The sequence below is a fragment of the Zonotrichia leucophrys genome, chromosome 3 (genome assembly GCF_028769735.1).
Source record: "Zonotrichia leucophrys gambelii isolate GWCS_2022_RI chromosome 3, RI_Zleu_2.0, whole genome shotgun sequence".
Taxonomy (NCBI): domain Eukaryota; kingdom Metazoa; phylum Chordata; class Aves; order Passeriformes; family Passerellidae; genus Zonotrichia; species Zonotrichia leucophrys.
In genome coordinates, this window is record NC_088172.1 from 24147981 (window position 1) to 24220069 (window position 72089).

At 37.8% G+C, this 72089-nt stretch overlaps 1 protein-coding gene across 1 annotated transcript; it reads left to right on the plus strand.

Moving 5' to 3' along the window:
* Nucleotides 1–755: 755 nt before the first annotated feature.
* On the plus strand, nt 756–46818 carry TPO (thyroid peroxidase). The gene is made up of 15 exons (XM_064710130.1): nt 756–799; nt 1609–1702; nt 4448–4532; nt 6146–6315; nt 8586–8718; nt 16815–16944; nt 19926–20132; nt 25612–26127; nt 31542–31800; nt 32327–32497; nt 33206–33443; nt 37071–37279; nt 38571–38741; nt 41918–42049; nt 46763–46818. Exons 2-15 carry the CDS (start codon nt 1609–1611, stop codon nt 46771–46773), a joined length of 2526 nt encoding a protein of 841 aa, XP_064566200.1. The 5' UTR covers nt 756–799; the 3' UTR covers nt 46774–46818.
* Nucleotides 46819–72089: the final 25271 nt, after the last annotated feature.

Below are 72089 nucleotides of genomic sequence, written 5' to 3' on the forward strand. Positions count from 1 at the left end.
CCATCCCTACTCACCTTGTCCCCTCTGGAGTGACCAAACTCTGATCTTGGGCTCCACCTTGTGATCTGCTGCGGTGGCCAGCAAAGAGTGAATGAGGGAATCCTCAGTACTGACTCCAGATCTCATCTTGGCCTCTCTGCCTCTACAGAACAATGGAAAAAAGCCAAATAGATTCTTTAGGTCAAACTACTGAGTTTAAAAGAAGTAATAGTGCTGAAAAGTGTAACTAAATTAAAATAGCTAGAGAAAAAGCACTGGAAGGAAGTTGGTGGGCAACCTGGGAGTTAGCACCTGAATTCCAAATGCTTGTTTTGGTAAAGCACAAACTATAGCACACATAAAATTGGACATAAAGTTGCTTTTTTGTCAAATAAATTTAAAAAAAAAAAAAGAAAAATTAATGAAAAATATTTTTATATATATATAAATATATTTTTTATATATTTTTTAAATATATATATAATATATTTTTTTATATATATATAATATGAACTTATTTTCCTTCTCATTTTCAGGAAAATAATTCTGATGTAAGAACTGACAACACAATTTTTTGGTTCCCAGCAGGAAAAAATAAACAACTCAAGTATTAACGTCAGTTTCTGCTTTGTGGGAACACAACTGTGGCCAAAAAGATTTTGAAATAATTTGCACTGCTAAAGCTTAAGTGAGTACCAGTGCATAAAGCTGATAGCATAAACTGGGCCCCTAGAAAGTACTTGGCTTTCATAATTCAGAACTGTTACTGCCATCGATAAAGTACAGAACTGTGGAAGATAATCTCCTCAGCAGACAAAAGGTCAGACAATAAAACTTTTGCTTGACATTTTCCAAAAGAAATTCATCGTATTAACTCATGAAATGTAAAAGGAAGGGGTGTTTTCATATTGAATTTCTATGGGCAATATAGTTCCTCTGAATTTTCAGACTTGATTTCTTTTTTTAACTTTGATAGGATATGGAGCTAAAAATATTTCAAATCTGTCAATTTCCAGTCAATACAGGGCATGTGAAAAATGATGCCTCTTGGAGAGTTTATATATTTGCACTGCTGCAAGAACTGCCAGAGTACCAGTACTGAAATGGAGAATGCAGGTGTCCTCAGCAGAGTGAGCACATTCACTGTGTTGCTTTGATAGCACAGCAATCTATGGATAGGAGCATAGATTAGGGTCTGACTAATTGGTATTAGTTTGGCCACTGTATTATCTTATGTGCAATCACTAACTTACAATCAAATCAGTCTAGTGCACATAGAAGTTCAAAACGAATGGAGGTAAAATGCTGATGAATTTCCAATGTACAGGCTAAGTGCTGCTGATATTGAGAGAATGTATTATGTTATAAAATAAAGTTATGTGTATCATTGTGCTAGAAGTGTCTCAAAATGTAAAAGAATGTAAAAGAGAATGTAAAAGAAAAGTAATAAGTAAGGAAGGGGAAAAGAGAAAGTGAATTACTTTGAACTTCAAAAAAATAGTCAGAACATGGTTGGAAATCTAATTTTAAAGTAAAATTTGCTGTATACAGAAAATTATTTATAGTCTGGTTTATAATTAGAGGATGAAGGTATATGTATTTTCAACTGTTATCTCTTCTTTCTTGTAGATGAAAGTTTTCATTATTTTGGGATTTTCAGCAGCTATAGCCTTCACAGCTGTTTTCTTTTCTTTCCTTCAAATAGGGAAAGACACCATCTTTGGTAAGTAACAGTAAAAATACACGTTTGTTACTTATGTGTACTGTTAAGCTGAAAATACAGGGAAACTGCAAACAGTTTAGCACCAGCAGTATAGCTCAACCTCTTTTGTGTGCAAAATACACTATCTGGGTTCTCCGAGAACTATTCCATGGAGGGGTTCTTTTAAATGGTAGCTTCATAATCTCAGTAACAAACTTTGTATGTGTAGGGTATCTCAATCACTGCTTTGACTAGGAGTGATTTTACTTTCTTAGTGGCATTCATGTGCCAGATGATGCATTGCCAAGCAGGATTGCTGGATTTCTTTCCCCATCTGCTAATCATCCTGGGCTAGAGGCAGTTGCCATAGGATATCCCACCTCCACCCTCCTGCTGTCCCAAAAGGTGATTCTTTCCTGAGGATCTGTTGGCTGCTGGCACCCAGAGGATTTTAGAGCATGTCAGATTGCCTTATTCATTATGTTCAAAAAATTCAATCTAGTAATTTTTACCAACATTTGCATCTGCTCAATTTAAATCAGCTAAATCTAATGAACTAGAAGAGTAGCAGATACCAGACTAAATTTTAAAAGAAATCTGCAGAAACTGATTTTACATGAAATTAGGGCAGAGATAGTGAAGAAACAGGATTTCAAACCACCACCTCATACTGTATCTTGATTCATAAAGTTTGGTTATATGATTCCCTAGGAAACTGTTCACCTGAATTTAGTGTAGAATCACAAATAAAATAAAATTATATGCAAAAAAAAATTAAATTTAATTAATTAAATATAATTAAATTCCCAAGCTATTATTTCTTATGAGAAATATTTTTTTTTGCTATCACTGCAAAACAGGAGGTCCAGTTTTCTTTCCATACTGGATTCTTTACTTTGAGTTACCATACAAATTTTTTTGAAAGGTGTGGTCTAAAATGACCACATTCAGGTATATGTTAGTTAATACAAAATGGATCCAAGAATAATAGAATGGTTTAGGTTGGAAGGGATGTTACAAATCATCTAGGTCCACACCCTCTGCCATGGGTAGGGATGCTTTCACTAGCCCAGGTTGCTCAGGGCCTCATCCAATCTGGCCTTCAACACTTCCAGGGATGAGGCATTCACAACTTTTCTGGGCAACGAGTTCCAGTGCCTCACCACACTCATAGTAAACGATTTCTTCCTAACATCTGATCTAAACTTGCTCTCTGTCAGTTTAAAACCATTGGCTATCATCCTGTCATATAAGAAGTCCCTTTCCCTCCTTTTTGTATCCTTCCCTAAGACACAGGAAAGCACCAATACATAAAATATACATAGATTATAAATAAATAGAATAGATGAAATGTGATTATTTTTATAGTAAGTGTTCTTGGTCTGATGAAACAGTACAAGATAATGTTTATTACTCAAGAACCACGTATTTGAAGACATGGTATTGGTACCAAATTCATACTTCTTAGAAGAAAAGGAAGAGACACAATGGAATTTAAGTACACCAAGTGGATATTCTCTTTTACATCAGAGCATGAATCAATATCACAGGATGAGCAATACTTCAAGCGTGTTATATTTCTCAGAGCTAAGCCCCCTAAAAGTAATATGCTTTTAATAGGTTGCTCCTATTTCATGGGTACATCCACCTCCAATAGCATTCAAAAATATGCTATATTAAATTCTAAAAGAACTACCTATTGTATGGCCTGTAAAAATCAAACTTATTTTTTAACATAGACTCAAAAATGTTCTCAGAAGTATTCGAAATCCAAATGATAATACCATGAATCATCTGAATATTTTATTATGCAGAGGTGAAAAAGAGAAATAACTACTGCTATACTTAGATACTGAAAACTTTAGTAGAGTATAATTTAGCCTAGGAGAGATTACTCCTCATCACACATTTCTCTTCCTTGAGCTGAATGCCCTATTCAAAAAATAGATAATAGAAACAGCACAAACTGTATTACAAATAAAACATGCTCCCCTAAGATTAAATTGTACATAAATGATGAACGATTGTACATAAATTATTGTTATTATTTTTTATTATTTGTTTTCTAAGAAAAAAATGGGCCATCCCACAAAATTCAGACAGAAATAAAGCAGTTGAACTTTAAACATGACTGGTTCTTTTATTATAAAGCAACATGTACACAAAAGAGGGATAAGCTAAGCCTCATAATAGCATTACACAAAATAGCACAGCTGAAGTATTATTACGTTCACATGTATCTTCCCATCAAACACAGGTGAAGAAATGAGAATAGCGTTTTCATGAACTGGCCCTATCCCTGGTCTTAGTTTTGCTTGAATATGGACTCGAATTCTTTATGTGGCTCAGACCAGCTAATATTATCTGGGAAGGAGGGTCAGGTTTGTCCTGTCAGTCCAAGGACAGTTTGATGAAAAATACAAATGAACCTAAGGAACACAGCTGCATACAGAGAACACAGCATGTTTCAGCTGGACCTATTATGTTTGGTCCTATATGACATGTTCATAACTGGATTTATACTTCAAGCAAGGAAATCTAAATCCCCATGTCTTATAAATTATGGAATTATTTAGCTTTTAGAAAGCTCAGAAGCCACAACATGAATTTCAGGAATAAAATATGGAATTGGTTTTTAAGGGCAAAAATGGTATCTTAATATTAGAAACTTGTATATTTTCTAATAGTAAATATTTTAATAAATATGCTATTTATTAACAAATTTATCTTTCTCTCTTTTTTTCTTTTTGTTTTTTCCCCATTGAGAACAAATTGAAGATAACTGCATCACTAAGGCTATCCAGAAGGGTTCTAGTCTGGTGGATTATGCTGCACATTATGAAATTAAAAGGTAAAAAATAAAGGTGAATAATGTACTCAGGAAAAAGCTTTCATAACAAAAAAAAAAATTGATGTCAATCTTTCTGTTTCCTTGAGCACCTATATAATCAAAAAATCACTGCTTCCATTACCTTTGAGAGATCTGATCTAGAGGAAGGTGATCCTCTCCATGGCAGGGGGGTTGGAACCAGGAGATCTCTAAGGTTCCTTCCAACTCAAACCATTCTATGATTAAGACACTGATAATCTGATCCAATAGGACCTTGTGCATTATCACCATATAAGTTGCTCTTCTAAAATGTGGGAGGAAATAAATAACACAAATATAAATATGGATGTTTTTCTGAACTAAATACCTCAAAAATCATACTTTTGTGGACCTATTTTTGAACATTGATTATGTTTTTCCAGTGCAGCGAGACAGGAACAACTCCTATGGCATCAGGAGCCAAACTCTGTTCCCTTAAATTGGACTTTTAAAGTGAATTGCATATTTCCCCTTTCATCTACAACAGATGTAAAAAAAAAGATAAGGGAAAGGAAATGAAACTTTTGTCTTGGACAGGCAACAAATTATGGGAAAGCTCCTTTGTGCTTTAGTTACTGTATGAGAATGAGCTCTTTCAACCATTTTCTGACTAGATTTCTGTGCAACACCAAATTAATTTCTCTCCAAAAGTCGGAATACATCATCTAAGTTTTACAGGGTAGAATCCCCACACTTTTGCATAGACTTTCCCTAAAGACTTATCTCTGTGATTTGAAAATGAGTCATGATTTGCAGAGCTCTGTGAATGTTGACTGTTTACATGGACAGAACATGTCAAGAACTGTTGCCCCTCCATACATAGAGACTGAGGTCACTTTTGGGTTTTAGTCATAGTGTTTTGGTGGCAATCCTAAGGCATTTAAAATTTAAAAACCTAAGTCTCAAGCTTTCAGTGGCTCAACTGCCTCATGTAATAGATGGAGATACTGATATTTATGTCTCACAAGATGTGATGTAATTGTGGCAATAATTTGGTCAATATCTTAAACGTGATAAGTGGTAAGAGATGCTAAAGATAAATGCTTAACAATGATTATTTCAATTAGGAATTGAAAATTTATTAGGAATAAAACTGAGACCACTTACCCCAGACACCAGACTATTAAGCTACATTTGAAATACTGTGTATGTGGATATATAGACATTAAAGAGAATTGGTGCTTAGAAGTTGACTGAGGATGGTCTTGGGTATTAAATGTTACATGAAAGCAAAACCTACTCACAGCAGTGAGTTTAGAGACCTCTTTTGTGACTGTCCTGCACAAGGTCTTCCACTTGGTGCTGCAGCCTCTGCTCACCCCAAAAGTTTCTTTCTCATCCTAAAGACTTCCCGCAAGATGAACTCTGGTTGTGTGTCCAACAGAAGCACAGTTTCTCTTTTAGAATGTTCCTTGCAGAACAAGGTCACAAAACAGCCTTCCTCTTTGCTTTCCCAGTGTTCTCTTCAACCAAAATACCTTAATACCTTAAATACCTTAAACTTACAACATATCCAGGACAGACAGCTTTATTGCTATGAAAATGTTCTAAAAATGTATACATTGCAAAACCTTCTGTATTTATCTCAATTATAGAAAGATCCAAGGAAGTGAAATAGCAACCCCTACCTTACTGCTGGCTTTCTCAAAATTTCCTGAACAAGAGAGTCAAGAGATTTCCCAAGCAGCTGAACGAATGGAAATGTCAATTCAGGTGCTGAAACAAAAAGTTTGCCAGAGGCACAAGCGTTCATTGCATCCAACTGGTAAATACAGTGTATTGACATTGGCAAACCACCCTATTGATTTGTTGAATGCTGTCGTTTAGATTAAGGTTCAGTTAAGTTCACTTTTATTTTATTTTCACTTTCTTTTGTTCTTGAAAACACCTCAGATAGGTTTACGTTTTTCTTTGCTGGAGTGTGGGTGGTGTTATAGTTGAGGAGAGCAGTGTTGCACTATTGGCACCCTGTGAACTCATGACTGTGTGTTTGTATTGCCTATAAATCAGCCTGCATATCCTCAGTGTTGCAAGCGTATTGTTTGCAGTGAAATGTCTGTCTTCCCCTGCCGTTTGGGTTTAGTGCTTGATCTTCTATCACACTATGGCACGGGCCTTTTCAAACACACTTCCTCTCAACATATGCATATCCCTCTTTAAATAATATATGTTCTTATTTCCAAAACTAATTTTATAATGCACTGCTGTTGCACATTTATTTCCACTTTAACTAGGGTTTTTCATATCAGATGGGGAAAGAAAGAGAAAGTTCAATGTTTTCAAAGTGAAATACTTGCTGCTAATTAGATATGAATTTCAAGATGTCTGTCTGGTGTCTGGAAGGATCAAAATATCAGAACCATTGACTTTTCCCCCCTATAATTTAATTCTGTCACTTACACAAAGTGTTCTATCTCAATATTAGAACATTATTTTCCAAGATATAGAAGCATTAGAGTGCTGTAAACAAACATAAAGCACACACCACAGTTATTATTTTATTTCCTTGCTAAAATATCTGACTTACTAAACTAATGGGGCATTTGTAGAAGTAAAAATGTATCTTTATCTATATGGATATGTCTGTGCATATATTTATATACACACACACATACACAGATGCAATTATTTTTGTGCTGTGCAACCCAAAAGAAATTGAATTTCTAAACTCCAGAAGTGCACAAAGCTCTTGCTAATTTTCAGAACTGAAACAATGTTAACAGACTGTGAACAGACACTGTACAGTCTATGTGCCACAACAGAATAGTTTTACATGAATTACAGAACTAAATTGACTTTAAAGAAAACATACGAGTCTCTACCTAGGCAGCCCAGATAACTGGGGAGCTGGGCTCTAAGTATAATTTTGAACCTGAACTAACATAAAAGTACAGCCCTATTCACAAATTTGGCACAAGTTACTAGTACATAATGACAAGATTATGCAGCCAGTCTAACAACCTATTCTCCTTCTTTTCTCACTACTGCTTTGTTCAGGTTCTAACTGCTCAGCAGAACATGTTTTGAGCTGATTTGGTTCTTAAACCTTTTTTCTTTGTTTTTGTGGCTTAATATTTTGGTTTGAACAATGGACTAAAGCAACTTACTTCAGAGATAAACGGGCAGAACAAATAGATATTGGGACTGGGTGGCACGCATTAGCCAGTGGGGAGACAGGGGCAGGAGTTGTATGTTACCTCTACCCTCATCTTTCATCACCTGATGATTGTAGCCACTTTGAATGTCAAGGGTTCTCTGAGCTCAGGAAGGATATTCATAGAATTGTAGAAAGGTTTGAGTTGGAAAGAACCTTGAGGACCCCCTAGTTCCAGCCCCTTGCCATGACAGGGTCACCTTCCTCTAGACAAGGTTGCTCCTGTTTCATGGGTACATCCACCTCCAACTGGCCACACATATTTCCATACCTGCAGAGGTGAGAATATATACCAGCTCTCTGCAGCTTACACTATAGTGTGGCTTTGTCCCTCCCTCATGCTCACTGGGAGACCCATCTTGGATTGTATCAGAAATATACTTATAACATGCTGTCTACTGGTATAAAGGGACTTGACTTTACCTAGCTTCCAAATTCCAGCTAATAATTCTGATTCTCTTCCACTCAACACTGAATTCGATAGTCAGCTGCAGGGTCCTTAGATTTCTGCATCTTTGCAGTCACACATTTTTCGTCTTCGGCATATACTTTTGTCCTTGAATGGCATTTCTTACACCTTTGTTGTAGACACAAGGACCAGGCAAGTAAAGGACTACAGCACAGGGAAAGAAGGAAGCAGAAAGCGGGTCAACATCAGTTCTCAGCTATTGCTGAACCTCTTTCTTCTCATTCTCTATGCATCAGCCAATAAAACCAGCTCTTCCTCTAAGTCCCTGACACAGCCTCTTGCAGCACTTCTCACTAAGTGCTATTTCCGAGGAAGAGGGAGAGTTCTGTAGATGCAGCTGACAATAATGTCTTTTCTACTCTAGCAGCTAAATCCAATACAGTAAATTGCTTCTCTGGGTTCTTCCTTTCAGATCATTTATCAGCTGATCTGCTCACTATGATTGCTAAAATTTCTGGATGCCTGCCTTATATGTTGCCACCAAAGTGTCCAAATAATTGCTTAGCTAATGAATATCGACTCATCACTGGTGCCTGCAATAACAGGTACGTATGATAAAAATTGTGTCCTGAAAAATCCTTCCTTCTCATTCTTTAAACCCAAGAAGCTGTGTTTACTTTTTCCAAGGAAATTGGTGAAGGGGGACTGGTGTTAATCAGTGGCTGTAAATGAGGTGCCAGTGAAAGTTCCTGGAGGAAGAACTCATAATTTACACTTTGGTGCACTACTTTTTGTAAACAGACTTTCCCTCTGAAAGCTTCTAAGATTATATGAGGAACTTTATATTTAGGGAGGACTGACTTAGTACATGCATTCTTCTATATGAAAACTTAATTCTAACTCAGTATTTATTTTTGATTGAATTGGATAAAATTATATAAAGCCAGAAAACAGTATTACTTACCAAGGAGAAATATTTTTTGTATTTTCCCACAATTCTAACAGTTAGAAAGGATGAATCAAAAGGTTCTAGGTGTCATTCTTAATTTTACATATCTGTTATTTTATATGTTTAGTGGCTATTTTTTATAACTAGTATCTACTTTTTGCCTAATCTATTTGGCAATTGTTTCCTGCAAAACCCCACACAATAGATGTGCTCGTCTTTTCAGAACCCTCCAATGCAATGAGTGTAAAACTGAGAATGAGGGCCCTTTTAAGTACAAGGGTAAACAATATTTCTACTCAGCAGCCTCTGGATACATAGACCTAAGGTCACAAACTGAAAGTTGGGCTGTAAGTTTACAAGTGAAGTGCTACAGAGATGAAAATGGAAGGCCTTCATCATTGTACAAGTTAAGGTACTCTGCAATGTGGTGAATAAAGAGCAGTACAATTCTGCAGTTTTATTATTCAGCGAGTCTGATTTTATGAGATGAATCTGTTTTGCTACATCACAAGTCATTTGCAAGGAGCTTTGCCTGATAGACTATTTGCTGAAAGGACACAACCTGAGATGCATCAGTGTTATAAATCTAACTATGTGGGTATCCATAATTTCCCCCCAGGCATGGTCAGAGTTGCTTGGAGTCTGAACTAGCAGCTAGTACAATATTTTTACTGACATCTCCATCAGGGCTTGAATACATTGGCCAAGATTTGTGCAGCTGAACACAGACAGCATGGATGAAGCTCTTAATTTACAGGGCGGCTGTCAGGTTTATCTCAGCTGTTTGAGGGGCTTGGAGAGCCCGGAGGTGGCTTTGGAGCAGCCCGCGTATCAAAGGATGAGAAGAGGCTTCAGTTCTTCTTTCTGGTTTTATGTTTATTAATTGTTTATCTAAAAGATGTTCTTTCAGCTAAACAGAGATCTGCTCAGTAGTCAGCTATGGGCACACTCTGTCCCTGCTCGGGGCAGGCACCTATTTTTATACTCTTTGCTACGTATACAATATTTATCATTTTTCTCCAATACTATCTATTGTTATAACTCGGTGTACTCTTAGTAATAACCAATAGAAAGGTGCTACCGTGGCTAAAGAAGATGGAGGAGAGGAGGAAGAAGGAGGAGGACAGGACACACCCCAATTCCTCCATCTTACTCCTCTAAACTCCTCTGTACATAAATCTTAAACCTTATGTCTCACCCTCTAATTAACTAATCTTTCCACCCTTCACCCCGGTGAGGCTCTGTGAAGCCTTCATCTTTGTCGTCTCCTGTGTAGGGTTAAAGTCCAGCTACCAGACACTTCTGGCAACATTCTAGGACTCCCGAGACCCCCAAGCTGGTCTCGGAGGCTCAGCATCTCAGGGCTGAGATTTTGAGATCTGACATCTCCCCCTTCTGTTTGCTTTAAGAAAACTTCTTTTACAATCTAATTCATGGCATCTGGGACGACATGGATGAGGACTAGGAAAGCTATTACAATATAAAATCTTAAACTATTAAAACATAAAATCTTACTCTTAAAATTCTTCTCTAAATAGGAGAAATGTCAAAGAAATCTGCTCTTAAAATTCTTCTCTAAATGGGAGACATGTCAAAGAAATCTACTAGCTGATCAATATATGATCTTTTGTCAGTTTTCTCTATAATAGGTAAATTTACTCTATTGCTTATTGCAATTCAAGATCTCAAGGAGAAAACTTCTTAGTGTCTTTCGTTCTTATACAGAAATATTCAAGACTTCAAAGAGAAAAACCTCCTAGAGTCTTTCGTTTCTCTTGTTTCTCTTTTGAGTTGTCTTTTGCAGTCTGAGTCTCGACTTTTGTCTGAGTATTCGTTTCTTCTTATATCTTGTTGAGGAAAATCGCTGGATAGTTGCAGACTTGTTACGAAATGATGTTGTAGCTCTGCTGAACTGATTTGGCATGTCGTGCACTCAGGGGTTACTTAGTTTTTGATTCAACTGACAATAGGGTTAGAAAACACACAAGCTTCTTCAGGAGGGGAGAGGCTTAGGACTCCGAGGGTTTTTATTAAAGGCACTAAGTCTGGAGAGGGCCCCTCCTCGCTTGAGACGTCACTGGGGGTCTGGCCCGCCTCCGCCCGCGCTCGGCGCATGCGTGCTTTCTGAGCCGCCTTCTGTCTCTCTTGAGGTAATTTTTTTCTTCTCTCTTTTTCTTTCGCCTCTGAATTTTCCCCCCTCGGTCTGCCCCTGACTGTCTCCTCCTCCTCCGACGCTGTGTGTGTGTGTGGCTCTTCGTCAGTGTGTGTGCGGCTCCGCACAGCAGCTTTTTGGGGCAGCATAAATTCTCCCTTTTCGCTGCTTGGGTCAGACGCCCCGGCCCTGGTCCGTGACTTTTCTGAGCCCTCGCGAACTCCGCTTGCTGCACACGCCCTCGCATCCCCGCCGGTCGGGGCTGCGGCTGCCGCTGCCCCGGTCCCGAGTCATGCAAAGCTGCGCGAAAACACGCTTTTTCTGTTTTTTCTTCACCTGCGCTCCCCGCCTGCTCTGCCGCAGCCTGGCTTTTCTGCTCCGTTGCTGCTGCATCGCGAGAAAGCGCGCCCCCCGGTCCCCTCTCTCCCCCCAGCTCTCTTCCCCCTTCTGTTTCTGACTCTCCTATGCTCTCTGGGGTTTTTGGACGTTTTGGGGGTTTCTTAGGGTTTCTGGGTTTTGGGACTGGGTATTTTGATAATATTTCTTGCTCTATTTTTTCAGGAGCAGTTTCTTCTTGGCCTTTTAAGGCCAGAGCTAATTTTTTCTTTCCCGGGGCTTTGCCCCCCGCCCCTTTCAGAGAGGCCTCCCCCCCGGACGTCTGCTGCGTCTCGGGGGTCTACCTTCCTGGCCTTTTAAGGCCAGAGCTAATTTTTTCCGGAGTCTTGCATTGCTCCCCCCTCTTTTGAGGGCCCCCCCCCGGACGTCTGGTGCGTCTCGGGGGTCTTCCTGGCCTTTTAAGGCCAGAGCTAATTAATTTTTTGTATGTTTGTGTCACACCTTATAAGGTGGACAAAATTTCCCGTTGTTCCTGGGAAGGTGTGCCTCCCATGTTCTTATTTTCAGGCTTTCTTACCAAATCTGTCGCCAGAGCAGTCTGGACGTCTCGATCTGTCCAGCAGATCACGAGAGGTGGACCCAGGGCGCCTTCTGGTTCCAGTCCGGGCTGTTCTGCTAGGAATTATCTTCGGCAGAAACTGAGAGGTGGAATTCTCAGTGACTGCTGTTTTTTTGCAGTCTCTGTTGGCTTTTTTTCTCTTCTTCTCTCTTTTTCTTCAGGGCTTTGAAGGTGGTGGTGGTGCCCCCCCCCGAAAGGTTGTGGTGGTCAGAGCTCACCCAGTGGAAGCCAAATGTCCGGTTTATCTTCCCCCGAAAGGTTGTGGTGGTTCGTGGCCCACCCAGGGACGCCAATATGTCAGGTTTATCTCGGCTGTTTGAGGGGCCTGGAGAGCCCGGAGGTGGCCTTGGAGCAGCCCGCGTATCGAAGGACGAGAAGAGGCTTCAGTTCTTCTTTCTGGTTTTATGTTTATTAATTGTTTATCTAAAAGATGTTCTTTCAGCCAGACAAAGATCCGCACAGCAGTCAGCCATGGGCACACTCCGACTCCCTCCGGGGCAGGCACTTATCTTTATACCCTTTGTTATGTATACAATATTTATTATTTTTCTCCAATACTATTTATTGTTATAATTCGGTGTACTCTTAGTAATAACTAATAGAAAGGTGCCACCGTGGCCAAAGAAGATGGAGGAGAGGAGGAAGAAGGAGGAGGACAGGACACACCCCAATTCCTCCATCTTACTCCTCTAAACCCCCCTGTACATAAATCTTAAACCTTGTGTCTCACCCTCTAATTAACTAATCTTTCCACCCTTCACCCCGGTGAGGCCCTGTGAAGCCCTCATCCTTGTCGTCTCCTATGTAAGGTTAAAGTCCAGCTACCAGACACTTCTGGCAACATTCCAGGACTCCCGAGACCCCCAAGCTGGTCTCGGAGGCTCAGCATCTCAGGGCTGAGATTTTGAGATCCGACAGGCGGCTGTTTAGTCTTTCTCCCTAGTGATGGAGAGAAGCACTCTGCTATAGGTAAAGGTAAAAGGCCTTTTTCTCTTCAGTGACTGACAATACTAGGATGTGTACAGGCATTTCAGTCTGATATCTAAAGCTGGGTAGGGTAAATATGATTCATTGAGTCTGGTCTGTAGTCACTCTGTTCTACTGTGTATATTTTTATGCTTGTACCACATAAACCCACTACTCATATTTGGTAGCATTTTAGACTCTGTGCTCTAAATGTAAAAGGTGTAAGGTGACAAAAAACCCTTCAAAACCAAAGGAGTTGAAAACAGTGAATCAGATCTTAACTGAGTCTAAAAATTTGTGAGCCCCTTGAAATAGCTCTAGTTCTACTGAAATACATCAGCCTAAAAAGCCCATAACACTGTAATGTAAATAACATATTCTGTGATGTAAGCCAGCTTTGAGGACTTCAGACATTAGATGAAATACGAGTCTGCGCTTTTACTTGTTTTACAGCTTCCACTTTCAGGCAAAAAAATACAACAAGACCTATGTTGCATTTGCACTTTTGTTCACTCTGTTTGAATCTATAGCTGTACTATAGATCATGAAACTCTGCATTTCATGAGTGAAATTTAGAAAAAAAAATTTTAGTTTAGAAGGAAGCAAGAAAATGCTTTACAGATGTCCTGCTAAATCAGTTTGCATGTTTGGGACAAATAAGATCAATTGCAAAGGATGTTTTCCTTAGTACTGAGATTGCTTCGTTTTAGTGTGCTCTTCCTAGAACAAAAGTGTAGTAGAATAACATAAACATGACCTTCTATGGACAATATCAACATAACATCAGGCATTCCCAGCAGAGATATTATCCTCTTTTACTAGTAAGAGACATTAACAGATTTTAGTTTCCTTTCTGCCTAAACAAGCAAAATAAAATTGCATTATTTTAAAATGAAGAAAAAGGAACAAAAGGAAAATCCAAAGAGGTTTTTTCCCCATTTATTAATCCCAACAAGCTAGCATTGATCTAGGTACTTTTTAGTGTCCAGTACAATGAAAGGAATTCAAAGGGTGAAGGAATTACAGGTACTAAAGGAAGGGACTCTCACAGTGCAATTAGCTTCACCTCATCAGAGCTTTCAGAGTTATATGTTTACTGCAAGGCTGCATCTTTGGCTATTCCTGGTAGTGAGAAATAGAATGAAATGACAGGATGGCACCCAGAAACTCTCTGTCCTTCTGGCTTGATGGACCTGTTGTTCCATGACTACCTTATTTTTTGTACACCTAATATTTGGGGCATCTGGGAGGAATTTTATCTGCAGCATTTCTATTTCATTGTTGTGTCATTAACCATTCTCTCAGATAAGGACGTTATGCTCACTCTGGAGGTGCAGTACCAGCAGTTAGAAGTATGAGTATGGCTTACCTAGTGGAAAGAATGAGCAATCCTGACTGACTTCCAGAAGAAGGAATGGATATGTTTCCTTTAGGTTAGCTACTTTACCTCAATGCAAACTCAGTGTTCAATTAGTAGCAGGCTTATTTTCCAGAAGTGTCCCATGTTTCCAGAAGTTACACGCATGATAGCTCAGCAAATCTAGAACATCACAAACTCCAATTATTAAGTTGCCATATGGCATTGATTCAATCTACTTGAAACTAGGCAGAACATTAAAATAAGATTCAAAAGATAAAAATCTGGATAGCAAATGGCAGCTTAAGAATCCAGGTTGCTTCTCAGGCAGCCAAAACAAAATCCAAATGGTACAATTCCAATATTTCACAAGCAAATGAAAACTCCCACCTTCCATAAACAGAATATATAGTAATCAAATTTGGGTACTTTATAAAGCTGTATGGTAGCAAAATCTCATTATTTCAGCTGCCTTTTTAACTCAAGCAAAATTCCAAAACATTAACATGTTTAATGCAATAATAAAAAGGCATGTGAGAGGGGTTTTACTAAAGTAGCATTCCAGTGATCTGCTAAAATACAAAAGCAATCAGGAGAAAAATCACCAGTTAAGCAGTTACATTAACATTTCATTATTTTTAATTGAGTGAAATAGCACTACACTATGTGCAGTATTTTATGCAATTTCAATAAAGGCAAATCAAGTGTAACTAATTTGAATGCTTTATTAAAGCATACTTCAACCTTCAAGTGTGAATTATTGTGGATAATTAAGTGTATTACAGCACCATATAGCTTGGCAAACTGTCTCCTCAGTGTGCTGGAGATCAATGAAAAAGTAATATAATTGTTTAGCATCCTGATGGATATGTAAATGTATGTTTTAACATTATATATTTCTACCAATATTCCAGAAATATTTCTGGTTCTTTGTGGATGACTTTACAACTTTAGTCAACTTGAATGCATTGCAAAAAAATAATTTCTTCCTTTTAGTGTTGACATATATTTAACAATTATGAAATATATTGAACAGGACGAGTTAAAAAATTAGCAAAAAGAACAAATCCTAAAATTTCTAATACTCATGACAGAGGGAAAATTAATTGGGTCAAACCCAAAACTCACTGACTATACTAATAAATAGAAATCACTAACAATCATTTACTGACCCTCAAATTAAATATGACCTCATACTTGCTACCCTCTTACTTTTTCATGTTAGACTACATTTTTTTACTGCCCTTCTCCCTTCCAGGTAGGCTGGCTGTGGAGTGACAAACAGCCCATGCAATGATGCCAAGATGTGCTCAGGCAGGTGACATTCAGAGAAAAGAAAGTTTTTGAGAGGAAAAAATACACTGCAGTTAGTGCTGACAACCTAGCAGCACAGTTCAGTGACCAGGCTTGTGCAGGGTCCCAAAGATGGACCCAAGAAATTAGCATAGCTTCAACCAAAGGCAGCATTGGCACCGGATTCAGCCCCCATCTCCTCAGCCCTGTCTCCTTTGGTCTTGCTAAATGATTTCTTCTCTATGACTAGTGTCCAATTTTCATTTAAGTTTTCTTCACCTTCACACTGAAGGGTTTCTTCATATTTTCTCAAGTTTTTATTTCCTCTCTGTTGCTCTAACACATCGTTTTAAAGAGCATTTTTTTTGCTTTTAAACATCTTTTTAGAGCTAGGAAAGGTGCTTGAGAGTATATCTAACTTTATGAGGAATGAGGACACTATCAGGAACTTACCTTCACAGCAAGTATTTAAAAAATGTCAAAAGGTAAACAGGTTATAAACACGAGTAAAATAGTAATGATTCATTAGCAATTTAAATTTGCATTATTTTCGTTTTGAGTAAAATTAATATTGGCATACATGAAGACAAGTATTTTATGCAGTTTCAAAGATTGCTACATGAACATCCTGTTATAATGGCATATGGCTGATTATTTCATATTATTTTATTTTTATGATCTGGTCTAATATTTAGAACATTTATATAATGTATTGTAATATAATGCAATGTAATATAGTATAATGTAATATAATATAATGTAATGTAATATAATAACACAATAATATAATAATAATAATATAATTATAATATAATATAATATAATATAATATAATATAATATAATATAATATAATATAATATAATATAATAAATATAATATAATATAATAATATAATATAAATATTTTATATGTGTATGTATGTATGTATGTATGTATGTATGTATGTCTCTATATATTTTATTTATTCAGAGGTTCTGCTGCTGCTATTGCTTTTGGGGAATTCTTAATTTTGGTTTTCTCTTCATAGGGAACATCCTAGATGGGGGGCATCCAACACAGCTTTGGCTAGGTGGCTTCCAGCAGCCTATGAGGATGGCCTCAGCCAGCCTCGAGGATGGGATCCCAGTGTCCGATACAATGGATTCCCGCTCCCCTCGGTGAGGAAGTCCACTTCCAGATCACTTGAAACACACATTATCACACCTGCCACCACAGACCTCCATTTGCATCAGCAAAGGAAGTATCTGTGTAAAATACTTCAAAAGTATCAGTGGAGCTCAGTTAAGAAGCCAGAGGCTTTGCTAAAGCACAAGTTCAGCCCCATGGTGTGAGGCTCCCTGCCCCTGGCTGGGTTGAGCCCATGGAGCAGTGCAGGGGGCACTGACCTTCCTGAGGGGCAGCCCGATATTCCAGAGTGCAGTAAGGGAGAGAGGCAGGACAGGAGCCAGCCAAATGCCTGGCCTGGCAGGCACCAGGCAGCCAGCAGACACAGGGTGATGGTTGCTCAGGTAGAGAAAAGGCACACAGAGGACCTAATTCTGACCTTCCCACGATGAAATTGTAGAAACAAGAGAGGCCTTCAAGGATGCATGTTTCCATGGCAAGAGGAAATGGCCACAAGTTTTTCCAGAGAGAACTTTGTCTTGAAACAAGAAATTGTTGTGAGCATAATAAATGTTGGAAAAGGTTTTTGTTGGAATATGGATTCCAGCCTAGAGAACTTCTGGCATATCCCTCATGAGAAATACCAAAGATCTGTCTTCATGGGGCTCTTAAAAACCTAATACCTGCTTTCAATTTAAAGTTGCACCTTGTGGTCTCCAGAATTTCCTTCCAGCCTACATTTTCCAGCCATTTTATGATTCTTTGTTTTAATAATGGCACCTTTATTCAGGGAAGGAGGGGGAAAAGGTTGGATGTTAACTAAACAGATATAAAACAGATATAAAGCCCAGGGACATGCTAGCATGTGTATAGGTGTGTACATATATGCCTGTCGAAGGAAGGGTACCAGGACACCAGATGGTTCATCACAGGTCCAGTTTATTGAAGAAAGCATCAAACACTTATACAGCAAATAATAAGCTTATGAATATTCTGTAAGCCAAGCAATCTATTGGTTAAACTATACCATCAACTCTTCCTCATTCCTTTGGGCCTACGTTCTCTACTTCTCACGTCTCTCTGTCCACTTCGTTATCATACTCAGCTAGGCCCAAAGACACACTATCTTGCAGGTGCAGGACTTGGAATTAGCCACGGCCTTGTACTTTCCAGTCTCTAGTCAGCTAAATTCCCAACATATGCCATTCCTCATAGGCAAGCAAGCCTCAACTGAACAAGAATTGCTTTCAAATCATTACTTCATCTGTTAGTTTGTCCAGCTTACTGATCTTAGAAAGTATTGCAATCTTTATGGATTATGGCACCTCATATAGTTAAAAAAATAGCAGACCTGCCATAGAGGGAAGTTTGAAAAAAGAGCATTTGCATAGAGGACTGAGAGAAAAATTCCCCAGTGCAGTGTGCAATGATTTGGGCTGGATTTACAATTTGTGATTTGTCATCATTGCTTTGAAACCTGACTTTTAATGGACTCAAAGTCTTGCTATTTTAACCATTGTATGTTTAATAAGGATAATCAGGAGAATTTAGTGTTAATGTCACCTACAACTCATGTTATTAATTAAATAACATTGTCTCTAAGTTGCACAATTTAGCACTCAGAGATGAAAACCTGACATTTACACAGGCAAATTTCCAGTAGATAGTACAAACTGCCTTTCTCTAGATTCATTAGGGTACACTCTTGTAAAGCAAAACTCTCTTATAAAAAGATTATATAACTGTACCAAATCTGATCATCAATGTCTGACCATCAGCAAGGTTCTCTGCTTTGTTTTGGAGCAAAATAGGTAAAGCTATTGTCCTAAGTGTTTTTTCTTTTTTTTGTACTTTTAGCTATCTGATTATATTCTATCAAAAGTAATGTGAAAATATTGTGAAAGTGCTAGATAAGTGTGAGGATTACTATAAAGCAGAACAATGATCAAAAAATTTTACTAATTGATCAAAAAATTTTACTAATTTCAAGAAAATGTTTGTGGCCACCAAAGCTATTAAAATACTGATCTAAAAATTTGGATTCCTGATGAGCTGTAGGTAGCTTGCTCTCACCTATTTCAGTATAAATCCTGATGTTCCTAAGAAGTCCCATGTTGCCTGTTGTCCTTACCAATTCTATTTAACTGAACATTCCTTATACATTTATTATATAGCCCTTATATTTATTACAGGCTCTGTCAGTCGATTTTATGTGCTGCCCTTTCAGTTGCTTGACTTCCAAGGCAGCTGCTATTTGCCAGGGAATATTTTGCAGCATGAGGGAGGAATCTGTGAACAATGCTACCCTTAACATCTCCACAAACTAAGGACTGATTTTGCCCTTAAGGTTTTGCTTGGTTATTAATATAGGCTGGACACGTAGCATAGATGTCTCCATGTGCTCCTCCTCAAAGACCAACTGTATCTCTGTGCATCTTCCACAGAACTGCATCAGAAATATTTTTTTGGCTTCTCCTCACCTGGGAAAAGGAAGCTGAACTTTCTGCTACCATGTGTTCACAACCTACCTCATGTCCTGGGTTGCATATGCTCTTTCATTCACATACAGAGCCTCTCAGATTTTCTGAGTATCAACAGTGATTTGAGATTTTTCAACAAATCCTTTTGTTTAAGGAGGAGAAAACAGAATAAATAGAAAGAAAACCTTTGGAGTGTCAAAAATAGATGTGTGGTTTTCAAAATTGTCTGGAAAGGAACAGATCAAAGACACACTGCTCACTGGGAAACATATAGAAAAACTCAGCTGAAACGTCCTTGAAACTGCTTGTGGCACCTTGGTGTCAGCTCCTGAACAGAAATAAGAACCTGGTAGAAGCTGGATTTTATATTGTTATTGGATTCTTTTTTTTGGTTTTAGTTTGGTTTTAGTCAAACCATTAGAAGCACTCTACAACATAAAGCTGGGGAAGGGGAAGATAGATTTTATCACTGTCTCCCCTACTTTGTAGTGTTTTATCACTTTCTGAGAAGTAAAAACTGTTTAACACTCAAGGTAAATTGGTTCTTTTCTCAGGTTCGTGAAGTGACAAGAAAAATTATTCATGCACCTAATGAGGCTGTTACTGAAGACAGCCTGTATTCTGATATCATTATGGTATGGGGACAGTACATAGACCATGACATTGCATTCACACCCCAGAGCACAAGTAGAACTACCTTCCTAAGTGGAATGGAGTGCCAGATGACTTGTGAAAAACAAAATCCATGTTTTCCAATAAAGGTAAGATTCTAACTTAAATTCTTCAAGAGAAATTCCAGGCTCTAGACAGGTGAGTAAAGTCAAGAAACATTAGAATAGACAATGATAGAAAAAATAGAAAACAATGCAACTATTAAATGAAACAGGTAGACATTTAAGTTTTTGATTTTTTTTAGAGATAATAAACTATAGTTAATGTACTTAATAAAAACATCATTTTTTAACCTAAGGTTTATGCTGCAGAGAAACCTTACTAGTCTCTCCTAATGTTATTGTTCTCATGCTTTAAGGTTTTGAGTTCCATTTGGGAATATAGCAAAGCAGTCATTTACATTTTCAGCCATATAAAATGAAAGGATCTTAACGTTACTCATTGAAAGCAAAGATACTTCTCCCAGTTAATGCAAACTTTCAAAGAGAGCTACCTTTTCAATGTATGTATAAAAATGATCTCCAGGGAGCTGTTGAAACCTACATACATCACATCTTTGCTTTGAGCAGATGGAAAACATGAGTTCAAAGCTTGTTAGAGGGCTAGAAGAAACATAAATAGGTATAAATTTAGGATACTGTAATTTTGATCACTTAATTTAAAAGTATAGTCCTTCTTTCACTCAAAAAATTGAGTAGCAAAGTAAAACCATGGGGTTTTTTCTCAAAGAACAGCCTGTCCAACTCAGGCTAAAGGAAAGCCCCATGCTCATCACAGCCCTTGGCAATGTTCAAGTCAGAGCAACCTTAATTGCTTTACTTAAGATGGAGCTTGATTATTGACCAGCTTTCTCTATGCACTGCCATGTAGGGCTTCTATCAGAATAGAAGCCTATAGAAACAGAACTAGCCTCAGCAAGTTGTAGTTGATAAACATTCCACAGTCCCCTTTTCTTTAAGTGCCTCATTGCTCTTTCATTAAATGTAGAGGAAAATATTTGGGTAACTGTAAAGGGAACCAAATCAGGTTGTGTTAAAAGGTGGCTTCCATATGTTAAAAGGTCTTCCATATGGTGAGAGAATTTAAAATACAGGGAAGGTTAAGTGAAATTAATAAATTACTAGAATTTGACCACAGGCAAGTAAATCTAGACCCTCTCACCCTGGAGATATGGACATTTGAAAGTCGCAAACATATCCTGAGAGCATTCAAAAAGAAAAGAGGTTTCTTAAAGAACCCCATTCTTTCAGGTAGTAAGCAACTGAGAGCACTGAGTAACCTGAATCAGCCACAGCAGCCCTAATTACTAAAAGTGTGCCATAGTTCTGACAAAAATCTCTAGTTTACTGTGTTTCAAATTTCCATCTGGGACATGATTTTTTTTTTTTTTCTGTTTATGTTTTAAAGTAATAGTCATAGAAACATTCCCATTCCTAAAGTCTTACCAAGAGAGGCTAGGGTGGACATCCACTCCCTGACCAGCAGTGCTTTGTATGATGTGAAGATGGATCCACCTGAAACATATATCATAATATATGTTTATAAAACATGTATTAAACATAAAACTCCCTGTTTTTAAAGTCTGTTTTCTGTGGCTGTAAAACTGCAAAAGTCTTCAAAAGTCATTTGTGTTTACAATAAATTCTTTGAAATAGCATGACTAGTATTGATTTTTAAGTGCAAAACCCCCACATTTTTTTATTACTACATGGATTTTTTTGATTGAGAGGAGACTCATACTGTTTCCCATAACTTGAATGAAATGTGGATCACAGGGACCACAGCAGTCTAATTACTGAACCCTGACTAATTCAAGTCTTGAAATCCCATCTACTTTAAAAAGGAGACAACATAAGGGATCTTTAAAAAAGACTCCAAAGCTAACATTATTCATGTGGTAGAGGCATTCAGTGCAGAGGCATAAAAGGTGCACAGATTGATATGGCATAGACTTACAAGTGGATCCTTCAGTGCTCTAAGCAAGGCACAGACTTTGGATTTCTGTCTTGGAGCTGTGATGAGGTTCAGAGAGCATGTTTCAAGGATGCTCTTGAAGGCAAGTCATGTTCACATGTACTAAATCTATCACTGAATATTTAATGTGTAGCTAAATCTAGCACTGGATGCTCCTCCTACTCAGCAGTGTAGCCCAGCAGGAGGATGGCTCAAGGCTACCTTCAATGTAGTCACGACTGGCCATGGCAGGAGACATACAAAGAAATTCAATCACAACCCTGAAAGTATTAGATACATTTCCAAACTTGTGACCCCTTTACATGGTTAATTTTTCAGCTCCATTTTGTTATAACCTGTTATTCACAGCTTTGATGGACAGATACAAAGATAGTTGTTCTTTTGCTTTTGTTATATATGTTCAGAAAAAGAAAGGGCTGTTGCAGTACATGCAGTAAACAGTGTGACCAGAGGAGCCAATTTTTGAACACTGAAACAAAATGCTATTACCCTCTAGAACTCCTCTTCTTTCAGAATTTTTAATTAAATAAATCTCCACATAGTAAATATTTGGAAAACTGCCACAATCTGTTTTATACATTAATTTTGTATATGAAGAAAATATGGCTGGTTTCCAATGGCAGTGAAATCAATAGCATATTATACAGCAGTGTAGACACAGAAGCTGCAGTTTGCACTCTTGCTGTTCCTACAAAAGCAGCACCCAAAGGAGAATCCACCCAGAGAAAAGGACAACCGTGCCTCCAGCTGCACATCCTCTCTGGGGGTTGCAGCAGGGACAGGAGGCTCCTGACTGCACAGGTTAGGGAATCTGCCTAGAAAACATTCAGCCAGTGAAACTCAATGAAGGATCAAAAGCTGCAATAGTGCACTGATATTAATAGGAAGTGTAGGTAAATGATTCACAGGTTCTCCGGAACCATTGTGATTTTCTGTTCTGGATATTTTTATAATAAATGCTATAGAATTTATCTCAGAAGTTCTCATGTAGAGCCTGTAATTTCTGGTAGAGCCTGAACATTCTTTTTGCTGTATATTTACAGGGTCCCTTAATGGGAAAAAAAAAAAACCAAAATCCACTAGCTTTAGTTTACACTTCTTTTATTACATCATTACATGCAGAACAGGGTTGTAGAGAAAACTTGTCATTCCTCAGATTATTATTTCAGGTTAGGGCTGAGACATAAAGAAGCATTAGAAAGACTTTCATAAGAGAGCTACTGACTTTATTCAGTATTAATTACGCTGCTGCTGCTAAGATAGACACGACGCATACATTTAGCATGATGCAATCCAGAAAAGCTTACAGGTTTCTTTTTTTTGTAAAAAAAAGGTGGAAAAGAAACAGAGTCACAGAAAATTGAGGTGATTTGAAAAAGGTGACATGTAACATGACAGGTTACTGTCTCAGCTACAAATAGATCAGTCATCTGCACTCAGCAACCAGCAAAGTGAGTTCCTGCCTTCTTCTTCTGTTTCAGGAGCAGCAGCTTGCTGTCAGATGGGATCATAGACTCTTCTTCAAGCATTATTATTTTCCTTTTCTTCAAACTTTCAGAGACCATAAGCTAGGTTTTCTTTAAAATCGACAGTAAAAAAAAACATTTACAAGGTCATTTCCCACAGGATGAATTCAAAATAAGCAAAATTTTTCTTTAACTGAAATAACAGTTTAGATTGCAGTGTATTTAAACAATTATTACCTTTCATTTTCCTTCACATAGAAGAATTTCACCATAACTAGGTTTGACCATGCATATATAATAACCATTTAAATTAACATGCAGCTATACAGGAAAACTATTATGGCCAATCAGGGTTCTGTTGCAATTTTTTCCCTCTAGAATTATACACAAAAAAAGAATCACATTAATTTCAGTAATTAGTTTTGAAAAAAAATGTTACTCAGTACCCATTTAAGCAGAAAAGGGTCTCTTTTTTCACTCAGATTATTTTTAATGTCTCTAAATAATAATAGAAGGAACCTCTATTTTATACATTCAGCTATTGGCTGCAAACTACTAATCCTATGAAAAGGGAAAAGACAGCATAATGCAGCTCTGCCAGTCCCTTAATGTTCATTACTGCTGTTTTTTCTCCACTGGGACCAGAACAGATTGAATTGAAATTGCAGAGGCAGTTTAATAAAGATTATCCAGTATGAACTTTATTCAGTGTTTATATGTTTTGCTGTGAGCCTTGCTGTTTAACAGCACAAAGGCATCTCCTGCATTCTTTTCTCAGTGATATCTGAATTCTTTCTGGAATATCTCCTGATGACTAGAAGCAGGACACACTCAAGAACATACAGGGCTGTGGCTGTCAAGTTCAGATATTTGTATTATGAGATGAGCTACCTGCTTACATTACCAGCTGAAGGGAAAAAGAAGCCACACTAATAGCAAAAGACATAATAACAAATGCTAAATAGAAAATACAAGACAGAGAAATTACTGATTTCAAAAATCAGTTTAAAAAATTGCTTGTTTTCTTCAAATATAACCTACCTTGATTTGCTAAAACCTAGGCAATGAAGAAATAATGGTAGAATTTCTTTACCAAACAAAATTAAACCATTTTCTAATGTAAATGATTTGTTGTTATCAATCTCTATTGACATGAGCTCTCAGTAGTAAGAAGATTTTACTTGGTTTAACATGTGAGGTAAAGTTAATGTATAAAGTTAATTAATTTCATTCCAAAGTTGCTTTGTTACTGTTAACCCCAATTTAATGACTGTTCTATCTTTGCAGACTGATCTCTGCATTATTAGAAAAATGAAGAAGAAATTACATCACATATGCAGCATTCACTGTCTTCTGCCAAAGAGTTCTGAAAAATGAAAAGCAAGCAGATAGAATACAAATAAGGGTTAGCTCAGGTGTCTGTACAAAACATTTATTTTCTCTTAGTCAGACTTTTGAACCTCAGTGTCTCAACTGCGTGGGGTTCAAATCAATAAAGGACTGGGCAATCTTTCATTTAGCCAAGTCTATGTTCAGTCTTTGCTTTTTATAAAGATGGTCAGAATTCAGTACTTGTAAGACAGCTGTTGCAGCAAAATAATGCAGCAGAAGACTTGTGGGGGATTGGCAGAAAGCAGAATGAATATTTACATCTGTCCTTTTTAGTTAGGAAGCTGGATTAGCATTCAGCATTGAACCAAAGTTTATACAGAGTGCTGCTGCAGACACTGAAACTCCTCATTATGTTTTTATGCAAACAGGTGAACCTGCTGTTTCAATTGTTCTTCAGTAGAACAGAATTTGACCAGATGTTAGTGCCTTCACTCTGATACATTTTATGATGAATTTTCATTTTAAAGCCAGACTCATTTAGATGTAGATGTATTACATCAATAGCTTGTGATAGAGTAAATGTTTTGGGGTTTATTTGTCTCTGTGTAAAAAAGATTAATCTTTTTCCTTCAGTCTAAAGGAAAACAATCTATACATATTTAGAATATGTCACTCCAGTAGATGAGGTCTGAGCAATGAAAAACTGAGAGGGAGAAGGTAAATATTTAGACAAGACTCAATTCAGCATCCACAGCTGTTCTCCTCACCTCAGAAAATACCCTTATTTTGTATGCAGGTAACTACCAATGATACATTATCTGCAGGGATGGATTGCCTGCCCTTCTACCGCTCATCTCCCGCATGCGGCACTGGTGATCATGCTGTTCTCTTTGGAAATATATCTGTGCTAAATACAAGACAACAGATCAATGGCTTAACTTCTTTCCTTGATGCCTCTACAGTCTATGGCAGTACCCCTGCTGTTGAAAACAAACTGAGGAATTTAACAAGCAAAGAAGGCCTTCTTAGAGTAAACTTAAAGTATTATGATAACCATCGGGAATACCTGCCTTTTACAGACCAGATCCCATCCCCTTGTGCACAGGACCCAAGCGCAGGTGGAGATGAGAGGGTGGAATGTTTTCTGGCCGGGGACGGCCGCTCCAGCGAGGTGACATCCCTGGCTGCCATGCACACGCTGTGGCTGCGGGAGCACAACCGCCTGGCGCGAGCCCTCAAGCGCATCAACGGCCACTGGAGCGCCGAGACCGTCTACCAAGAGACGCGCAAAATCGTCGGCGCTCTGCATCAGGTGGGCTGCTGGTTTGCTTACCTACACGCTGCAGTGAATGTCTCACAAGAGAGCCCACAGAGCTTCAAACGTGCTTCTGTGAGGGCTTTTTGAGATCACGTTACCTTTTGTTTCCCACCTATTTTGGTGCTTCAAATGTGGCACGTTTAAAGTTGGTTTTACTTTCCGCTTTCTAAATGCAATGTCCCGGTGCTTAGTTTGTCTAGGCACCTTAGTGCTCTGATTTTCATGACAGTTGACACATATTTATGCAGGCAACTCCAATGTCTATTTTGTCTATAAAAGAGGCCTTTTCAGATTTTTTTTCTTTTTTTTTTTGGTAAGGGAAATTGTTTAAAAGTAATGTACATCTCTGTATTTATATAATGTACAAAATGTTTACTTTCTCACAGGTGTATCATAAATAATAAATCCCCTGTGTAAAAATGCCAGTGAAGTTCTCAATGAAGTAGTAATGCACAAACATCAGGGGCTACTGTTGACAGGAGATAGCAGGAGAAATACGAATGGCAAAATACAGAGTTCACACGAATGCTTACATTAGACATGTTTTCTGATTCTAACAGTATATTTTGTTTTCAGTACCAAAGGAAACACTTTTGAAGATAAATTAGGGAAGGATGCAATAAAACTTCACTTTTCCGATAAAAAAATTTTCCTTTTTTCTGCCACAATTTTTAGACTGTGGAATAGATTATGAAGCACTTTTCCTTTAAGAAGCCACCTACATTATCTAATGCATTAATACTTGCACTCAAAGCCATATAACTTCAGAGAAGTAACATACTTCACTTAATTGTTTTTAGTCAGCTCTTTTGAAATGTTTGGCTTTTTGTTTGCTTTAACCAAGTCAGCTCCTCTGCCATAAATATGACATTTTCATTAAAAGAATGGCATTGAAAAGTCAGAATAGTTGTTAATACTTGTTAGAAGAAAATTGCAAGTCCAAAAGCAGATCTCTGTGCATTTATACCCTTCTGGTTTGCATCCACAAACATAACGGCCTGAAAGAAACAGCTTTGTGCACTGCATGGATCAGCACTGCTCATTATCTCTGCTGGTATCACAGACTAATGAGATTTGCCTGTGGCTCATTAGAAATGGGTTTCAGTTATCTCTAGCTGGTTTAGCGACATTCATTCAGGACAGATAATTGGAGTATCTCTATTAGTGTGGTATGTTAACTGGCACACTAATGACAGCTCTGGTTGAATTTACCTTCAGATTTCCAAGATCAAGTTTTGTTTCAGTTGCTAGACATTTCTAAAATTCTCTTTTTTCAGAAGGAATACTTTCAAGCATGAGTCCTGCCTGTGGGTGTGTAATTATAGAGAATTGAATAAAAAAGCCTTTTCTTCTTTCTAGAATAAAGACAAAAAAAAACCTATTTAGACCATACTTTTCTTCCTGGATGTTTTTCTGTCACCATAAATATCTCTAGTGACAAGTATTTGATAACAGAACCTTGCCGAAGTTAGCAAACATAACAATTGTCTGTTGATATCCTGCACAAAACAAGGGTTTTTTGGCTGCATTATACAGTTTCACTGATAAGGAGTAGTAACTGTCCTTTCTATTTCATGGGAATGACACATGCTTAACTTTATAAGGTTAATATACTGCAGTATACAGTGTTAAAGACACATATTCTTATTTACCTCATCTTTTGTGCAAAAAACCATTTTCTCATTGTCATTTAATATGTGAAGAAAAAATGTTCAATTATGCAACTGCTAGTCTTAACATTACTATCTCATACATATGAAGTTTGCACACACCTATGCTGCTCTTTCTGGAGACAGTTTCCCCCGATGTGCCATTTGGATTATGAAAGATGGATTATTTGGCACTAGTCAGATGGAGCAGGACTTCTGCAGATCAATCTGAATCCAATTCTCTTTGATTTATTACCAGATTTTGTACCAGAGAACAATCTCTGAATGAGTGCAGTTGCTCCCACTAATCCCAATTTTAGGTGACAACTGCCTTTAGTTTTCAGTGTACATGTAGGTGTTTATTTCACTTCCTTCTGCATCTGCTTGTGTTCTCTGAGCATCTTGCATGGTCCAAGGCATGGGTTGAAAGTGGTTTAAAGTCTCTCTTCTGAGACCTACATAAATTAACTGCTTGGATGTGAAATTAGATTATTAGATAGCTCCTCTCAGAACTTGAAATTATAAAGAATAAATAGATAAACAATATGTCTTATAAAATAGTATGTATTGAATAATGTCAGAACTCATGTTTATAAAATGTATAGTTTAGACTATTAACAAAACCATAATAATATATTCATTTTTTATTAAAAATTGCACTCTTGTAAAATCACCTTTTACCCAAAAGTTTAGGACTTCAACATCATTTTCAACATCTCTTAATCCTTTAGTATTTTCAATGAGAACTGCAAACTAACCATGCGTAGCATATTAATAAATTAAACATCATTACTATATTTGATAGTTCTCTATTTTTTTCTGCAATCTTTTCAAAGTTGAAGCTTCATTTAATTGGCACTACACTATCTCAGTGAGATATCATTCCTCTACAGTTACACTGGCCAACGGCAATGACAAGACACACTTTTGGCCTTACTTATTCTTATGGTGGTTCACATATTTTTATATTCACTCCTCCAACCTTTTTTTTTGTTTTCCCGTTCCAACCATTGTGCCCCACTCACACCTACCTATATTGGGGTATACTTGTAGAGGCTTTTGAAAGGAAAGTCTCCTGAACCCTATGAAAAGTGATAACAATTTCTGGATCTTTTGCATCTAATTGACAATAATGTTTAGCTGTAATTCTGCCTTCTGAATGAGAAGAGTGTTGCCTTTAAGAGTAATATCCTGACTGACTTGCAGTATTCTATCGTTTAGAGGTCAAGATTCAATTATTTTTTCTGTGCACATGGGATTCATGATATGATGCAAAATCTGTACAAAGCCTTTTCTGACTCTCAGATGCTGTTTCTATCTGGATACTTACCAAATTATTGGCAGAATTGCTAAGAAATTAGTGTTTTATTTTCTCTGGTATGATTAAATGAATAGCACTTAAATTATCTTAATTTCTCAGTTAATATATGGTTATATAGAATAAAAAGGTCATATTAAAGCACCAAGCATATGGGCCTCTGTTTAAAACACAGTGCTCATCTGTCATAATTTTCCATTAAATTAAACTGTTGGAACAACGACTGTCATGAGACAGTAGAAATATTGATGTTACTGATTAAAATTGTTTTCTTCATGAGGCTTCTGCAGAGTTTGGATGTGATGCTAGGAGGTGATGAATGTAGTCTAAGAGGAATTTGGATTACCACTAGTCTCATAAACGTGACAGAGTTGAGACCATGCAGTAACTTGCAGGTTCAGACTTAGGATGTCCACATACATTCCTTTTTAACAAACAGACTCAAAGTAAGCCAGAAATGATGGAGCCATTCATTTTGCTAGCTTGTGATTTCTTTCCCATAGAGTCACTTGCTGTCTGATTTTATTGACATATTTTGTAACAAGCACATTGCTTTGTTTCCACAAGAGAATCTCATTTAAAGAAAGAATACTCTATTGAAAGAAAGTACTGTGCTTATTTATGCAAGCAAATAAACATTTTCTGTCATTATCTGAGAGAAGGAACTGCATGCAAAAGAATTTTAACAAAAATAATTTTGATGCTTGTCAGCTCTTAACATCTTCTTTCAAATTTATATATGTGTCAGTTGTAGGAACCTGTAGTGAGCCTTTGTTTGACTTCAAACAGACAAATTTGTCCACATCCAGAGACTACACAAATGCTAGATGCCATTTCAGATGGGCTTCTTTGGCATATTCCAGAAGCAGTATTTTATTCTTCTGTATTAGTAACAACTTTAGCCTGTATGGTCTAAAACTCACCTCTACTTGATGGAGCCTCATTTAGCCTTTGGATGTTTCTATCAAACAGATGCCTCTCCTAGGGGAGGGTAGGCAGGCATGAGACCCCTTTTTACTCTTAGCCTTTTAATTTTTGTGTCTTGAAATGGCAACCCCTCTTTCCCTATCAAGGCAATTAGAAATGAAGCCGTTGCCTCTGGAGCAAATGTAAAATCTGAGTTGCCCTTTCCTTCAGGGAGTCCGGCCTTTCTGAGCAGCTTAGCTAGGGATTTCACTTAAAATGAGCCAAAAAATTAGTCATGCCAGGATTTTTGTATCCATGACTAACCTACTCCTCCATAAGGTCTTTGATTGTAAAAACTATATCTAAAATTAGAACTGCTGTCTTGCAAAACCTTTATGAATAAAGCAAAAGATTAGCTTTTCAAATGACAGTGTCAGTATTAGTTTCTTGCAATAATTTCATTTGTTTCATATGCTGCATTAAAGGAGATGCAAAAGGGATTCTAACATATTGTCTTTTATATATTTTGTTCACCGCACAACCTAACCTGAAAACCTAAACCTCTACTTTCTGAGAAAAGTGATCAAATTGTGGAAAGGTTTGCTTGTCTGTGCTCTGTGCCTAAAATAAAAATACAAGTTTTTTATAAGATCGTTTTATGCCAGCTAGTTTTTCAATATGCATTATATCAAGTTCAAAGTACATTTGTCCGTATATTTATTGCATATTATATTGAATCTATGAGGTACTTTATTGAGTTCATTATGCTTCATATTTATCTCATATTGCTTTATTGAGTTCAGCATAATCTTTAACCTATAATGCATTTTCATTTTATTTGGTACATTAGAATATTTTCCCCTCTTTCCTTTTGTCATGATTACTCCTATGCTTTTCCATGCCACTATAATACTATTCCATTATAAAAGCATTTGACAGAAGGTGTTTATCAGTCTTTTCATTTTTGAAGTGTATTTATTAGAAGTCTATAAATTGGTTTAAGTTTAATATAAAATGTCTACAAGGAGATTTTGGGCACCAATATTTTAAAGCCTCATCATTTCAAATAAAAAAAAAAGGATTTGTGTCACAAACATATGCCTGAAAATAGCATCTGTTCACATTAGAAAGCATTCTTGAAAGATATTATAGTCCTTCTTGCTTTCATTGCCATTTTTAAGGCCATTATAACTTAAATTTTTAATCTCAATGCACCTCCTGTGAGCCGGATTACCCCTGTGGTTTGTAAAAGAGCAGCACTGGTAATCTCTGCTCAGGAGGCTTTGGTCTAGCATCTATGGTAGGACCTAATAGGGCCTGACTGCTGCACTGCTCTGAGCTGCACCACCAATTCTCTCTGGTCATTTGTCCCCTTGCTGCAAAAATAAGACATATTGTTTTCCAGGTAACACTGCTCTTACTTATGCCAAATGCTTGGGCACAGATGAATGAAGAAAAAAAGCATTTAGCACCTGGGATTCGTTACTATTCATCTATAGAAAAGCTGAAATATGTTTCTTTTTCTTTTCTTTCAGATTATTACTTTAAGAGATTACATTCCCAAAATCATTGGTCCAGATGCTTTTAATCTGTATATTGGCCTTTATACAGGTTATGATCCCACAGTGAATCCCACAGTTTCTAATGTATTTTCAACAGCTGCTTTTCGTTTTGGTCATGCAACAATCCAACCAATAGTAAGGCGATTGAATGCACAGTATTTAGATGATCCTCAACTCCCAAATCTTCATTTGCATCAAGTTTTCTTTAGTCCCTGGAGACTCATTAAAGAAGGTATGGTCTTATTTAAACTGCTTCTGTTGTTCTTTGGTCTTTTTCTCCCCAGAATGCTCTAACTTTTTTCAAAGTTACTTATCCTGACTTAGGAACTGGAGCATTTATTTAATTAAATAATTTTTTAAAGTTGTTGACTGGGTTCCAGAGCACTAAAAAGAACTTGAATTATTATTCTCAATTAAATAGTTTATTAAATTGGAAGAACATTACTCTCCTGATCAAGCCAGTTTGGTATATTAGCAATAGAAAGGTGAGTGATGGTGAAGACATTTCTGGAATTTTTTGTGTATGAATTTATTAACAGGTTGCAAGTTCTTTTATACCTGAAGAACATGAAGCTCCTCCTTCATACCACTATTACTTTTTCTTTAAACTAAAGGAGATTTTTGCATGTGTCTGAATGTAAAAACCTATGTGGACAATGTTTTAAAAACATGGAAACATATATGTATTCACATTTGCTAACAAAGTTATAATGGTTTACATATATGCTATAATAGCATCATTTTTTTTATTTTTAAAGGAGGCTTGGATCCTTTAATAAGGGGTCTTCTAGCACATCCAGCAAAACTACAGGTACAAGATCAACTGTTGAATGAGGAGTTAACAGAAAAACTGTTTGTGCTGTCCAATAATGGTTCGCTTGATTTATCGTCATTGAATTTACAGCGTGGCCGTGATCATGGACTCCCAGGTCTATTGATTTTTCTTGAGTTTTTCTTCCAACTGCTTACTGAAGTATAACTGCTTATATTTGGGATGTAATCATAAACTTTTAAATTGTAGCTTTTGTAATCAGAAAAGTCACTTAAGTCTCTTTTAAAAAATATACATTGCTAATATTCTTAACTTTGATGGAAAGTATTTGGCAGTTTTGAGATTAAAACCAGATTAAAACCAGCTGGAACCAGTTCCAAAAAGTGTGGCTTTCTGCCTGAAGCAGCCACTCCCCATCAGAGGCTGTCCCCAGCCTGTGGGACAGGTGAATTCAGGCACAGCCTCACCAGCTCCACCAACCACAGAAGGTGTTGACAGATGTCTTCAGGAGTGCTATAGATGGCTTAGTTAGGCACACTCTGCATTTTGAGAAATACTACATGTTTGCCACTGTTTCTTGCATTTTTTACTCCAGTCAGCCCAGGGTAAAATTGAACTAACAGTCAAGGAGTTAATAGCCCATCAGGCCATGGATAAACCTGCTTAGAGAAAGGCTGCTGGAGCTTAGTTCAGAACCTGCCATAATTTCTCTCATCAATTTAATCAGTAATAGTAGACCTTTTTTATACTAAACTGTCTATGACTATGATCAAGATTGTCAAAATCCAGTCCTTATAAATTTTTAAATGTCAAATATCATGTCTAACAGACAAATCTAATCTTCCTTTAAACATCATATTTGCAGGTTACAATGAATGGCGAGAATTCTGTGGCTTGCCAAAACTGGAAACTCACACTGACCTGAATACAGTAATAACCAATCCCAATGTCACTGAAAAAATCATGGAATTGTACCATAATCCTAACAACATTGATGTTTGGCTTGGCGGTCTCATGGAAGACTTTCTTCCAGGTGCAAGAACTGGTCCCCTGTTTGCATGTATAATTGGAAAGCAAATGAAAGCACTAAGGGATGGTGACCGGTGAGTTTGTTACGAGTCAAATTGTGTAGAAATGCAGAAGCAATGGATATTTTACAGCCACTTAAATATGCTTCAAACAAATCATTCTCTACCCCTTGCACATTTTTGTCTTAGCTCCCTCAGTTTTGTCGGGTGAGCTTTTGATTATTCGTCTTTGGCTGGTATTTGGTCTCAATTCCAGATGACATGGAATTTGTTAGTTTCTATGGTACTGAGGTGTCCAGCTGAGCACTCCTGCTGAAAATGCAAGGTGCTACCAGAAGTTAATTGTGGCAGGGGCCAGTAACTCCTGCAGGGATGGATGTAGGACTGTACAGGCTTTATTCCCCCTGAGGGTTGCACTGGGCTCAGGGGCTGGAAGAACCTCAATATTTTTCTTTGGCAACTGCAGCAAAGTCAGAAGAGATAGGAAAAACCTGTAATTCAGTCCTCATAGAGGGGATAATAAAAACACCACATACTTGGCCTTATGTGAATTGGGACTGCAGAGTGTTCCCAGAGTTACCTCATTGGACACAGTATAGAATGTCAGTTCAACCAACCCTACACAAGTGCCACCAGGATCTTGTGCCAGTATAATCCTTCATACCAGGAAAGCAGGAGGAATGCAGCTTTAGGTCACAACAGGGCACAAGAAGCTGTTTATATCTTGCTTCTGCTCATGAAGCAATTATAAAACCAAACTTTTTTTATTGCTGTCATTATTTGTGGCAGTAATTTTGGATCCCATGAGACAACTAATTTAAAACTGCTCACACCATGCTAGCAGGGGTGTTTAAGTACTTCTGGTCCTTACAATGACCTTTAAGCTCCTCTAAGTCACTGTTATGGAAAATAACCATTATGGAAATAATCATCCTAGCCAGAATTTAAACCTGAACTTTAAAAAATGTTAATTAATTAGCTCATAAGAAAAAGCAATGCTAATCATAAAGGTAACATTTCATTTGCAGAAACTATATAGACAACAAACATTCTACTCATCTGTGTAAAAAACATGGTTGAAAGTCCTCTGAATTGTACAGGCATACTTTTCCCTATCTGAGGAAGGAGTATCTATGGAAGTCTTTTCAGCCTCCATTCTATTATTCAGTACCTTACACAGTTACTTAACATTCAGTGTCTTATAATGCTACCTGCATTAAATAAACATAAGCCTAATTTAATACATTAACTCCAAATTGAGAAAAAGAGAGTTATAATAATGAAAGAATTCCCCAGGTTTCTGCCACAAAGTTTGTGGTAGTTAACTTAAATGTGAAATGGTATTCTGTCATTAATAACAAAGAAGCCACCTAAGAGAATTTAGAAGTATATAACAACATGTTATAGTTGTCGCATAATAAGAATAGAAAAGCTTTTGGTCAGGTAGAGTGTTGGGTGTTACCTATAACTGCACCAGGGACACTACATACACTAGATACCCCAAGTGACATGTCTGTATACAGGGATTTAAAAGTAATTCTTCTAATGTACTCTTAAGTTTAGAAATCAGGACTACCTGGAATTGTCATCTAAACTCTGAATTCTGATAGCCCTAAAGCATTTTTTCAGTAATCTCACAAAAAATAAAAGGTTTTCTTCTATCTACTAAACTCAGGCGCTGTCTTAACCACATCACCTGAAATAACTTGTTTCTGATCCATCAGCCTTCTTCCACCTCTTCCTCCTCTGAATATTTTTGCAATCTCAGTATTTGAAATATTTGGGCAAAACTTCTGAAGTTTTGACATACTTTGCATAGGGATTTGATCACCTGATGCAAAAAGAATGGAATAAACAAAAATTTTTGTTAAAGTAAACACCTATCTGTTTGGCATATTAAAAATCATTTTTCATTTAGGCTGTAGATAAAACTGCATTTTGTGATGAAAGTAGAACAGGTTTTAATGTATGTGAAAGGGGATGTGACAGATGTAGAGCTGAGTGGAGAAATGTCTTTGATAGCTTTGGTTATAGGAAGTGGCCTTGGAATCATGAGAGAGGTTTCAGGATGCTCTGAGTAGTTTAGGAACAGGGTGCAGGTGAGGTATAGGAAGAATTTCTTTCTTTTTTTCCCTTTAGCCCCTCCATCTCTCCTGCATATCTTGCTACAGTGCTGCTGAGGTATGGGACATTCACTCCACCCTGGTTCTGTACATTGCCTCCTTCTTCAATGTAGGCAAAGTGGGATGGGTTTTTTAACAAATTAGGCTTCTGAAGGTAACTATTGGCCCATAAATAAAGCCAGTTTTCCAAAATTTCACATGCACTTACCTTATCCACCAGGTATGCTCCTGTTGGCAGCAGGATCCAATTTGCCTTGAAAAGCCACCCTAGGGCACACTGGCAATTCTCATCCTCCCCAGAACACAAACACAACTATTAGAATTCCCACTTGTATGGCAGCTCATAAAAATCTTCAAATGCTGCACATGTGCCCGGTTTGCATAGAGTCCACAGTCAATATTGCTGTTCTGTTTTATTCAGGAAAAAAAACCCCACAAACTCATAGACTTTCTAGAAGCCTAAGCTGTGAGCCCCCTGTATTATGGATCATAAGTCCTCTGTTAAATCTGAGCTCAGTGTGATCACTCCCATACTCTACTGCTGACTATGCTCAGGCATGTTACCCCAAATCCTGCCTAGCATTTGGGAAAATACTAACTGGCCTGGCACTAAGCAGAGTAGCAGTGCTTATCACCATTTAATTTACTAATAGATATTTTAAATCAAGGAACTAAGGGAACTAAGCAGTGTAGCAGTGTTTATCACCATTTAATTTACTAATAGAGATTTTAATCAAGCTCTCCAGAAGTATTTTTGCTATTAATGACACTTCTTTATATACAAATGTTTGTCTTTCCTTTTCTCCTCATTGTTTTCTTTCCTTTAACCTTTGAATGTATATGTGTATGCATACATATTTATTTTATATAATGTCACCATTTTATAGATATACTTTTGTAGTACCAACTGGTTCCTCTGTTCTGATGCCACACTCCTGACAAAAATAAACAGGTCTTGTCTATTCCAGACAGTCCTCTTAGCTTACTTTTTGTATGATCAAAAACATAACTACTATCTTATGTTTTTCTACTATAACTAATCTGCATATCTACAGGTTTCTTAGCAAATTAAATGGTCCTAGTTAACCAGAGAAGCATTCAACAATACCTCTTTTCCTAGCAACCATTCAGTAAGAGCAAGCAGAATTCAAAAGCTTTAGTATGAGGAAATTTATTATGGTTACTCCTCTCAGTCTTCTGTAATTTATGCTTTAACAATTTATGAGTGAACAGCACATATCAGTGTGCATAGGAGTAAGGATCCAGTCCAATCAAGTCTGTCTCAAGTTTTTGTCTCAGGATTGTAACTTTTTTTATGGACCAGTTTAATCAACGAAAAGCAATTCTGTTGGCTTTAACACAAGACCCAAGTTGACCAGCATATCAGACTCACACTAGCCTTTTTATGACTGGTTCTGTATGGTCATGGTGTTTACTCTTATTATTGTTATATTCACCTATTTTTACTGTAATTCTTATTTTTAGTCTTTTATATAACGTACTTACTTACTGTGTAAGTAAGAATAGCCAGCCCTTTGAATTTGATATTTTCAGAAAAAGTTTATATTATTCTTTACAGATTTTGGTGGGAAAATGATGATGTTTTCACAGAAGCTCAAAAGCAGGAACTCAAAAAACATTCACTGTCCCGCGTGATTTGTGACAACACAGGAATTTCTGAAGTGCCAGCAGATGCCTTTCAACTTGGAAAGTTTCCACAGGATTTTAAGCATTGTAACAATATACCTGGGATGAATTTAGAAGCTTGGCAAGAATTTTATCAGGAAGGTAATCTGTAGTTACCAATCATTTTGGAGGGGAAGGGAGGGGAGGAGAGAGAAGGGGAGGGGAGGGACAGTAAAGAGCAGTTGAAGTTCTGACCTTGGTTCTGATAGATTTTAAATTACTGGTCTGGGTGAGACCTTTAGTATTTCTATCACTTAGAAGTGGGATTATAGAATCATAGAACATTTTGGCTTGGAAGGGATCTTTATAAGACATCTAGTTCAACTCACCTGCAATGACCAAGGACATATTCAACTATATCAAATTTCTTAGACCCCTGTGCAATCTGAATCCAAATGTTTCCAGGGATGGGGCATTCACCTCTCAGGACAACTTGTGCCAGTGTTTGAGCACTCTTGTGTGGCAGTGACATATTCTCTGAACAGAGACAGACATAATTCTCTCCCAGGATTTTCCTGGGAAGCTGTGATAAAGCTCAAAGAAAACAATTAATATCTCTACTTGCTGCACCTGTTGTTGTGCACATGTGGAATGTGTTATGGAGATTGTTTACCAAAGAGTGATTTCTTAATTGGACTCTGGTGATGGTGTTTTGATTGATTGACCAATTAGGTCAAAGCTGTCTGGCAACAGTGATGGGTTTTTCATATAGTAGAATATAGTGTAGGATAGAATAGTGTAGTAGCAGTAACAATAAAGTGATTGATCAGCCTTCTGCAATCATGGAGTCAATGCTCATTATTCCCTGTTCAGGGGATTGCTGCTACAATGCTCTTGTAAAAAACTTGTTCCTTATATTTAATCTAAATCATCCCTCTTTTAGTTTAAAAATGTTACCCCTCGTCCTATTGCAAGAGGTTCTGGTAAAAATTTTGTGCCAGTCATTCTGAAAAGACTTGGTTAAATTAGGAGACTGCAAAAAGGTCTCCCTGGAGCCTTTTCTTCTCCAGGCTGCAACAAAAACAACCCCAGCTATCTCAGCTTCTCTCTTCAAAGGAAAGGTGCTCCAGCCCTCCAGCTCCAGCCCTCTGATTATTTGTGTTGCCCTACTCGGGACTTAATCCAACAGGTCCATGTCCTTCTTATGTTGCAATGCTAGTTTTGTGAGGATCACAAGTCAAACCTGTTGTATCGCATATAAATTCTTTTCCATAAATGAACAATGAAAGCCTTGATCACCTTAAAACATGTGAAAATTTTCACTGAAGGTAATTTTTATAACAGTAATGAAGAATACCATCCATTTGTAAGTATAAGGGGATGTCATAGTTTGACATGGGATATCAAATGTTTAATGTTTTAAAAGCCTGTAATACAGACTTTCTATTTGTAGATGAACTATGTGGAACACCAAAGAGTGTGGAAAATGGTGATTTTGTATACTGCTCAGAATCTGGAAAATCTACAGTGACTTATACATGTCACTATGGATTTCAGTTACAAGGAGAAGAACAATTAACCTGCACAAGCAAAGGATGGAACTTTGAGGCTCCAGTTTGTATAGGTATCTATTATTATTTATTTATTTATGAGTTTTCTAACATCTAAAGTCCACCATAGCTCATCAGATGTGCATTCACTCCTATGCTTTCTTGAAGTTAGCATCCTGGGGTGTAATAGCACAAAAATGTGAAACTCTCTCCAGAATCTCCATCTCAATTTCTACCCATCCTGATTCAGCAATCAAGTTGATGATAGAAAAATGGCACTAAAAATTGCCCAATTAAGCAAAAATCAAGTCTATTAACAACCAGTGGGAGGGAGGGGGAGGAGAAAGTGAGGAAAAAGGCAGCAAATCAGAATTATACATTGCTTCCTCCTACATTGAACATAACAGCATGACAGATAGTTGTCATTTTTCTGGCATTGTTTCAATGGATACTCTAGATAAAAGTTGAACTATGCACCACTAGGTCATGTGTCATCCTAATAATTTTAGTAATAGTGAAAAAAACCATTCTGTGAAATGAATACATGAAATTAAAGAAACTAATAATCACTTTATGTCCAACCTCCCTCTCCCAAATAGCTGTGAAAAGATTTGCCAGAAGTTAATTACTTCTGCAGGTACAAAAGAAGAGCGGGTGAAAAACTCAGCAAAAGGATATATTTCTGGCACATTTTCACAGGAAATCTTTTCTGTTATTTTAATAATTCTTTAATCTTCTCTTTTCTTTTTGCCTTTTACTGCTTAATAGAATAGGTTAGAAAGAGAATGTGGCAAATATTTCAAGACTTTCACTCTTCATGTTATGAAGAATGAATTCTCTCTGTTCACATTTCAAATGTGCGCTTTTATAATAGGGCTGTTTGTACATATATATGTATATATGTATGTGCACATTCACATTCACATTCTTCTGCTTTATAAGAACATGAGAGAAAACTAAACCCAAAAAGGCTATATTTCAGAATATATTATGGATGGTGGTAAAATAATTTGAGTGCAAGTGCTGCAGCTCATCCACAATAAAATCTGCTTATCAGTATTTCTGTGATAGCGGAATAGAAAGCTCTTCATTCTAATTGTATACCTGGTATGGAAAAAGTCAAATGAAATTTGCAGCTCTTTCCTTTATTCACACCCTATTTATCCACTGAATTCCTCCCACATAAATACTATATAAAGAAATAAAGCTGTTAAATGAATTATAATAAAACCTTTTCAACAGATTAATGTTCTGGCAGTGAATGGAATAAATAAGTTAAATGAGTGAATCATTCCTTGTCCTAGTTTCTTTTAATATGTTCAGTAATGTAAACAAAAGACTGTATATCTGCTATAGGAAAACAAGCTGCTGCATATATTAAAAAAGCAATGCCTTTATTAAAGGAAAAACCATCAAAACCCACTTATGCAGATGCTACTTGAGTTTTACAGTAGAAAGCACTTTGTTCCATGCATGCCTGTGCAATATGTTCCCATTCTTTTAAATATTCAGCAAATTAGGGATAAATCAAGCAATATAATGAGGAGGATAGAGCTTAGCATTTCTGCAGATGGTTTCAAAATTATATGCTGCTCTGGAAAAGACAGAGTGGCTTGCTGGCAAAAGCATAGGATTCTGAGAGCTGTTAATTCCCGCTTACTAACTTGGGCTTTGACTGAAATAATTTCTATTGATTCAGGAAGTCATTTAGTGCTAGAATATGCCACCTTCCTTTATATTAAGTGATGTCATACTCCTGATAGATGACTATTTTGATTTAGTAAACTACTGCTCTCTGATTAGCAGGGTAGACTGGTCAGATCTGACATGGATTATTTAGTGATGAAGAAGTGTTAGTTACTTAGCAGAGAGCATGACTACGGACCTGCAGAAGTGGAATTGGCACATTTGAATTACAATGCAGGCAAAGGTGCAGGTTTTCTTTCCTGGATAATGATTAAGGCAGTGAACATTGACTCAAAATTTAGTTTTGAAGTGACTAATACACAGAAATCTTCATCTTGAACAACAGATTCTTTTCCTGCTTCAAAGAAGTGTTATGAAAGTTATTGTTTCTTAAGGGTTCTGAAGTTTTAGATTTTTCCTCCATGTTAGTCTTTTGACCATCTTAGTTGACAACTATCTTTATGCACAGCTACTTTTTTGTACTAAAATTTGAGAGAATCAGGCTGATCCTATTTCCGATGATGGAAAGTGGTCTCAGTGACAATGATAAACTAAGTCAGTAAATACAGGTCAATTTCTAATACTGATTGAAAATAACTAGTTGCATTGAAGTAGTAGATCAAACATTGTGATAGAGAAGGAAAGGAATAAAACCAAAAAGAGAAGACACTGAAGACTTGACTACTTGTTCACATATGGTTTTGCAATGTTTCACAGGTCCACTTGTCAGAGACATTAAACAAGGTGTCAGATATACAGAACCAATTGGAAAGTACCTAAAATAACAGTGGACACCTACTTTTAGTCAACTAAAATAATTCATGCAAGTAAATATTACATAGAAAGAAGAAAGTTGCAAAAATATGCAACTGCTGTTTACCATTTCATCACATAACCAGAAAGTGAGAGTGAAAGATCCTGAAAGGCCTCAAGAACAGTATGTGTATGTATAAACACATGAACAGTATGCACATTTTCCAGTGGATAACTGTTTATCTGCTCAACATTCTGCTAGGATATTGTCATTTTACAGAATTTATATAGCATCTTGAAACAACCATCCTTGCAGTGATATTACAAATTGTGGTTATAAATTTTGTAACCAAAGCTAACCTGAAAATTTGACTTCTCAAAATCATGCGTGGACATGTACAGAACTGTGTCTGCATTATTATTTTCATTATGTCTATAGAGCACAGGATGAAAACATTTACAGAGAATAAAGTCAAATCTTAGGACATGAACACATGCTAGAAGAGCTCTCAAGTTTAGGGTTTGCATTTTGGAAAATTCATCCAATTTCCATTTGTGGCTTTTGGAGGATTATTAAAGCAACATTTTTTTTCATCATCTCCAGCTTTAAAACAAACAAACAATCAAAACAAAGCAACAACAACCCTGTATTTTGTCCTTCAAAGAGTAACAATACAGATTTTTATCATCTGTCTCATTGAAAATGTACAATGCCTTTCATTTATGAATCCTTGTCAAAAGTATTTATGAGAAATTAGTAATCCCTTTGTAATTTGCAATTGTTATTGATCAGTGTGTACTTATTTTGCAGACATCAATGAATGTGAAAATGAAATTAATCCACCATGCCATCCTTCTGCTATATGCATTAACACTAAAGGCAGCTACAAATGTCTCCACACTGATCCCTACAAGCTGGCAGAAGATGGAAGAACATGCATTGGTAATGGCTGTGAACCTACTGCCCATTAAAATGTTCTTTGTTCCACTTTACAATGCTGTAAAAATTCATCAGATTACATTTTACTGAAGAGCTGTTAACATATGTGAAAAATCTCTACACACCCATGTAAAGATACAGATTCTGTAAATGAAGGTGTTAAATAAATAATTCTGATACATAAATAAGATTTTCATTTCCATTCCTATTTCATATGAACCACTAAGCATTTCCTGACAGTGCATATGAGGAGGGAATCAAATTTGTCTCAGTTTCTCCTAGTCAGTATCTAAATTCAGCATTTAAATATTAACTAAGTTCTACTTGACACATTTCAAAACTGTCAATCCTTTCAGAGCTAGCAGAAATAACACATTTTCTTGGGGTTTTCTACTTTTCAGCATGCATGGAAGCTGTATGGTAGAAGTTTAGGAGGAATATGAGTGCAGTTGCCCTCTAAAGCTGAGCAATACCTTCTCTGGGGAAACCTCCATGAAACCTACAATTCAAACTCAAGTGGATGGGTATTTGCTTTATCTGAGTGCCCAAGGGAAGCACACAATGTTTAAACCACTCAGTTCTTGCAGATTGAGTGCTGTACGCCACACAATCATAAGCACACTGAATCTCACTGGTAGCAAATTACTTTCTTCCTGTTTCAGCAACTCCTTGGTTATGACGTGGGACTACACTGTCCCTTATTATTAATTGCTCTAAGGAAAAAAAAAAACCCAAAAAACTTAGTTGCAAACAAACATCTCTTCAATTACATGAGGTATATCCAGTCAATTTTTCAGCTGCGTTTCAGGGTCACATGAGCAATCCAACCAGGGAGATCACATTCTTAAAAATGACATCTTAAGCAAGGCCACATGACTTCATCAAAGGCCCAGGAATGAAGTACAACAGGAGACTGCACTAGCCCAGAAGACACTCCAGTAGAAAAGCTTCCCCAACAGGAGGTTGCCAGTATGGACCTACCTCTCTCTTGCTGTAGAAAATGCAAATGCAAATCTTCAAGGTCTAATTTTTATGAGACTAGACTAAAAAGTTATAGCCATTCAGAGTTCCATTTGAATCAGAAAATAGAAAAAAAACCACTTTTTTTTTAGATGTTTCTTAACTTTATTATTTATTCCTTTATCCAATCAACCATGGTTACATTTTTTTATTCCTCTAAATTCAGAGACAAAAATCTGCTTTCAGATTAATTTAAAGTGATCAATTTAATTCTTTACATTAATTTATTTATTTAAAGAATTTAATTTAATTCACTGGTATTGAGTGCAACAAAGATAACATAAGGACACTGCATTGGCATATGGCTGCTGTTGCAGTGTGTATGTGCTATGGACTTCCTGATCAGGAAGAAATAGATGGGTCTTTCTTCAAACAACTGAAAGAATCTTTGTGTCCACGGACCCTGGCCCTCATGAGGAATTTTACCCACAGTTGTAAGGACAGCACAGCAGGGCACATGCAATCTAGAAGATTTTTGGAGGGTACTGACAGCTTTCTGACAGAAGCAGATCAAGGAAACAAGAAGAAAAGGTGCTCTGTGGGATCTAGTGCTTAAAAATAGAATCACAGAATGGTTAAGGTTGGAAGGCACCCCTGGAGTTCATCTTGCCCAATTCTTCTGTTCAAGCAAGATCACCTAAAGCCAGTTGCCCAGGACCATGTCTAGACAGCATTCAACTCTCTCCATGTGGAGACTCCACAACATTTCTGAGCAAAAAATACCAGTGTTCACTTAGCCTCCCAGTGCCAGTTTCCTGATGACACCCACTGTACACCAGTTTGTGCCCATTGACTCTTGTCCTGTCACTGGGTACCACTAGAAACGGCACAGCTCTGTCCTCTTTGCACCTTTCCTTCAGATGTTTATACAAATTGATAAGCTCCCCCCTGAATCTTCTCATTGCAAGGCTAAGCTGTCCCAGAGCTCTCAGCCTCTTATCATAGGAGAGATAATTTAGACTCCAATTGTCTTTGTGCCCCTTTTCAGGGCTCTTTCCAGTATGTCGATGTCTCTGCTGCACCCACCCAACTCTAGATGATGTTTTATCCAGAGCAGAGGGGAAGGCCCACGTCTCTTGATCTGCTGGCAATACTTTCCTCAACACATCCTAGGATACCGTCATCTCCCACACCGATGTCTTTATTGGGTGTTCTGAGAAGGGTCCCAGCGACAGCTCTTCTACAGAACCAGGCTAAAACAGCCCATTATATAGGGTATAGGGGGATCAGAAATTGTCCAATAGCAGGGGTTAAGGGGAAGTGACCTATGGGCTTACAGAGAGATAAGCAGGGGTTCGAAAGGCAGAAGACAGGGGCTTGCCCTGACTTAGCATTTCCTTTCTTTAGGCCTCTGGTCTCTACAGGGCCTTTGCAATCCCTGTGCCTGCTACAACTACCATCCACCTTTGCAGGAAGGGTGCATCGCTGGCTCACCTTCAGCTTGGTGCCACCAGGCCCCACAGGTCCTTTTCTGCCAAGCCATTTTCCATAAAGTCATTCGCTGCTGTGGACTGAGGCCTGGGGTCGTTCCTCCCCAGATGCAGGAGTTTGTATTTTCCCTGTTGAACTGTGAGGTGCCTGTCAGCCCATTTATCTCATCTGTAGAGGCCCCTGGGCAACCTGCTGATCCTGCTCAAACAGGAAAATTTGACTAGTTGACCTCAAAAGGTCCCTTCCAACCTCAATGAATCTTTGATTCTACATTTAGGTAAAGAGAAAACAGGTTTTAGCAGTGTTTTGCATGGTTTCTCTGTAAACTGGCTCTTAACATACTAGTGTACATCTTTCACTGTCATTTCTCATATTTTTTGAATTGAGAAAAGAGTCAATGAGCTACTTGATAGTAGATTGCTTGCAAAAATATTTGTATTTACAAGGGAAAGGAGAATGTTACAGCTAAGTGTATTCCAGTTGGTTTAATTTCCATATTAAAAATATGAAAATTTTTCATGAAACAAGACATTTGTGTTTTTATTTCAGACAATAAGTTTCTATCAAGGTCATTGAGTGGCTTCTTTTATTGGTCTATTGTTTTTGCATTTTTAAGGACATCATTCATAAGGCCTAGCTAATTTCATCCTATGATTAGAGTGAGGTTTTGAGACCTGGTGAAAAAAAGGCAGTGCAACACTTTTCTAAACCAATATATTGGTGATAATAGATGAGCAGCTGAAACTGAGCAGTAATAAGAATTTGGAAATCTGCAGTATAGAGTGATTTAAAATTATGAGAGCACTTCACGTTATTATGAGCATTTCAGTCTTCAAAACTAAAAAGCTCTTATAAATTTTGAAGCGCTCTAGTAATGCTAACTATTCAATAGTAAAAATCTATATAACCTTCAATCCTGCTTTTATTGATGGAATTGATCAGTAGCCTCAAGGCTTTTTTTTCTAAGTTTGGATAATGTCTTTGACTCAGATGGAAACTTGTATAGGATAACTTTATTCAGGAAGTGAATTTGTTGAATGGTCTCAAATCAAAGTTGCTCATCCCTTACCACTCTGGCACATGGTTTGTGATACTTTTATAAGTAAAAAAAACCAAATCAAGCAAACCCCAAATTAAACAAACAAAAATCCCAACAAAACCCTTAAAATTCTCAATTTTGATCTATGCATATTCTAATTACATTAAAAATACTGTCACAATTTAAATATCGTCACTTTTGATCCAAAATTATTTTACCTCTGCACAAAATAATTTGCTCTCAAGATTCCTCATAGTCATGCAACCCAAAATATTGGCTTCTAATTTAAATTAGCTTTAGTTCTTGTTTTGAGTTATATGACAGTGACGGATTGTAACCTTTGGATAAATATTCTTAACTTTTTGCATGTTTTTACTGCCATGTCAAAGGAACATAAATCCTGAAAATGACACTTCCTTAAACTTTGATGGAATTATAATATTGGATCAACTTTCTTTGCTGTGCTGCAGAATGTTGTAGAAGTGACTCATCACAGCAGGTGCTTTAGTCTGCAAAGTCAGTTGGTACACTCAGCACTGCACCCTGCAGGGCTGAGAAAGCCAGCTGGTTTGAGATGGCAGAAAACAAGACTTTTGAAACTTTTATCAAGACTACAGGAAAAATATGGCTCATTTGGGGAAAAATTTACAACAGGAACTTTATATTCTGTGCTACCCACGTGCTTACAAAATTGATCTTTTTGTGTGCTCAATTTTGTATTTACCAGTGAATGGATATTGCTGTAAAGACTTAACTGAGAAAGTGAGATAAATAGTGAAGCATATTCAGGGGTGGGTAAAGAGAATAGACTGAAGCAAAATAGTTCAGCACTTCAAATTAAATATGTACTAAACTCAAAACACAGTTTTATTCCACTAATGATGTGTAAAAGCCAAACTAAGTACTTGAATTAAAACAGAATAAGAGATAAGTTTTAGCAGCATTTTTTAGCAGCTATGATATTATTTTCTGACATATGCCCTTTAATTAGATTGTTTCAATGAAAAATATAAAAACTCTATTATTTCTGTGAGTGCGCTTGGCAATACCATTGTGCCTTTCAGCATATATAAGAAAAGTTTTTTACATTTATAGTTAGTTAAAAGCATTGACAATTAAAAAGCTAAGTTACCAGTGTAATCAGTTTTTAAATCTGTACAGCTTTTGGTGAAAAATGAAGAAGGAATTAACACTCTCATTTTACTATTCTTGATTCTGACTCACAGCCTGCAAATGAGGTTGGTGTACCTCTCTTCAGAAGTCTATCAGTCACATGATTACACCCTTTGGACATTAGAATTCAAGAAAAAATGGCAATCAGACATCCCAGTCTGGAAGGTCATTTTTACTTTGGATGGCTCTATGTGGCATCGGAAGCACACACATCTGCCGAGCTGATGGCCGCCTGCCCACTCTAAAAACAGGAAACCAATTTTGCAAGGATACAGATGGCAGCTGGAGATGCATGGCGTGCCCATCACTGCAGAGGCAAATTCTACCCTCCAGGAAAGTTTTGTTGCTCTATCACCGTGTGCCAATTTGTACTTTATCATGTTTTCCTCATAAACACAAAGTGAAAAACGCAAAAGATACTGTGGCGCTTGACACAGCAGGATATATTTGCTGTAATGGGCCTCATGCTGGATCCCCAATTCCTGCACACAGTAAAGACAGCAAACCTCCAGCCAACCTGTTAGCCCAGGCTTAACTCAGAGGCAAACACTTCAAGAGAAACACAACCACAAGGCTGACAGCCTTGTCCAAACCACAGGGCTGAACTCAGGATGAAAAGCCAGTGGAAAGGCAGAGGTTTGTGTACTGACCATTTCCCCAGGGGGTGTTTGCTATCTGTGTTCTAGGGTAAAGCCTCAGAGCTGTGATTTTAGGCTCTGTGTCATTGTAGAGCCATGTCCAAGTGCCTGCACAATGCTTGGAAAGGGGTAGGCAAACCACCCTGTATCAGAATTATCATGCTCTTCCCATTGTCCCTTTGGGTGTTTCACTCACCTGCTCACCATACACATGACTTGGTTGCTCTTTCTCTGGCTTTATATCATAAAACTGTGGAGTGCTTATCCTTTATTTCCATTCATGGTTTCTTGAGGTTTCTATATTAATTTTAGTTAATTATTATTTCGCCAATTTGATTGCAGAATGAGATTTGACCACAAGGGAAAGGATGAACATTATCTTTTGAAGAACATAGGAAATGTTAATATCAGATTAGTGCCATAAAGGTACCAAGAGACACTTCAGCCAGTGTTCAAAATTAACTGCAGTTTTCTCAGTTATTTTTTCCCAGTAGCTATCTGTCATTCAGCTTGTCTGAGCACTACATATTATAAGTGCCCAGTTTCAGATCTTTGATAATTTTTGACATTAATGAAATAAGACTCTTGTATTCCTTTTCCTTTTTGAGCTCCTAAAATATAGAATAATGATTCGTACAACTTTCTGTATAGTCAATTAATAGTAAAGGTAAACAAGCACAGGCTGAGTTTAGGGCCCCACTAGATGAGCTTTAAATCAATGGTAGTGACCCATTTGGGTCATTAAAATCCCATGATCCTTTGTGTGAATGGAAAGACTTAGAACTATGGATCAAAGTTTATTCCACAAAGCTTCAGGGATTTTTTGACATTTTTCACTATGATGGCAAGTAACCAAGATGTCAGCTGGAAAAGCATTTAAGATACACTGACTTCTTTGACAAAAAAAAATACATCATCATCTGTGACTTTTTTCTCTTTTACCCTTTTCCAGTCTGTGAGAAAATTTGCAGCATTTTTCTGTCTTTTATTATTAATTTTAGGAAAAATACAAAGTTCTCAACTTCTTTGGGTGATTTTGCAGCCCGAATACCTCTACCTTACCTACCCCGCAATATCCTTAGATTTTAACTCTGCCATGTCAAAACTTATACTAGGGACTCTGATCTGCTGCAAATGGTCTCTGAATACCAAGTAGGTAGACTTTTGACCACCCCAAAAATTTGTGAGCTTTGAAAGTAGAGTTGGTGGCACGATAGTCAAGCTGTTGCTGGCTACAAAGACCATGCTGACTACATTTCTGAAAAATTGCTGTTTACTTGTACCCAACAAAGTCAAACATGACTCTTCATTTTAACTTAAATATAAGAAATATGTGACAATGACAGATTTACCAGAAGGAATTTAAATAATTCCTGTATGTTTTGGAATTATGCTATGCATAATTAGCTCTGACCCATTTTAACTGTTTCTGAATTAACTTTCCCATTATATTCCTGTGACATTTATTAAAATAAACTCATTGAATGATGATATTTCAGGTAGAGGAAGTCCTCATACTGTAGAATTCTACCATTTCTTCCATGGGACAGAATTTATTCCTTTGGGCTGTTCCCAGGTGAAGCAGTACTGTTTTCTTTGACCTCTTTCTGAGCTGGTGATATCTCGCTTCTGTCTGGTGTGTATTACACTTTCAAAATAAAAGGAACCTGTCTGTTTAGTTAAGGTAGAGTAACTTGGAAGTATTTAAGTGAGCTCATTGTGATCCTCTTATGTTTGTGGTATTTTTAAACTTTTTCTTGGATTATTGCAAACTCTGGTGACAATTCACCTTATGCTAAACATAAACTCAAATAAATATCTTCAGTGGAATAAACCTGACAACAATAGGAAGAAGGAATTTAAGTGACTCAGATGTCTCTTTTTCCACAGAAACTTTAGAAATCTTCCTACAGCAGACATGGCTGTTGATTTCTCACAGTTAAGGGCACACTGCATAAAACCAAAATCATAAGTAATTTGGTCTAAAATCAATGAGGAAAATGATGACATGTGAAGTCACTCATGCTTGTAAAAAGTGTTCTGATGTTTTCCATGGAAGGTGAAACATCTGTTCTTCTTCCATTTCTGTATTAAATTACCAGAACCAACACTTCCATATATGTGTGTATACCCATATGGATCTAAGCTTTGAGATTTCAGTGGGTAAAGTCATAGACAGCTCTTTCTGTGATTCTGCTCTATTGATTTGCTTAATAAAGATGCATTGAATTCTGGTAACATTACGTTGCATGTCATGATACACTCTAATATATGTTGTTATTCCATATGCCAGATGAAGCCTGAGAATGGGATTTACACCACTTGATTTTAGATTTCTAACTGTAGCTAAAGTAGGTCTCTTTGTGGGGTTCTGAGGGAAATGGACTCTTTTGGGGTACAGCTCCTCTGAGACTCTTCTGACTTCAATTTTCTACTGAGGATGAGGATGAAGTTAATGCTCCATAAGCTTACAGCACAACAAATGTAGACATAGAACACACAGATATCTACATTAAGTTTAAGGAACTCTGCCAGGGCATGAGGGGGGCTGGAGGCTGTTATATTCATATTTGTAGAGTCCCATGTTGCTATTAGATCTCTAGAGTCCCACACTGTTGTTATTAGATCTCTAGAGTCCCATACCTTCTCTCGATGTTTTCTTATGGCTTCACAGCACAAACTCCTTCTTCTGCATGTTGCTCCTTCTTAGTCAGGGCTCCTTCAAGGCTCTCCCTGACCGGTCAACCCACCCCACCCTTTTATTTATTTTTATTTAATTAATTTGTCACTACAGAAAACTGATAGACAAGACTAAAATTTGTTTTAAAAATTAATAATTAATAATTATATGTCTACAAGATCTATTTTCTGCAGGCTCTAGAAACACTTAGGAGGAGACTGCTAGCCCAATCTGAACTTACTCACTATACTTCTAAACAATTACAGCAATCTTTCCTTACTGTAAAAGCTATGAATGAGATTTTTAAAATTTTTTTTAGAAAAGGAAGCAACACCAACACAAATTCTTTTGTTTTAATGGCAGAGCAGAATTAGATTTTCAGTACACTGAAAATTTAGGAGCAGCAACAAACTTAATACTTTGAAAAGTATGGCTGAGACATACTTAAACTTTCACTAAGAATTTGTGATGAGGAAGCTGGATATTTATTAAATATGTGAAATATAATCCTTCTATGCTATCCAGTTAGCCTATATATGTAATATTATTAAACATGTGGGCATCTGACTCTTTTCGCTGTTTTTGAGACCCAAACTGCTTTCCTGGGTCCATAATAATATTATTATATAATAATATAATAATATACTCATATCCACCATGACTGAACTATATTCCTAAATTCTTGCACTCATCCCAATTCTAGCCTACTATTCATGATGATGCTATTCAGAGATATATGAGAAAAAGAATAAAAATTTAGACATTATATATATAAGAGATTTCTGGTTTCTGAAGAAACTCCATTTTTTACATAGCACCAAAATCTTAAGTAAAATCTTAAGTAGTACTGTTAAAACAGGAAGAGTATTGTGACAGTAAGGTAATGCTAACTACAAGCCTGGATTTACTTCCGCTTTCCTGTCCTGAATCTGAAGCCCCAAACTGCCCATCTGATCAGCATTCTACTACTGCGCAAGAACATAATTTTGTTATCAAAATGCTTAGGCAGAGCCACAGACTGAAAATCAACCCTGAGCAGTCCTATCCCATTCCCATCCCATTAGCTACTCACGCGACCCCTAACACTAGAGCCATATCCCATATCACCGGCGGGTGGTCTCATGTTAGGTACAAGGGGATTCGCCCCCATCCACACTCAGGAATTGCTTATGATGCTGTATGATAGGTTATTCATTAATCCGGAAGCAATCCTGGAATTATTGATAATGCTGTATGATAGGTTATTCATTAATCCAGAAGCAATCCTGGTGGATCCTTCTGTTTGAAGTTTGGTAAGCAGGGCAAACAATAAAGAGAGATAGGGATAAGGGAATTGTCGAGCTAAGCATGATCAGAGCTAATAATGTCAAACTGACCCTAAGAGCCGTGCCAATGTCAAACTGACCCTAAGAGCCGTGCCAAGCCATGGGAACCAAGCCAAGTACACCGGGAATTGACCATATTAGGATAAGAGTTCAAAAGTTTAAAGAGGAAGACTCATCAGAAGACCCTCGCCCATGAGGAAGGCAACGAAGGACCACCATGAATAATCCTCAAAATAGATGTCTCCGCCCACGCTCCGCCCACATCACGCCTCTTATGAATATGATGTAACCCTGCACCCAAGACTGTATAAAAGCTTGCTTCTGTTATGAGATAGCTAGAAATCCCTTTTGTGATTTCTCCGACGCGTCGTAATAAAATACCTCCTGTCTATGCTGACTTACTTGAGTCTCTTAGGCAGTTATTCTCACCTTTTGGGGCAAAATTCGGCATCAAATCCATTGTCTTTGTTTCACTTCTCTGCCCTCTTTCTCCTGAGTATGCTGTCTGCAGCATTCCTTCAATACAGTTCAACAAACAAAAACCCCTTGCTTTAACACTGATGTATTGGAAACTGCTAGGCATTTACAGGTAACTAATTTTTTCAATAAAGATTGCTCTCCTAATTTGTCTTTCATACAAGACAGGAATTTACACAAACTACAGCCTGGAATTTTCCATGCTTATTCCAAAGTGAAACTACATTTACTATTGATCATTTCAACAGAAAATCTTGGTTCATTTTCATCAGACAATATTTATAAATATTTATAGAAGGACATAAGAGTCCAACAGCTAGATCAAGTACAGCAATCAAGCAGCTAAGCCCAGGCAGTGCTGAAACCTCAGTTCCTGGCTGAAGGAAAATGCATTTCTGCACCCAAGATCTGTCTTTTCTTTTGCAAATAGACCCTCATCCCATTACAGGTTGGAGAAAACAAGATTTCACAGGGACTCTACAGCTACATGCAACTCACCCCAGAAGACTAGGCCTAACTCTGTTAAGAGTTGCACCATGGTGGACTGATATCCAGTTAGCAGTATAAGGAGGTCTTGATTTTGTATATAAATTTATTCCTGGTTTTATTACTATATGAGATGAATTGCTTATGTAACATTTTAAGCATCTTTTTTTTTCCCATAAGCTTGATAAGCCTGTTAAGCTTTGTTTAATTGCCCTCCCTTTGCAGAAAAAACTGTGATAAGTGGACTCTTTATCAAAATAAATCTTGTGGTGGTCCTGCGGGAAGTGCAGACTGCATCTCCATTAGGTGAGAGAAAAGAATCAATGTAGTAATTCCTGTACTAATCTAATTTGCATGTTTGACCCATTTCTATGATCCCTGTTCATAATAGCCAACCTACTTCAGGAGAATTGTATCAATGATGAATTAACATTTGCTTATCAGCATTCTCTGATTATATTGTGTTGAATCCCTGCCTTAAACTCACAAAGCATGGAGAGAAACACCACTGCCAAGAACTTATTTTGTACTGAATGACTATTCTGTGACTGCAGGTGAACAGGATTTAAATTCGCCTTTTTTCTTTTCAGTTTTCCTTCCTTCCTTCCTTCCTTCCTTCCTTCCTTCCTTCCTTCCTTCCTTCCTTCCTTCCTTCCTTCCTTCCTTCCTTCCTTCCTTCCTTCCTTCCTTCCTTCCTTCCTTCCTTCCTTATTTTCTTTCTTTTGCTTTCTTTCTTTCTTTCTTTCTTTCTTTCTTTCTTTCTTTCTTTCTTTCTTTCTTTCTTTCTTTCTTTCTTTCTTTCTTTCTTTCTTTCTTTCTTTCTTTCTTTCTTTCTTTCTTTCTTTCTTTCTTTCTTTCTTTCTTTCTTTCTTTCTTTCTTTCTCTCTTTCTCTCTTTCTCTCTTTCTCTCTCTCTTTCTCTCTTTCTTTCTCTCTTTCTTTCTTTCTTTCTCTTTCCCCAAATTGCTGCTGAGGATTCATTTTGCATTAAGGATCCTATCTGAACTGCTTAAATGTCCATAACAAGGAAAGCTATGTTTGCCATTCAGGGGGGGTTTATTACTTGTTTTACAGTAAATTACTCTAAAAAGATGAATGATTGCAAAGTGTTAAAACTGATCTTTGTCCTTACTAGTGCACATGTGGATGTTTGCCTGTCTATACACACGCTCTTTGGCAAAATACTTGCCAATTAGTTGGAGTGAGATGAAAAACAGAGAAATTTCAAGGATTTTAGAAAAGTATTATGAAAGCATCTCCTCTGCCCCACTTAACTGATATAAAAGAATCAGAAACTCTTTTCAAGAGCTAAGGCTGAAACCTGAACTATCCAGACAGCCACCAGCATTGACATTCAGCCCTCAGAAGTTACACAGTACTCCAGTTACTCTGTGTAATTTTCCTTTTTCTTTTAATGTTTGAAAGCTGATTTAAATAATATATTTCTTTTATTTCCAAATTTTGCTCAATAATTTCTTTAGGCTTTACCTGAAATGACCCAGAAGATATGTTTCGATTCATGCTGAATTGCTCACTTTATCGGCTGTGGGAGTAGTTCAACATGTTTCCTTTTTTTGTTTAAAACAGAACATATTTTGTTAGCTCATCAGGTCTGTTGAACATATTCAATAGTTAGAATTAATCTAGTTTGTAAAGAGAAGCTGAAAAACAATGCCATGACAATGAAGTCATCTCAATCCACCATACTGACCAATCCAGCCAGTAAAGTCTAATGTCCCCAAAATTAAAGCATCATAAAAAATTAATTCTAAAGTGAAATCCTACATATGATCAAAGTTTATCTACAGGGAAGATATTTACCTAAATTCCTTAACAGAAGGGTGGGCATATAAACATAGAATTCTCCCGTTTCCAAATCCAGGGTAACAGCATATAAAACAGATAGAGTTGACAGCAGAGTGTCTATATAGAGTCCTGCAAATGCACTGGGATTTTCTTACATGTTTTACCAATGATTTATTCATTAGTTTTGAGCAAATTATTGGGGTTTTTTTAATATAAATAACTAGAATATTTGGATATTTGAATCACTGCCAGAGGACACCTCTAACATGCTAATAAAAAAAAAAATTCTCACCCAGGAACTTGACACCAAGTGAATTCTTCTTTCCTTCCACATGAGGTACCACAGAAAGGAGGATTACAAATAAGCCTTGGAGACTAGGGATATCAACAGAACACTGTATGCAAATTGGGGTACAAACCTGCTTGCAGACTGTTCTCTGAGCTGAATACTAAATTAAGCAGGGAGCTCGTGAATCTGTATGAGATTGGATTTAGCTGTTTTTGGACATTGTGGGTTTTAGCATACCCATGAAAAGACAGATGACAACTGTGCTCTGAAAAAGGTAAGGGGCATGGACTTTGGCATGCAGAAAATGTTTTTTTAAAACCCAAGGTAAGAAAAGATGACTGGGTGCAGGAATCTATCAGAAAGTTGCAGAAAGAGCTATTGTTACAGACTGAATGCTGAGAAAGGTGCACAAAAATTGCAAGTGGAGCTCATAGTTCATGGCATACATTGTGTAACAGTAAAAGTTACTTTGAGAAAAAAATAAAATCACAATGTAAAAGACAGAGAGAGAAAGAAAGAAAGTGAAAACTCTCCTCAGTGCCAGCAGGAGGAGAAGTGCTGGAGGTTCCCAGGTAAGCAGCCACCCCAAGGCTCCTCTCCAGTGCAGCAGGGTTTCCCCATAGCACTCTTGCAGCAGAGACACAAGCTTTATGTTTGAAGCCTTGTTGATGGCTCCTGGCTATGTGATCTTATCTCTGATGTGTTGACTGGGGCTGCTGCTGCATCCTCACTGCTACACTCAGTATTAAGCATATTATTGGTTCTCCAATTTACCCTGAAGACCCAAAAGAGGTGCAAATAAGTCAGATTGAGTGTTTCTCCTGCCTGGCCCAACAGCTTCCTTTGAGGCCCACCACAGCCACGTTACCAACTGAGCAGGAGCAAGGCCACGAGAACAGATCATGGAGAGGAAAATCCAGGCCCAGGGAGATCCTTCCAAGGGGCTCAGGTGATGAGCACCCCACCAGTGCTGGGGGAAGGCAGGCTGCACACCTGCAAACAGGAGTGTCCCAGTACAAAGGAGGCTTTATCATCCCAAGCACTGTGCAACACTCTGCACACACACAGCAAGTTAGCACCGAGCACCACCATTGTCTGATGAGGCTGAAGAGAATGAAAATTATCTTCTGAGCTGTGAGTCATAAAACAATTTTGTTATTGCAGCCATTAATCAGCCTCAGCTCTCCAAAATTAGATACTTGGGATCAAATCAGCAAAAAATTTATACACGTGTTCGGAATTCAGGCGAAGCTTTAGATACAAAATTTAAGTACTCTTTTCCTTGTCTTTAGGACCATCATAATCTACCTACCATGTAAAAACCTTAAAATGTCTTAAAAGACAATGGAAAAATTCAGAAATAAATTCACTATTTTGGGAGCATTCAGCATCCAGACACTTTTGAACCTCTTTTAGCAAAGAGTTTGCATAATTTCTTCTTACTTTAAACATTTTAGAGTTTTAGTATCCTTTATCATGATCATAATGATAATATCATAAGACAGAGTATGTTAAAATTTCATATGTGGGCTATTCCAGTGCTTCCAGTGAAGTAAATAAAGAACAGTACTGCATTTGCTCTGGAAAATCCAAGATGTGCCCTTAGCTTCTTTGTGAACAAAGCCAAACAGCTCTATTATTCTCTGATGCCAGACAAATCTTTAGCAAAAATAAAATAAAATAAAATAAATATAAAACCCAATCAACCAAACACCCCCACAAACTGAGATACTCTCTCAAAGTCAGATGTTTTAACTTCAATAAAGCAATAAATGCTTCATTCTCAGCCAGTAACATATGCACTTGCAATATAACTTCCTTGCTCTCTATTCATCCCAATTGCCACTTTTACATACTAGCAATTTAGAATCTTTAGAGATTCTGCAGTTTGGTAATCTTTGTCCAAAAAACAAAATTATTAACCTATAAGAAATACTTATTGATAGCTCGAGAAATGCAGAGTAAATTAATTACATTTATACCAATGTATGGCAATATTTCATATTTTTTGCTGGTATTTATATCCTCAATGATCTCTACACATGACTCATGGTTAACACACTTTGTCTTGATTACAGCTAGCTTTTTATGCAAGTTTGAAGGTGACTTTTTAGCTTTCTCATGTGCACGGCTATATGCAAAAATGTCCATGATTTTTTTTACTTTTTTTTATTAATTTGACTACATTTTCAGAAAAGCGAGGTCATTTTTATAGCTGTTGGTTGAGTTAATTTTAAACACAATCCCACTGCACTCTAATAAAACTTGCATAGAATTACAAAATGGGTCAATTCACCTCACTGTCCACTCACCTGGTTCACACTTCCTGAGTTTACCTATGAGGATGTGTCAAAAGCCTTGTTTTGTCTATTTTAGTTACTTCTCCTTTCTGAGCTTCTCTCTTGATTTTCAGGCACCAGTAGAATATGTGATTTTTCACATCAAACGCTCATTTGAAAGAAGATATGAGAAAAAAAATGTATTTTAAATGTTTTTGTATTTAATAACTGTAGAAGACAATCTGTAAATTCATTTTTTAAAAAAATTTATAATCTTGTTTGTTGAATGCAGCAATCAGAAAATAACCAAAACCAGAGTGAATGCAAAATACTTGTCCTGAGGCTTATGAATTGTTACAAACATGAAAGCATGCATAAATCAGGGAAAAAACCCCGTACTCTAATACCATCTAGACCAGAGATAAAGCAAGGATTTAGTTACAAAGACTGACAAAATATTTGAGCTGTGTCACTGCCAATGGATATCAAAAATATGTTGTAACCAGCCACATTGAGGCTTTCCCAACTTCACTGTGCTTCAGAGTATTTTTTCTGTTGTCAAATTCACATTGTGTTTTCAAAGGGACTGTTGAATAGTGCCCTGTTTCTGCATTGTAAGACATAACAGCAATGTACTGTGGTACAATGGATTTACTTTAAGACATTATAAGATAACAGGGAACTTCTAATGAGCTCCATTTATCACTTGGAAGTGAAAAATTCACCCACACTATAACAGAGAGAGAAAATATTAAACTCATGCAACTGAAAAAAAAACCAAAGAAAACTCAATTGGTCTTGAACCCTTGTTTCTTGAGGTAAAAAGAATCAATTACATGTTCTATAGGGTCTATAATTTAAATGTAGAACCACAAATAAATACTCAGTTTAACTCCAGGAGTGCTGCTAGTTCTGCACAGTATAACATAGAGACAGTTTCACACTTCTGGATGTGTCATTGAGGAGCCAACTTTGGGGTTCTTCCCTGCCAAAAGCTACATAGGATGTTGCAGATATGCCCACAGGCTGCTACAGATTTGTGAACTCGCCACAAGACTGACAAATTGACATCTACTTCACATTACCCCCAGAAGGCACCACTCAATAGCAGGGCTGACATTGCTCATTATCAGCAACACATATCACACACACTACACGCTCAGCAAATGTGCAGATGTTGTCAAATTAGGAATGACACCAGATCAGATGGTATCATCTGCAGCAGAATAAACACTGTCAAACTTGTAGGAAGCTAACAAGCAGATGCAGCTCCAGGACTGCTGCAGACAAGAGTGGTCAGCATAAAGGGTGATGTTATCTTTGTACACAGGCTCCATCTGCATTAGGAAAGAAGGCCCAGGCTTGTGGTAGATGCTTGTCTCACAGTCATCCATGTTTTGATCCATATCACTAAAAAATTTATCATGTTGGGGCTTCAAGCATCATTTCCAGCACCCAGCATGATTTGCTCCAAGATTGCTCCAAGACTGACTTCTGAGATTAAGATATTATGACGAAAAGCACAAAAAAAGGAATAATTCTGAATTAGAGCTGAATTTAAAAGATGTACAGTGACTATGGCACAGGGCTACATATTGAGCACCACAAGAAAGCACTGAAGGCCCTAAGCAATGCTGTACTGATTTGTGTGGAAAAAAAGATACAAGCATATAGCTAAGCAAGCAAAGCATAAGCACAAGGGACAAAAGTCACAGACAATCTTCAAAATATCATCCCTACTTGAATTTGCTCTCTTAATAAATTTTTTTGTTGCTGTTGCTGCTGATTTTATGTAGCAAATATTTTCTTATTATTATTTCAGCCTGATTTCCTCTACCTTCCTGTTGCAGATCTTTAGGATAAGAGAATAGAAAATTCTGCTAGAAGCAGGAAATTAGCTTCTAAGGGTAAAACTATGCAGCACTATGAAGCTTTCTTAGAGATAGAAATAAGGGGAAGAGTTAGAAATTACTCCCACATTGCATTCCTCAGTCCCGGACTGAGTTGGTTTCAGACAATTTTTCTATTTCCCTCTGTGTTGGTTTTATATGGCCCAGTTTTTGGTAGCAGGGGGGAAGGAGGGGCCAGGCATAGAGGTGGCCTCTGTGAGAAGCTGCTGGAAGCTTCCTCCATGTCCAGCAGAGCCAATCCCTGATGGCTCTGAGGATGAGCATGCTGCTGGGCAAGGCTGGGCCAATTAGAGAGGTTTGTAACGCCTCTGGGATAACATAGTAAACAAGAAAATCAAAACTAAGTGGGCACACACAGTTTTTCTTCTAATCAGAGGAGAGGAGGAGGTGAGACCTTGCAAGGGAAAACAACATGGAGACACCAAGGTCAGCGCAGAAGGAGGGACAGGAGGTGCTCCAGGCTCCAGAGCTGAGATTCCTCTGCAGGCTGTGGTGAGACCATGGTGAGGCAGCTGTGCCCCTGCAGTCCCTGGGGATCCACAGGGAATGCAGAGATCCACCCTCAGCCCGTGGGGATCCACAGGGAATGCACAGATCCACCCTCAGCCCGTGGGGGAGGTGCCCATTCTGGAGTGGGTGGAGGCCTGGAGGAGGCTGTGACCCAGTGGGAGACTGGTGGAGATAGTGGGTGCCTGTTTGCAGGCTGGAGCACCCTCCTTGGAGGATTGACCCCATGGAAGAGTGACCCACGCTGCAGCAGTTTTAGGAAGACTGTTTGCCCGTGGGAGGGACTCACATTGCAGCACTTCTGGCAGGATTTTCGCTCATGAGATTTGGAGCCACGCAGAAGAAATTCATGGAGAACTGTCTCCCATGGGAAGGACCCCATGGTGAAGCAGGGGAAGGCTCTCTCCCTGAGCGATGGAAGAAAACCTTGGGTGATGAACTGACCAAATCCCCATGCCCTGTCTCCTGCACTGTCAGTGGGAAGGAGGGAGAGGTTGGGGGAAAAAATGTGGTTTAAGGGCTTATTTTACTTCTCATTATTCTCCTCTGATTCTGTTAGTAAGCGGAACCTGTTTTGCCCTTGGAGTGTTTTCTCTCAGTCCTTATCTCAACTCATGAGCCCTTCATTAATGTTTTTCTCTCCTCTGCCCAGATGCAGCAGAGAAGGGTGAGCCAGCAGCTTTTGTGGGTACCGGGCATTTGGCTAGTGTCAAACCATGACACCCTCTCTCCCACATTTGTATGAGAATCAGGCTGATGCTGAAATCCACCTCAAGTTTACAACTTCCTCCAGCCTCTACTTCCTCACCAGCTCTTCTAGCTTTGACAATATCATCACTGTGGGTAGATATATATCCCTGGTATAATGGTAAGAAAAAGAATAAATCAAAAATTTAAAAAATTTTGCGGCCACTGGAAATTCTGCTCTTGGTCTCAGTGAGACTGAGATATCTATCTGAATAAGCAATAAATGCTGGCCTGTTGATTCTAATAATCCTTTTCACAATTAATTCATCTCCATTTTCTTAAACGTACTTTAAGTGGTAGCACGATTTCCAGTTCACTGTGTCACATGGGCACTGCAAACAGGCAGTCTTAACACTGATAGTGTAAAGGTGCTTTAATACTCATTAAGCCAACATAGTTTATCATTGATATTTGCAAAGCATTACCTTGGTAGAAATTAAGTCTAGATTTCCATGAGTCACATAAAACAGGTTTCTGTCATGAACCATCCTTGGCCTCCTCTGTACATATTTAATCAGCAGAGACATACAGATTTAGGCTTGCCTGGCTTATAGCCACATGCCATTGGAGTAGGGCCCAGTGTTGGGAATCAAACTTTCTGACCAAAGACAGCTTGAGTGAGAAATCACTAGTTTGCAGCTCCTGACAGACTAATTCCTATGTATGGGACTCCATAATAATTTGTCTATATTGATCCTGACTATGCAGTGTGAATTGCTAATCTAAAACTCTGGAAATCCCTGTATTGTGCTCTATTTAGCTGTGTAAATGTGCTTGCCATTTATTGCAGAGCTGTTACAGTGATGATTGTTCTGCATGGTTTCAGGCAATAGTATTGGGGAGAAAGAATAAAGAGGGATTCTAGAGATGATACATCTGCGATCAGCCAGCTCTTACCAAAATTTTCAGGCAGCATTACAGAGGAATATTACAACTGCTTGTCACAGTTATGTGAGTTGTTCTCATTGTGTAGCAAATCTTCAGTATCAGTGTGAAGTTTTATAACTTTTAAGAAATGTCTTTATATGATTACCATATTAATTGTTTCTTGTATACAATTGCCATTGATTTGGGCAACATCCTGGGGAAACTTCTATGGAAGCTTCATTTGTAAATACTTTAATAAATCATTTTATTTGTTTAAGTAGTCAGGAGAAGCAGTCACCAGTATAACTATCTACCATCCTCCATGGCATGGAGACAATTTTTCCTTCATCAAGAAATACTGAGGGAAGAAGGAATTAAGACAGCAGCAACAATGACCATTTGGAGTGTGGTTGTGAATGTCTGTGAGAACTGTGAAAGCTTTAGAGATAAAACTAAAAAACAGAAATAATGAGGAGGTTTATTAACTATTTCCAGTGAGTTCAGACACATGCCATGTAAAGTCTGCCCGAAACAATGAGAGATAGACAGTGATTTAGACTCCAGATATTTTTGTGAATGAACTTGATCATGTCATAAGCAGTTGACAGAAAGTTGACACAGCAGTATTCAGAAAATACTGAAGATAAAAAAGAGAGGGGAGAAGAAGGAGGAGTACAGAAGGAAGGAGGGAGGATGGTATAAAAAATTTTCATTGCCACAAGTTGTAGCAATATTGGAATAAAAAGTAGAAGTAGACTCTTTTAGCTAAATGAAAGGCACATGAAGTGGGAAAGAAAGAAAACTAATTCACAGAAGAAAAGTTGCTAGCATTGTTGGAAATAAGTTGAGTCAGGGATGTTAATCTTTAATTTTCAAAGCAAAACTTATGTGCCACTGTAATAATTTATCCAGCTCTGAAGTATCAAGAATTCATAAAATCATTCAGGCTGGATGGGAGTTCACACCGACTGTACTGTGACCTTCTGCTCAAAACAGTCTAAACCAAGTTCAGACAAGGTTTCTGAGCTCTTTGGCCAAGTGGGTCTGTAAAACTTGCAAGAAAGGGAATTATGGAATCTCACTGGGCACTTGTTCCTGTTTTGCATACTGACTTGTTGTTCCATTCACCATGGACTTCAGCAGAAAGCCTGGCTCCCTGTTCTCTGTAACTCCATGCAGGTGTTGCAAGGCTGTTGTCCGGTTCCCTCAAGGCTGTCTCTGCTCCAGGCTGCACAATTCCATCTCCCTCAGCCTCTTCTCTCAGGGCAAGTGCTCCCACCCCCTAAGTATGTTAGTTCCCTCCAATGAACTCATTCCAGTTTATGTTGGTCTCTCCTGGACAGAGTAGACCAGAAGCTATTTAACAAGTGCTGAGGGAAGGAGAGCAATCCCTTCACCCCTAGCACAGCCCAGGACACTCTTGATTGTTGCTGGTGCCAGGGCTCAGTGCTGGCTCAGGCTCAGCTCACTGCCCGCAAACTTCATGAGGTTTATTCTCCCTCCTCCTCCTCCTGCACTTTGCCAGTAAAGATATACAGAGGAGAGTGTCCTGAGGGGCTTCACCTGCGTCAGGCATTGAGGTGGAGCACAAGGCATTGACCCCTACTGCCTGGGCTCAACAAATGGGACAGTTTCTCACCCTGCTGGAAGTGTCCCAGGCTGGACAGTGATACATCTACAGCTAAACATAAGAGTCAGTGTTTAACCAGGCCTCTCAGATGGAAGGTCTGCAAGACAAGCAAGGAGCTCCTCATGCTGAGAACAGTCTGTGGTAAGTGCAGTGACACAACTGGATGCTGCAGGTGTTGAGCCAAATGTGAGCAAAGTAAAACTCCTCACTGCTCTGGATGATTTCATGAGAGTTTTGAAATCATTCTGCAGACGGCCATAAATTTGTCAACATCAAGCACTTTAATATTTCTAAGCACCTATTGGAAGTTTTAACTCATCACAGTCCCTCCATGGGTCTTATTCATAAAATGGCAAGTGGCCAAGTATATCTGTTATTTTATAATTACCCTCAGTATTTTTCATGTCAATACTGAAATGCAAATTAATGCAAATGTTATTGTAAGTTCTGCTACATTTTAAAACTAAATGAATATACCATGGATGGCATTGCATGTCATGGGAGCCGCTCTGACTGAACAGGCTGTTAGAGAAAATGATACTGCATGCAATCAAGATCCTCTGTTGCTGAGCTCTGCCCAGAAATGCAACTACATCTGACAAGTGGAGCTGAAAGAAACTCCCTGAAGCCAGTGCAGACATTTCTTTCCTCCAAACCTTTGCCATTACAGCTGAAATTTCAATACATCACTCTAAATGAAAAAAGGTGGCGGGGAAAGTCTCTGTTCTTCTGTGCTCTATCTTTGACTACCTAGTTCATAATTGCCTTCATTTGCTATTATTAGAGCAACATTTAAGGTGTCTGAATCAAAGCCTATGTTACACTGCTAATCTGCAGCGTTTATTGCAGGGTGAACATCCTGAAGACAGAAATGGTTTAACTGTAGATCAGATTTACCTCTGCTGATAGGTACATCAGGCACTGTAGGCTGGCTGGGAGATTGGTATCACTAATATTTTTCATTCCTCCTTTTTGTCATTTAGATGTATTTGTTTCAGTGGAAAAGCATGAATTATAGTAAAATGATCCTACTGTTTTTTCTCTCAACTTCAATCTTTGAAAACAAAATGAGGAAAACTTCTTTGGTTTTTCCCCTTTCTCTTACATGTGAAGTTAATATTCACCTAAATGAGAGCCATGTCAAGTGGTTGAGTTTATGACATCATTTTGAGTTAGTATATCTAGTGTTTAAAAAAATTAAGATCACAAGTTAGTTATGTGGTATTTTATATCTGATGTAAATGTGTATTTGAATAAAAAATTATTTCTGTAGGAAAAATATGTTATAAAATCAAAATTAAATTCTGTTGCTGAATTAAGGGACATTCTTATGAATTTCCTCACATAATTTTTATTCTACAGATATGTCTCTGAATTCTCTGTACTTACTCATAATTTAAAAACCTCTGCAGTGCTGGCTGATTCACTCAGGCTTTTCAGCTCTTCAAAGTTGTAGAAACAATTGTTCAGGACTTATACCTGCTCCTTTTAATCATTAAAAATAAAAATGATGTATGGGCTGCTGAATCTTTGCCCTTGAGAAGATGGGATTTTCATATTTATGGCTGAAGTTCACTTGTATCCAACCTCATTAGTTACACTTTTCAAAAGACTTGTATTTTGTTTCATACTGTAAGTTATGAGTCTAGGAGCCCTATTAAACCAAACACTACTGTTTTATATATAGTTCAGATGAAAATATACATCATAAAAATACCCATTAAGTAGGGACTATCCACATTAAGATATAAATAATAGTGAAATTCAAAATGGGAAATTCAACAGAATTTTACTTTTACATCAAAATTCTAAATTAGCGCTATTCTGGACAGATATATTTAGGCTAACTGCATATCTTCCAGTTTAATTGCAACATTCATACTTCTATTATTGCTAAAAATATAGAGAACAGATCAATGCTATAATATAAAGTAGATAAGGTATTTTATCAGAGGTAGGAACTACTTAAATTAACTAGCCTTTATCTGTGCTATTAATTTTTTTTCTTAATTAATTATATGCTAAAAATACTACATAGTTCTTTTATGGTAATGATGCTAATTTGTATTCAAGTGTCCTTCTGTAATACAAAATATTCTTTGCTTTTTCTAGCAGTTATAGGAAAGCATGCAAATGAAAACACAGTGACTTTATCTGAACGTATGGAAGAAATGACATAGCTGTATTTTTCAGGACTGTATTTGGTCTGCTGGCAATTATGTTAAACTTGATTTATTAGTTCCATTAAATTGGGAGCCATCAGTTAGGTCAGGTCACTAAATGCAGTACTTTGACATTAAACAGTACCATGTACTCTAGGATGGGCCTGCTTGAGCACAGAGGTGACAGTCTCTAATCTTTTTCAACCTGACTCATTTTGTGATTCTTTGAAATAAAATGTCAGACTGGGTTTTTTGGTGTGTCTGAGGACCCACCCTGTGTGTACATGCTGTTGGTCAATCCAGCAAGCTCCTTATCTCACGCACTCTGCACCTTCTGAAATCTCTTGTCTTCCATCTTGTCTGAAATCTCTTGTCTTCCATCACAGAGACATCTGCCAAGCACAGACCTCGAAAGAGGAGCTGCAGCATTTGTGAGCTGAAAAGAAACAATAAAAGCATTTTAATTCCAGAACAGATAGCACAGACAATATGCTGTAAAAACACAAACTCCAAGAACCTTTTAGATAAGGGGTCTGTTGCCTCCAGGGAATAGGCAGGGACAGGACAGCACCTGCCCTCCTCTGCACCAATCACTCTCCTGGGGTCCCTCCTGCCCCTGAGGCCAGCTCTAGTTTGCATCATAAGTGATTAGGTTTTTGGGACTTCTTTGGAATAAGAATTGCTTCTGGCATATGCATTGAACTTGATTTTTTGCCATCACTCTGTGTTTGTCCTGCATAGAGAAAGTTGATTTGCATTGGTTCTCAACAAAGGAAGAATATATAAACCAAAAAAAAATACAGAGATTTATTCTTTTTTACAAATATATCCCACAGATATTTCTAAACCTTTATATGGCATAGCATTTCATAGATTCATAGAATCTTTCAGGGTGGAAAAGTCTTCTAAAAATACCATCAAGTCCAGCCATTAACCCAGTACTGCCAAACCCACCACTAATCTATGGCCCCAAGTGCAACATCTGCATGCTTTTCAATTACCTCTAGGGACAGTGAATCAACCACTTCCCTGGGCAGTCTGTTCCAGTGTGTGATATCCCTTTCAGTGAATAATTTTTTTATTAATATGCTGTTATACACCAGCATATTAGTAATATAGAAAAGAATTAGTTTTTCTTTTTCTTTTCTTTTTTTTTTTTTTAACAAACACTTGCTCACATGGGACCATGCATAAATTGCAACATGTTTATATAATTCCTCACAAAAATTTGTGACTCAGTCCTGTGCACAGTGACTTGTATTTGGTCATAGCTAAATAGTTTAAAATCAGGAGTTAGAGCGCAATGCATATTTTATACTACAGCACCATCTACAGTAAAGACAAAATATCTCATGGTAAAGTTTCTATTTTATCAGATGTTAAATCACAGTGTGCTTGAACTTATATTTCTCTGCAGATTTGGCAAATTTATTCCCAATTTGCAATACAAAAATGGCTTACTTTCTGATTAATGAATAATATGTTAACTTTCTCATCTGTTCTCTTTCTTAGGCTGCCTCATTTGTTTGTATGTGTGCTTTTTAATTTTATAATAATTTTATAGTCTGTGATAACTCTTTCAAATTCTATGAAACATAGAAAGTATTTAATTTGCATCAGTTGTTACAAATAAAATAAATCCTGAGTTATGTCACATGTTATGTTCCAAGCACAGATGTCCCTGCTTCCTCCTTTTTTCACAACAGGTAAGTATTTGTTGCCAGACAAATTATCTGTCTCACTGTGCCAGCATCCTGGTCCAGAGGACATCTACATATCTGTCAGTTCACTCCCAAGTTCTCACTCCCAATAACTGATCAGCCTTGTGTAGCACAATTCCCAGCAACTTTTCCTTGTTCTAAGAAGGAGAACAGAAAAAGTAATATTTTTCTTCCACAACATTCAAGTTTCTGGAAATATCTTATCCATAGAGGGCACTACCATAAAAAAATATCTTTTAGTCTGGTTGACCATATCTATCTTCCATCTCCTCAAATCCTGGCAATTTTACAGTATCAGTGCATACTGCATCATAAACATTTAAATTTAGAATTTCTGCTAAATGCGCAAAATCTACTGGACTTGTCTGTAGTTTAATAGACATTTTTCATATCTCTTTTGCCTAAAATGTTTCCTTTTATTTTTCTTTTCCTGCAAGTCTTACCTGAAGCATAGCAAATACTTTCTCTTAAGTGCTGGAATTTTTTTTCTTAGTGACCTATAACAATTTTCACAGTGGGATCCAGGGAATCTGCTTTTCCCTCCAAAAGGCTACAAATTGCAAAATTTTACTAGGTGACCAAAAGAAGCAAACCTTAAACCTTCAATTCTTTATTGCTTACCATCTAAGTAGTAGAAAATGCAACACTTTCACAGATCAGACCAGACACTGGAGCAAATGAGGCAAAAGTCCTCTTATTTTATTGTTTTCTGTGCTATTATGAACCATTTACTTCTATTCGGCAAAATAAATAATTAAAAAAAAAAAACAGGTAAAAAAAGAATGTAGGACAAGTAGGGGCAGGAGGTCTGGGAAATGGCAAGGCAGGTCTTCATAAACTTCTCCCAAGTGTCCCACAGTAAAACACATGCACCAAATTCTGAACAATTTTGGGAGATTATTTTTCTTCTGACAATTTATCATAATCTTAGGTGAATCACCTCATATTTTCTCCTGTTATGCACAGGAGTTTTACCTAACAAACAGGTGGAATTAGAATAACAATCTTTTTTCATTTAAGACAAGAACTCTATGTATGGAAAGGCTCTGGTGTATGTTGGAGAAACAGCTCCTCACAAGCAGGATTTCACAGTCAATAACTTTACCTCCTAAGTGTCAGAAGAGTATTGACAGAGCTAATGAGAAGCTATAAGAGCTGTACCAGAGGCCTAATGCAGATTCATAAGTGGAATAAGTCTTGAAAGTATGTGTAATGTAAAAGCATGTGAAATGATAAAGCAGCTGCTCCACAGTTTACTCCTTTTTCACAATAACCTTAGCAGAGGGCTCATGAATTGAGAAGCCAACTATTGCTTCCTGTAAACTGGGCAGGGCAACAGAGCAGCTAAAAATTCACAAATTTTCTAAAAGTTATAGTTTCAGGTGATTGGATATGGGATATGGCATTTATTTCACTTTTTCTATTTTTTTAACAGGTGTTGAGTCAGTTTAAATAATTTTTTTGACCATGAAATCTTCCCAAGAGTGCTATTCCATCTTTATATCTCTTCCAGATCTAAAGAAAAGACGGCTTTTTAAGAGTGAGAGAATTTTATTATACACAGCATAGTTAATTAAAGACATAAGGTTTTAGACAATTACAAAGCATTAGTCTGGTCTGATTTTCCACGTCTGACACATTTTTCATTTGTGTGCAGTTAATCTACCCTTTTTATGAATTATGACAAGCCACCAAAATTTTGTTTAGACGAAGTTTGAGGAGATTATCTGATCTTTTTGTAGCTGAACATCAAATAAGAAAACAGTGAGAACCCTAGACATGACTGGATTTGGCCACTTGTCCATCCTAATTTGGGGAAGGTACTGCCCTTTCTATGCTTTAGGATTGCTGCCATGTTCTTACAGATGGTGTCCCTGGTTCTTCCCCTGTCTGTAAATGGTGATGAGCTTCAAAATACATTTAATATACCTCATTTGAGACATGATTGTGCCCCCTGTGAACTAGTCATGATTATATCATAGAAGGAGAGGAAGTATCCACGACTACTTGTCAGCCCCAGCTGTTAATGATGCTGTGTCTTGTTTTATATATAAATTCTCTCGCTTCAGGTTTCACTCACTACTTGTTGATTTCTCTGCTGCATATTTTCTCCTCCTGTGGATATTAAGGTTCTGTCAAAAAAATAATAGTTTTGTCTTTTTTTTCCATTAACTGGATTTTTTAATACTCACAAAGTATTTCCTGATTTTTGTGGCTCATTTTTCACATCTTTAACTTCTTCAAAGTTTTTTGAGAATATTGTATGTGCTTAGTATAGATAGAAAATAATTTCACTAATACTACTTGTTTTTCTCTAATTAATTTTTTACCCATCGTATCAGCTATTTTTGAAACAATAGTATCTTGAAAGCTTCTGTTGACTTACTTCTCTTCAAGGCTTTTCTGAGTTACAGTTTTCCACAACAGAATACTTCTTTCATTAGGAACAGACTGCATATTGGGTTTTATTAGCTTTAAAATCATGTGTCATGGTTTGACCAGGAAGGAGTGGGAATTCTGGGAAGCTGTGGTCAAACCAATGAAGGTTTTGGGTTTCATACTGACACCTGGTGTAGCCAGTGGGGTTTGGACACACCTCCGAGAATACACAGGGGTTAAAAGCAAGGCACTGCCCTGGCACTTCCTCTTTTGGACATCGTCGGGCGAAGAGGTCAGATCTCTTCCCCCGCCCGGCCCGCTGCTGCTGGGCGGGGGAGGGGCGGCCATGTGGTAGGCCAGGGGCCTGGACAGAGGGGGGTTGGAGGGCTTTCAAGGATGGAAGGGTGGGGGAGCCCCAAGAGACATCGAGACATCGGGCAGCCAGCCTCCCCCCCCCCCCCCCCCCAGGAGAGAGAGAGAGAGAGCCGGCGGCACCGAATATGATGGCAGCCAGCCAGGAGGAGAAGGGGGGAGGGAGAGCGGCCGGCCGCAGCAGCAGCACGTGTGGGAGTATCATCTCGTCCCAGGACAGACAGAGACTGAAAACTTTTAACCCTTTCTTGCATGATTGGGGCCTTGCAAAAATGCTAATCCTCCTCGAAGCTGAATAAGAAGGGAGATGAGAGATGAGATGAGACAAGGACTTTGGCCCGAAGATTGTGGAGATGATTGGATGGGGAGAGATGATTTGGAGTGGCCTTTTGGCTGGACTTTTTCTTGTAGCCATGGACTCAGTTGTTCCTGTGACACAGACTGCATTTAGGGGGAGGCAGTGCCTCAAAACCAGGAAGGTTCTTCGTGAGGACCCCCCGGCCCCAGGGGGTTGGAAAAATATGGGGGGGACAGAGGTCCCAAAAGCAGAGACTGTGCCTTTTTGGAGTGAGACAAGGCATCCTTGAAAGACAACCCTAAAAGCAGCTCTGGCCATGTCTCGGTGGTGAGAGCACTGGGCATGGAAGGAACATGTCACAAGCGGCAAAAGGACTTTTTTTTCCCCGGGCGGTGCCGAAGTGACAAGGAAGCATCCGAGGTTTCAGTGTGTTTTCCAGGAGAAGCCTATGGAACAAGAAGGACTCCTTTCCTCTTCATGAACTGCAGTTTGAGTATACTAAAGTGTCGTGCCGGGCTGGGCAGTTGGTGTTTTTTGAGAGAATGTATTGGATTGGGAAAGTCAGGGAGTGGGGAGGAGGAAAAGTGGTTTTTGTAAGGTTTTCAATTTTTTTTCTTTTCCTTATAGTCTTTCCCTATTTTTCCTGTAGTTTTAGGTAATAAAGTGTTCTTTATGTTTAAGTTGGAGCCTGTTTTGCTTATTCCTGGTCACATCTCACAGCAGACACCAGGGTGAGGCATTTTCATGGGGGGCACTGGCTCTGTGCCAGGCTCAAACCATGACATCATGTCATAACTTTAAAAAAAAAAATTGCAAAAAGATTAATTCCAATACACCTTTCTTTCTGTTCCACTAGCTATAAGAAGTCTGGGCTCATAACATCTGCAGAGAGACATGAGACTTGTGGCTCATACTGAACGTGGAACTCAGAGGAAACTGGCTGCTAAAAGTCAAAGCCATTGGTTCTCTCTCAATACCTTCTGGATCCTGGCCCTCTCCCAGATTCTTTCACAGCATTGAAAATCTACCTGCATGCCAAGTTCTGTATCAATTCCATAGGCTGGAGGTCCTCATGCTACACATACTGACCCACTTGCACATAAACTTGCCCTTTTGATGAGTCAAGAGCTGGACCCTATGCACTTACTTCCAGGATTTGGAATAATGGCCTGTAATTTGCAGCAAGATAAACTGAATTTACCACAATGTGTAAGTGCTTGCAAGTCATTTTCATCACTGTTCATTGTACATTGTTGTAATGACTAAATATTACCAGCCATAAATAAGTGCACCCCTTTAACCTGTCTTTGAAATTCCAAAAGGGAATTGTTTCCAGACTTTGAACACAAGCTCCCATGTGGTAAAGCTATGTTCTTGCTTTGGTTTAGCAAATACAGAGAGTCCAGGCACACATTTTGTTGTTTCCATCTTTTTCCACATTATCTGTTATAGCACCATTCATAATGCTTCTCACAGCTGTGAAGTATTATATTTAGTTGAGGAAGTTTTTTATTTCCTCACCTCCTCCCAGCCTTTGCCAGCAGACTGTGTTCACTAGCAACCATATCACAGATTAGGCCAGCATGACAGTTTGGACACAGGTCCAGATCATGATTCAGGACACCTTTGGAAATTACATAAACATCAAGATATATACACAGAAATATTTTTTTCCTGATATTTAATTCAAAATTCAGCAGGAAAAACAAATAGCCATTGCTGAGAAAGGGAGCATCAGCTTTTCTAAATGTTGCCAGTGGCTTTCATGATGAAAAATACATAGGCAGCATAGTTCCCATATCAAAAGCAGATGATCATATGGGACAAAAAACTCTGACAACATTGATTCTCCTTTGCCTTATATATTTTTTTTCCTAATGGTATCATACTTAAGTACAAAGATGAGTAATTACTTTTGTTACCAAATAATTAATTTCATTGAAAATGAACATGCCAGAATAAATATATGAAAATGTTCTTCTAAAAAAGTATTCAGGTTTCCCTAAACAAGTAAGTTTTGGGGATGGGGCTTGGGGTTAAATGCATGTGTGTTTTTGTTCAGGGGTTATACAAAGGAATTGCTGAAGTTATTTCATAACCGTGCACTTGGAGACAAAAATAATGCAAAACACAGCTTTTGAGTTTTTCAGCAGTCTTTTTTAAGATGCTAACTAATAAATTGTGAGAACCTGAAGTCACTGATGAATAAATCCTTTGATTCTTATCTTGGGGGAGAAAGGCATATTCGGTTTGTTTTCTCTCAGGTATTTATGTGATCATGTTGATTGTCTTTGCATGTGTACTTAAGTTTTCTTTGTTCTTGGTGGCTTCTTCATTATTGACAAAATAAATTGATTGATACAATGGAGAGAAGAAGTTTCAAAGGAAAATAAGCAGGGATGTTGCTGATAGCAACTTGAGCAGAAGAGATGGAAGGGGCCTGCGAGTGTCAAGGAATAAGCACTCACATCACAGCTGCAGAGACCAGACTGAGTGGTCCTACCGCTTGAGATTCAGTCTTGTTACAGTAGAAAAACCAGTGTGGGGCTGCCTGCTAAATTTTGCTGAATGTTGTGATGAGCCAGGAAACCAGAGATGACTGACAGTTGGGGTTGTTCAGCCAGAAGGAAGAGAAGGCTCCAAGGACACCTTAGAACACCTTGTAGTATATAAAGAGGGCTTACAAGAAAGATGTAAAGAGACTTATGGCAAGGGCAGGTAGTAATAAGACAAACAGGAATAGCCTTAAACTGAAGGAGGGGAGGCATTAGATATTAGAAAGAAGTTCTTTATTGTGAGAGGGGTGAC

Coding starts and splice junctions, on each gene's coding strand:
- TPO (XM_064710130.1), top strand. CDS start 1,609: ATGAAAGTTTTCATTATTTTGGGATTTTCAGCAGCTATAGCCTTCACA. Junction 4,533..6,145: donor GCACATTATGAAATTAAAAG/GTAAAAAATAAA, acceptor TCTCAATTATAG/AAAGATCCAAGGAAGTGAAA. Junction 8,719..16,814: donor ACTGGTGCCTGCAATAACAG/GTACGTATGATA, acceptor TTCTCTTCATAG/GGAACATCCTAGATGGGGGG.